Source organism: Hoplias malabaricus, chromosome 18 (genome assembly GCF_029633855.1).
Source record: "Hoplias malabaricus isolate fHopMal1 chromosome 18, fHopMal1.hap1, whole genome shotgun sequence".
NCBI classification, from domain to species: Eukaryota; Metazoa; Chordata; class Actinopteri; order Characiformes; family Erythrinidae; genus Hoplias; species Hoplias malabaricus.
The window spans coordinates 31,817,454-31,889,542 of NC_089817.1; the positions used below are offsets into that span (position 1 = coordinate 31,817,454).

At 40.0% G+C, this 72,089-nt stretch overlaps 7 protein-coding genes across 7 annotated transcripts in view; all 7 read left to right on the forward strand.

Moving 5' to 3' along the window:
- The window catches only part of LOC136674455 (trace amine-associated receptor 13c-like), a 1,029-nt gene extending 991 nt beyond the window's left edge, over nt 1–38 (forward strand). The window contains exon 1 of the mRNA XM_066650460.1: nt 1–38. This exon is cut by the window's left edge and continues 991 nt beyond it. Within this exon, the coding sequence (XP_066506557.1) occupies nt 1–38 (38 nt within the window).
- Nucleotides 39–7,723: 7,685 nt separating this feature from the next.
- On the forward strand, nt 7,724–8,734 carry LOC136674302 (trace amine-associated receptor 13c-like). Its single transcript, XM_066650223.1, has one exon. It carries the CDS (start codon nt 7,724–7,726, stop codon nt 8,732–8,734), a length of 1,011 nt encoding a protein of 336 aa, XP_066506320.1.
- A 1,281-nt stretch (nt 8,735–10,015) lies between these two features.
- LOC136674456 (trace amine-associated receptor 13c-like) lies at nt 10,016–11,026 on the forward strand. The gene has a single exon (XM_066650462.1). The coding sequence runs from the start codon at nt 10,016–10,018 to the stop codon at nt 11,024–11,026; it is 1,011 nt and encodes a 336-aa protein (XP_066506559.1).
- Nucleotides 11,027–16,296: 5,270 nt separating this feature from the next.
- LOC136674292 (trace amine-associated receptor 13c-like) lies at nt 16,297–17,310 on the forward strand. The gene has a single exon (XM_066650213.1). It carries the CDS (start codon nt 16,297–16,299, stop codon nt 17,308–17,310), a length of 1,014 nt encoding a protein of 337 aa, XP_066506310.1.
- A 2,567-nt stretch (nt 17,311–19,877) lies between these two features.
- On the forward strand, nt 19,878–20,891 carry LOC136674457 (trace amine-associated receptor 13c-like). Its single transcript, XM_066650463.1, has one exon. It carries the CDS (start codon nt 19,878–19,880, stop codon nt 20,889–20,891), a length of 1,014 nt encoding a protein of 337 aa, XP_066506560.1.
- A 1,660-nt stretch (nt 20,892–22,551) lies between these two features.
- On the forward strand, nt 22,552–23,568 carry LOC136674458 (trace amine-associated receptor 13c-like). The gene has a single exon (XM_066650464.1). It carries the CDS (start codon nt 22,552–22,554, stop codon nt 23,566–23,568), a length of 1,017 nt encoding a protein of 338 aa, XP_066506561.1.
- A 1,833-nt stretch (nt 23,569–25,401) lies between these two features.
- LOC136674459 (trace amine-associated receptor 13c-like) lies at nt 25,402–28,298 on the forward strand. The gene is made up of 2 exons (XM_066650465.1): nt 25,402–25,560; nt 27,282–28,298. The coding sequence occupies exons 1-2, from the start codon at nt 25,402–25,404 to the stop codon at nt 28,296–28,298; spliced, it is 1,176 nt and encodes a 391-aa protein (XP_066506562.1).
- The last annotated feature ends 43,791 nt before the right edge of the window (nt 28,299–72,089 follow it).

The window sequence follows — 72,089 nt, forward strand, 5'->3', positions numbered from 1 at the left end:
CAAGATTCAATTTGGCCCTTTGTTTAACAGTCCAGTGAAGTTAAATTACATGTTTATGTGTTTGTATGATTTATACACGTGCAGTCTAACCCTTTGGGTATTAGGGTTTAATTCATGTCATTATTTATTTAATTAATTCAATTCACTATTTAAAAGGAACTGATGAACACACAAGTTTACTGTGAGTAAAATGTCTATATGTGTAAATTTAGGTTGCTCCTTTTGGATTTTGTATAATTCAATTATTTTGTTTTTTTAACGTTAGTCTCACTCCAGCACAGCTACACATTTCATGCTATGGTGAGTGTGTTCTGATCATAAAACATTCCTGGATAGTTGTTGATTTTGTGGTTTCTTTCATAACCCCCTGCTTTCTTATACTGGTATTGTATTCTTTGATTTTTAGTGTGCCCAGACATCAAGCTAAACCTGTAAAGAAGAAAGTGGACTAATGCATCAACAGTATGGACTGTGTTTAACTGGCTTTCACATATTAACTGTTTTGTGAACCCACTTGTGCACTCTGTTTTTTTATTCATTCTTCAGAGCACCAGTGAAGTATATTTTTACTTGCAGAATATTTGAATTGTCATCTTCAAGATTCAATTTATATTGTGAATATTCTTAACATAACAGAGCAATTCACAGTCATGCTTTTTGTGATACACAGCCCTGCATACAGGCAGTCACCATAATTTAAGGCATATTCATCAGTATGATACAAACATCAGCCAGTGTGTCATTTCATTCAATGGTATGTATGGTTAATTAACATTGCCTTCACCTCAGATATCTCAAAAATTTCATAATGGTAGCTCCCTTTCTTGCTTTATGGTATCAACTATGACTTTTAAAATGGGTGGAAACACTAATATGTTTAAATGAAATACACAGCATAGTGAAGGGTTATAATTATTTAAAAATATATATTTTCTGAAGTCAGGTTCAGATTGTAATCAGTTGCATGAAATAATTCCATAAATGCAGAACAGTACACTGACAGGGTAATTAAATAATAAATATACATTTTTTAAAAATGGACTTTATGGTATAAAAAATGAAAGGATTATAAATTATTTCACCACTAAAACACCAATAGTTTTTACAATCCAAATAATCATTTTTATTCTGTATAATTTCCATTTAATTCAAATCAATTAAACACTTGCTGGCTTAAGCCTGTAGCTATAACACTTAAACCTGTACAGTCAGAGGCAGTCTAATAGGTACTGTCATTGCTATTTTGTGGAATTAGACTGTAATAATTACTTCCTATTATGCATGTGTGTCCTGTGTATAAAATCTAGCACCTGTTCACTCCACTGCCACTACGTAGACATATATGAAACAGGGTGTGAAGAGAAGATGTGATAATTAGGAGAATTATTGACAGACATTAGGCTTTACATTAGATTGTAGGTGGCGTTATATTGCTGTATGTACCAGTCATGCTTAATCTGGAGTCCGCACTAAGCTACACATTTTGATCTGTTCCTGATATGAATGTTTTTCAGCAGGAAAAAAAAAAAAAACATGCACACAAATTCAAATAGGGCATTGGAACTCCAAGATTCCAAGATTCAGAAGCATGCTTTATAGTATTTTATTATGCATTCTGCTCTTAGAATAGATACAAAAATTATCTTTCTATAAATGTTTCATAGTTTTCAATTTATTTAATTTTGTTTCTTTCCTCTGAAGTGTATATACACTTTAATAATTAATATGAAATCGATCAAGAATTACATTGCATTTTTACTTATATATGAGCTTTTAGAATCAATGGAGATTGTGACAACTCTGAATGAATAATTTTACATTTAAAGTACAAATCAATACGATAGGAATTAGAAATTAAACATGTGGCAAAAATAATATATTCACAATAGTTGATTTGTTTCATATCAAAGTTTGACTATGTTCACTAATGCTATAGAAATATAACAAAATCATTTGCAGTCAGTAGACGTTGCTAATGTATAACCATAGTATTATGCTGTGTTAATATATTCATAGTTGTTTGTGAATACGATTTTGCTCCAGTTGGACTACTTTTCCGCTCACTGCATTTAATTGAAAGCACAAGAACCAGGATGAGAAAATGCGTTATTCTGCCTAAATGCACAAAGGAATTCTACTATTTGTTAGGTAATTAAAATAAAAAAACATCACCATAATTCTGGGATTACTAAAATTGGACTAAATTTATTCATTTTTTTTAATGACATTCTTTATGTCCTAAGCCATACTGATCTATTTTTATAGAATTGTTTATTAATGTGCATTATCAGTTATCATCAGCTTATCAGTTATCATCAGTTATTATCAGCAAGAAAAGTAGAAATGTAGTAGTAAGAAATATACTTTTTTTTTTCTATAAATTAGTAGGTGTGATTGAGTTTGAAGAACAGTGTTTTGTTAAGATTCTCCGTGATTGCATGAATTTGTTAAATTAGTCAACAACACACATTATTTAAAATTATCATTTATTAACTGGTAAAACTAGGTACTGGATGATAGCCTCAAATAATATAGACTGCCACGAGGAGAGATTTGAAAAAAGTTAAACCAGCACATTCATACACAGAATATCACACTTACTGGAAAAATGTTATTTGGTTTTACTCTAACTGAAGTTATGTAATAACTTAATTTGGGAGTAGGACCATGCCCGAACTCCTCCTCTCATGCCTATATAAACCCCACCAATTCAAGTCATTTCCACGTTGGACAAACTTGCTCCCACACCCACCCCATCTCCACCCTTTTATTTTATTAATTTAACCAATGGGGTCTGGCTTCATACGAATTCATAAGCCACCCAAAACTCCTCCTCAAAGACTTCGGAGTTCACCTCCCCACGGACGTGGTCTGTACTAGCAAATGTTGGGTAATATTTGTTGTTTGTTTATTAGTTTTTTGGTAAATAAACAATTACTTCTCTGATAAATAGCTTTTTAAATCTCATAATCTCTGGTGCCTAAAATTTATAGCTAAGGGTTATGGATTATTATTACCACCAGCTTAAACTATTCTTGGTAGCCACTGTATGTTATGGTGTAATATTTAGACATGGCAAAAAACACAGATTTTTCAGCTGAGCTTGTTGGAGCACAAAGACCAAATTATAAATACACTTCTGATAGCAAAGGCTATTGAACTAAGGCATGTCTAGATTCAAGAGTCAAACTGAAACCTGTAAACATTGATTCTGTTTATATCCACACCAAACAAGAGATTGACAAAATAATACATTTAGTGGAAATACTCATGTGAAAATACTAACCATATTTCAAGAAAATTTTGAGAACACTTGATTTAAAAATTTATTTTTTAATTGGTTAATTCAGCATTGATTGAGCATAATAAATACAAAGGGCAACAGGATGTTTTTCATTCTTTTATTCTATTTGTAATAATATACAAAATAAAAACAAAATTGAAGTCCACAACACACTCAAAAACGTCTTTCTAAAACACAAATAAAAGTCTCCACATCAATAGTAATTTCACATATTGTCAGGATCACGGAGAGGACTGACTGAGGGCGGACGCATTCGCTAAAGCACAGATACACTTTTAATAACAAATAATAACAAAACAAAGAGACTATAAACAAAAAGACAAGAAACGGGGATACAAACAGGCTTAAACGGGAAACGGGGAGCTAAACAGGACTAACGGGACAGACAGACGAGAGAATGAAACGACAGAGGAAATACAGCGACAACGTGGAAACCAATAACGGAGAGACTAGATAACACGACAGACTTGACATGGGACACGGAACAATGACCAACAAACAGGAAGTGCAGGAAGGGGACTTAAATACAAGACACTGACGAGACGCACCTGATACAGATAACAAGGGGGCAGGGTAACAAATGACAGACGAGGAGGCGGAACAAAGGCGGAGACTAGGACATAAACAAAACATAGCCATGTGCTAAAAGGAGCACATGACCGGGGAAAACAGACATGACGAGACGAGGGAGTGACAGATGCCCCCCCCCGAACGCGCAACTCCCGGGGCGCGTACACCTAAACCCCCCAGGAGCTGACACCGGAGAGGGCAAGGAAAACAAGACAGGACAACAAACCAACGGGTGACAAGACTCAGGACAATACGGGAACAGACACTGGAGCTAGGGACATGACAGGAGACTAAAAAAGGGGAAAAGGAGACAGGACTTGGGATTGGAAAGGGCTAGACTTGACGGGAGTGGACACATAAGACTGGACAGGAGACTGGACAGGGTTTTTGACATTGGACAGGACACTGAATGGGAACGGGGACTGGACAGGTGACAGGACAGAGGGTTGAAATGAGGACTGGACAGAAGACGGGACTTGAGACAAGACGGGGTGTTGGAACGGGGACTGGACATTTTTGGGGACAGAAGACTGGACATGGACAGGTGACAGAACAGGGGACTGGAGTGGAGACAAGACAGGTGACTGAACGCTAGACGGATACGGGGACTGGACATGAGGCAGGACAGGTGACAGGACTGGGTGCTGGGACTGGACAGGAGCACAGTCTGGTGACGAGACAGGGGACAAGACACTGGACAAGATAGAAACGTTAGACTGGACAGGGGTATGTGACTGGACAGAAGACAGGGCAGGTGACATGACATTAGACTGCAACTGGGGATCGGCCCCGTAGTCCTTGGGACCGTCCCTCGGACACGACCAGGAGCGGCCGTAGCCACAGTCACGGGGACAGGAGCGGCCGTAGCCACAGTCACGGGGACAGGAGCGGCGGGTGCCGCCATCACGGGGACAGGAGCGGCGGGTGCCGCCATCACGGGGACAGGAGGCCCTGCGACGTCGTCCACGGAGACAGGGAGCCCTGCGACGTCGTCCACGGAGACAGGGAGCCCTGCGACGTCGTCCACGGAGACAGGGAGCCCTGCGACGTCGTCCACGGAGACAGGGAGCCCTGCGACGTCGCCCACGGAGACAGGGAGCCCTGCGACGTCGCCCACGGAGACAGGGAGCCCTGCGACGTCGCCCACGGAGACAGGGAGCCCTGCGACGTCGCCCACGGAGACAGGGAGCCCTGCGACGTCGCCCACGGAGACAGGGAGCCCTGCGACGTCGCCCACGGAGACAGGGAGCCCTGCGACGACGTCCACGGAGACAGGGAGCCCTGCGACGACGTCCACGGAGGCAGGGGAACCTGCGACGACGTCCACGGAGGCAGGGGAACCTGCGACGACGTCCACGGAGACAGGGAGCCCTGCGACGTCGCCCACGGAGACAGGGAGCCCTGCGACGTCGCCCACGGAGACAGGGAGCCCTGCGACGTCGCCCACGGAGACAGGGAGCCCTGCGACGTCGCCCACGGAGACAGGGAGCCCTGCGACGACGCCCACGGAGACAGGGAGCCCTGCGACGACGCCCACGGAGGCAGGGGAACCTGCGACGACGTCCACGGAGGCAGGGGAACCTGCGACGACGTCCACGGAGGCAGGGGAACCTGCGACGACGTCCACGGAGGCAGGGGAACCTGCGACGACGTCCACGGAGGCAGGGGGACCTGCGACGACGTCCACGGAGGCAGGGGGACCTGCGACGACGTCCACGGAGGCAGAGGAATCTGCGACGACGTCCGCGGAGGCAGAGGAATCTGCGACGACGTCCGCGGAGGCAGAGGAATCTGCGACGTCGTCCGCGGAGACAGGAGAAACTGCGACGACGTCCACAGAGGCAGAGGAATCTGCGACGTCGTCCACGGAGACAGGAGAAACTGCAACGACGTCCACGGAGGCAGAGGAATCTGCGACGTCGTCCACGGAGACATGAGAGGCGGGCGTCGCGCTCACGAAGACAGGAGAAGCGCGTGCCGCGCTCACGAAGACAGGCGTGGCAGGAGGCGCCGCGTTCACAAAGATAGGCGCGACTGGAGGCGCCACGCTCACGAGGACAGGCGCGGCCGTAGGCGCCGCGTTCACGAAGATAGGCGCGGCTGGAGACGCCGCATTTACGAGGACAGGCGCGGCTGGAGACGCCGCGTTTACGAGGACAGGCGCGGCTGGAGACGCCGCGTTTACGAGGACAGGCGCGGCTGGAGACGCCGCGTTTACGAGGACAGGCGCGGCTGGAGACGCCGCGTTTACGAGGACAGGCGCGGCTGGAGACGCCGCGTTCATGAGGACAGGGGTTTGTGCTGCTCGCCGGGCTCGCGCTGGAGCTGTAAAGGGTTTAGGGGGTTTCACAGGCGCACCCATTAGATCCCTCAGAGGTGCGCCCCTGTTAGCCCCACCTCCGTCGTCCTGAGGTTGGAGGCTAACAGCCCCTACCCTTAACCCCCCCCCAAAAATTTCCCCGGACCTAAGGGGGTAATCCACCTTCGAGGGGGGGACTCCAGCACGCTTCTTCCGCCGACTCTTTCGACTCCCACCGGCGCAACTACTCAATTCACGAGTCGACTCCTCCGGTATAGGAATCGGAACAGCGCCAGGCAGGAGTTGGAGCCGGCGACTCCATTCCGAGGCCGCTTTCAAAGCCTCCCCCACAGGATCTTTGGGGCCTGTACGGAATGGAGTCCGGCGAACGGCACACCCCTTAAGGTAATAATCCGTGCTAGCTGCGTCCATATATCGGTTGGTCATTCTGTCAGGATCACGGAGAGGACTGACTGAGGGCGGACGCATTTTCTAAAGCACAGATACACTTTTAATAACAAATAATAACAAAACAAAGAGACTATAAACAAAAAGACAAGAAACGGGGATACAAACAGGCTTAAACGGGAAACGGGGAGCTAAACAGGACTAACGGGACAGACAGACGAGAGAATGAAACGACAGAGGAAATACAGCGACAACGTGGAAACCAATAACGGAGAGACTAGATAACACGACAGACTTGACATGGGACACGGAACAATGACCAACAAACAGGAAGTGCAGGAAGGGGACTTAAATACAAGACACTGATGAGACGCACCTGATACAGATAACAAGGGGGCAGGGTAACAAATGACAGACGAGGAGGCGGAACAAAGGCGGAGACTAGGACATAAACAAAACATAGCCATGTGCTAAAAGGAGCACATGACCGGGGAAAACAGACATGACGAGACGAGGGCGTGACACATATATACAGATCACACATGACATCACTGAGAGCACACTGACAGTACACCTGATTCCATGAAACTTCTCATTATGTTATGAACAGTAGAAAATGTATCTTTTTAAATCTTGAGCTAAGAAAAAGAAAAAACAGTCTTTGAACAGACTGACAACATTCTCTGTAGTTTGACACAAAACTGTGAACCACAACCCATACTTAATTTCAACGAGTGAATGTTCATTATATACCTATAGATTACCTACCTTGTTATCATGTGAAACCACTGAGTGTTGTATAGCACAATACATGTCAGATAGGGGTTCTATTCCTGAATTTATTTTTTTTTTGCCTCCATTAAAAATGAGTGTGAATAGTACATTGTTCATTTGCTCAAGGTTACAGTCCACTGCTCTTCATTTTACACAGAAACATATCCACAGGCCAGACCTATTTTTAGCAGATTGAAGTTATGAGGTAATAGTCAGTAACACATGTTTACCTTATAGCCATTCACATGTTAGTGGGAGGATTCTTACTTTGTTATAAAGAAACATGGCAAAAGGGCAAATCTCTTAGTTCAGGAAAACTGAATTGTCAGAAAGATCTGTCTTAACTAAAGGTTCTGAATCAGTCCTGGATGGATAATTCAGACTTAAGACAAAAAATCTCAGTTCAATACTGCTTCCCTAACAACAATGGATCTTGCAGAAAAGAGGTCAGAGTAGGCCCTGGAAATTTATTTCTGTTTATTGTTCTCTCATGTATATCTGTGGGCACTGTGGTTCTGAACCTGCTGGTGATCATCTCCATCTCTCACTTCAAGCAGCTCCACACTCCAACCAACCTGCTCATCCTCTCTCTGTCTGTGGCAGATTTCCTTGTGGGACTGTTTGTTATGCCTGTGAAAATAATGCAGATATTTGACTCCTGTTGGTATCTTGGAGAATTGGCATGCTGCATTTCTGAAATAATCATTGGCATCTTGGTATTGGCATCTCTCTGCAACATGGTTTTCATTGCAGTAGATCGATGTATTGCTATCACACACCCTCTGTTGTATTCTACTAGAGTAACTCCTTTTAAAATGTCTGTCAGTATAATCCTGGGCTGGTCTTTTTGTCTACTATATCTTACCATTTTTATGTACAGTAATGACCATCTCACTCCATCTCAGATTTACAGCAGATGTTACGGAGAGTGTGTAGTGTTTGTAAAATATCCCTGGGTGATAACAAGTGTGGTTATCTTTTTCCTCACTCCATGTGCTGGTATACTGGTCTTGTATATAATAATTTTTATGGTTGCGAGACGCCAAGCTAAAGCTATCAGAGCTGTGATAAATCAAGCCTCAAAGAAAATGCCAAGCTCGTCTGAAACCAAAGCAGCAAAAACACTGGGAATTGTCATCTTTTTCTTCCTTGCTTTCTGGATACCTTTTTATGTGAGTTCTCTTACAGTAACCAACTTGACAACATTGTCTGTCGTTTGGACTGTGTTTGGCTGGCTAATGTGCATGAACTCCACTGTGAACCCAGTTATTTATGCCATTTTCTATCCATGGTTCAGAGCATCAGCCAAGTATATTTTAACTTGTCGAATATTCAAATCCGCATCATCTGTGTTGAATTTGCATAGAGAACATACTTAAACTATTGTTGGATTCAGTCAAAGTTAAGATCATTTTACATATATTGCTCTTATTCTGGACAGTGTCATGTGCATATATCTATAAACTCTGTTTATTTATTTATTTATTTTTTGGTAAGTTGTAAATTAATACGTGAGACTGTAAATATGTTTTTGAACCCTGGTTTTGTGTATGAAAAGTGAAGTCACTGGAGGCAGGAGAGGGAGCTGCAGACTGGTAAGTTCTTAACCTCTTGTGGTTTTTCAGGTTTTATTTTTCATCTCTTCTGTCACTTTCTGTTGTGCCATAGTCTAGCTCTGCAACGTGCTTTCTCTCTTTCTCACTCTCTTGTCTCTGTCAGCCTACCGAGGGAAAGAGTCATATTACAAGGCTAATCAGGAACCATACACAGATGAACAATAACATTTATCATCCTTCGAAATTCACCAAGACAGGTTCTTTGCCTCACATGTAGCATGCAACCAAGCCTCAGTGCAACAAATGCATTATTATTATTATTATTATTATTATTATTATTAAATGAATTTATGTTAAAATGAATTTATCTGAATTTAGTTAACTTGATTTAAATCATTTGTGTAAAATGTGGTTGTAGGCTTATCACAGCTAAGCATGGAGGACGAAGGAGGCGGACATAAACGCAAGGAATTTTATTTAACAAAATAAACACGGGTAATACATACAGACTGAATAAAGACAAAACTAAACTAGAGTTAAACCAGGATGGACAGGGAAGAGCCATGAACCAGGGGAGCCGCATGTAAACAGAAAGATTGAGAAACACACATCTATACCCACACCACCAGTCAAAGGAGCATGCAAACCACAGGGGTATATAAAGACAGGACCAACAAGGAACACCTGCAGACAATAATGGGACAGAGGCAGGACTAAGGCGGGACTAGGGCGGAGACAGGAACAAAACAATAACAGAGAGCTATGTGCTAAGTAAGCACATGGTGGAAACAAGGCATGACAAGGCCACATGGCCGTTTCAATTAATTTTACTTATCTTGCAATAATCAATGCATATACCTATCAATGTGTATTTCTCTACCAAATGCCTAAAAAAATCACTGCTGACACAATCTGAACAAACCCTATTTTTATCTGGTCCCAAATATGTATGATGTAATGTTTAAAATCTCATGATAGAAACTAGCCATTCATATCATAGTGGGAGGAATTATGTTTAGGTATAAAGAGGCATGGAAAGAATTCAGATCTCCCAGTTCAGCTTTACTGAACTGTCCATCAGGGTCAGACAGGCTTCTACATCATATGGAGACCATCCACTACAAACAAAACATCTCTGCTCAGTATTGCTTTTCTGGTAATAATGCATCTTGCAAAAAGGAGGTTCAAGGAGGCCCTGGTTATATATTTCTATTCATTATACTCTCCTGTATATCTGTGTGCACTGTGTTTTTGAACCTGCTGGTGATCATCTCCATCTCTCACTTCAAGCAGCTCCACACTCCAACCAACCTGCTCATCCTCTCTCTGGCTGTGGCTGATTTTCTTGTTGGACTCTTTGTAATGCCAATGAAAATTATGCAACTTATTGACTCTTGCTGGTATCTTGGAAAACTGGCATGCTCCTTTACTGAAATAATCATAGGCATCTTGGTATTAACATCTCTCTGTAACATGGTTTTCATTGCTGTTGATCGGTGTATTGCTATCAGTGTCCCCATGCTTTATCCTAGTATAGTCACTCCTTTTAAAATGTCTGTAAGCATAATCCTGGGCTGGTCTTTTTGTGTACTCTATGTTCTGATTTTTATGTACTTCAATGACCACCTCATGCCGGCTCAGATGTATACCACATGTTATGGGGAGTGTGTAGTGTTTGTCAAATATCCCTGGGTGATAGCTAACATGGTGTTTTTCTTCCTCACCCCTTGTGCAGGTATACTCTTCCTGTACTCAGTTATTTTTATTGTGGCAAGACGTCAAGCTAAATCTATCAGAGCTGCGGCACATCAGGCCTCACAGAAAGTGTCAAACTCATCTGAAGCCAAAGCTGCAAAAACACTGGGAATTGTCATCTTTTTCTTTCTTGCTTTCTGGATACCGTTTTATATAAGTTCGCTAACAGTAACAAACTTGACAACACTTTCAATTGTGTGGACTGTGTTCACCTGGTTAATGTTCATTAATTCCTTTGTGAACCCAATGATTTATGCCATATTCTATCCATGGTTCAGAGCATCAGCCAAGTTCATTTTAACTTGCAGAATACTGGAATCCTCATCTTCAGTGGTCAATTTGTATAGAGAACATTCTTAAGTTAGAATTCTGCCAAAGCTGAGATCACTTCACATATTTTATTACATTCTGGAGGGTGGACAGAATTTCATGAGCTCTTTGTAGATTATTATTATGTTTACAATAATATACAACATTGTCAAATGCATATAATGTCACAAGGCCCACTGCAAACCTAAACTGGATAAGCAGTTACAAACAATGAATGAACGAATGACTATTTTAACAAAGTTCAACAAGCCCTGCCACAATGTTGTGCCTTTTTTCACACTGTCTACATTTTTCCAGCCAGTTTCTAGCTGAAATCACATGGGAACATGACATAAACCCTTATAAGGATTAGAAAATTGAATTAAAAACTGTTGCTTTCAGACATTAATTAAGTGAAATTAAACTTTGGTCTAATTTATTGCTGTTCTGAGGGTCAGACCAAGGTCAGGCATCTATTTGTTTCAGTCCTGATGGTGTTTACCAACAAATGAGCTGATTGTGGTGTTTAATTTGAGTCTGGGTCAGAAAAAAGTGTTTAGAAATACCTATATAAGCCTCCTTGATCTTTGCATCATTTAGAAAAACCTTAACTTATATTCATAGGAATAGGCCAAACCAGTCCCAAATGATATTCTCAATTTCAAGACTGCTGTAAATAGTAGTTCCTCTGACCATTTTATATTTTCTCTCATGCACATCTCCATTATGTTTCTTAGCATCAGTTAATTTGATGTAAGGATATTGTCCTGGTCATTGCACATGTGTGTCATGCAACACAGTATATGTACATAATTTACAAAATAAAAAATTAAGGTAATAAAATAAAATCAAAAGGTCAAAAAACAAAATGAAAATAATCAGAAGAGCAGATATTAAAAATCCAGTTGAGATTAACTAAAGGACATGAGTAAATTTATAATGCACATGTGTCACACCTCTCTAAAGGGGGAGTGTGATACTACTGGCAAGGCTGTGAGTGTTTTTAATAAGAAAGCAAATCATAACAGAAGATCCAGTGCAATGCTTTTACATAGTGCACAGCTGTAAAATATGGCAATATCCAACAAAATGTAAACAGAATTAAAACAATTGTAAAACTGTATATGCATATAATTACAAAAAAAAAAAGAAAATATCAAGGGAAATAAGGCTGTTGTTCCGACACACATAACTAACCATCCACACTTCCTTGAAAATTAATCTTTAAATAGACTCTGACCTATATAAAAGCATAAAATTATTTCCTTAGAGGAAGAAGTTATGTTTTGGCCTGTATATAAGCAGCATACATTTCATAATCATATTTCCTATACAGTTGTGGAAGATGCATTTGCAACAGCATGACTTTATAGGCAATGTATGTTGTATTATATAGTACGAGTCAAATGTTTGGACATGTCCACTCGGGGAGAGTTTCCTTTGTTTTGGGCCATTTTCCACATGTTGTGAATGTACAGTACCAGTCAAAAGTCTGGACACATCTTCTCATCCAATGTTTTTTCTTAGTTTTTTTTTTTTCTATGTTGTAAATGAATATGGAAGACATTAAAATTATGAAGGAACACATATGGAATTATGTAGTAAACAAAAATGTGTTGAACAAACCAGAATATGTTTTATACTTTAGATCTTCAAAGTAGCAACCTTTTGCTTTGATGACAGATTTGCACACTCTTGGTGTTCTCTCAATCAGCTTCATGAGGTCGCCACCTGGAATGGTTTTCAGTGAACAGCTGTGGCCTCGTCAAGAGTTAATTTGTAGAACTGCTAGCCTTCTTAAAGACATATTATATCTCTTCTTAAACAATTTAAAATAGGTCTATGGGCTATACAAAACATGTTCATGAAGTTATTTGCACAAAATTACGTTCACATAAGAGATTTCACCAGCTTTTTTCTTGACAGTTCCAGTCCCTTTCAGAATGAGTTGCTTAAGGGCTCTGTCAATTTTATGCAAATAAGCTGTTGCTGGCCATGCCCAACCCACTTTTAAAACCAATAGACCAAAACTGCAGATCTTCAACTAATCTAGTGTGTGGGTCTTTGCTTGGGGCTGGCAGTGTGTGGGGGTGCGAGGGTGGTTCTTTGCAAATGACCTTATTGTATCATCACAATATGGGAGCCAACCAAATGGCTCATAGAAGCATATGATTCCTGACACCAAATCTTTCACCTGACTCACAGAAAATGGATGGATTATTTTACATGCTTAAAGTGTTAACAGGAGCAGTAGAGACTCAAGTGGAAATACAAAAGCACACAAAAAGTGAGTTTTGCATATGTTCCTTTAATGTGTTTGAGAAATAACTGAGGCTGACCTATTCTTTTGGCAGACACATCACTGTGTGTTATGAGGCCAGGGACTGTGGTGTCATCTGCACACTTCATAGTCTTCTGACATTTTCAAATATAATTCTCATAGTCAGCCATCAGACTACCCTTAGATGTCCCTTGAATTTATTTATTGTATATGACCCCCAAACTTGATTTTGAAATTTGCAAGAATTTCACAAATAAAAGAATGATCTTATAAGGAACTTAAACATGGAAGCTGTAGTGTATTGGGCAATGTTTTGAACTTTGTGGCTACCCGTAGTGCGGTTTAGAGACACTGAAAGATGATGGGTAATGTAATGTAGTCTGGGGTCTTGACGGAACTGGTTGAAGTAGAGCTGATGTACGATTTGTTTCCTACCGCAGTAAACAGATTATTCGTTATTCCGTCTCTGTGTGAGTTCATTTTTGTTGTGGATATAACATAAAACTGGCGACGAGAATCGACAAACTCGTGCTGCACTCTGCTGCTGTCGTCACTGAGTGAAACTTGTCATCTGGACCTGTGAGTGACTGCCGCTAACTGCTTAGGTACGAAGCAGAGACTCACCTGCGTGTTACGGGGGAGGAAGGTTCCATACGAACTTGCGCGGGTAAGAAAGAAAATAACAAAAACGGAACAGAAAAAATGGCTGTGCTAACTGGAGCTTTTGGACCATTTGAGGAGTTAGTGGACACTTGGGAAGCTTACACTGAGTGATTTGACTTCTTTGTAGCAGCAAACAGCATTAAAGATGAAGTAAAAGTTGTAACTTTACTCACCATGATGGCAGCAAAGGTATTTAGCCTGCTGAGGAGCTTGGTCCAGTATGTTGCAGTACTGAAGAGGCTCACTGAACACTGTGATTTTAAAGATAAACGTCCCTGGACGTTCAAAATAGGTCTAAAAGTAGTCTGTCCGTCAAGGACATATTTTAAACGTCAATCTTAAGATTAATTAATCTTAAATTGGTTAAGTGGTGACCAATCAATAACGTCAGTGGACATCCAAAATACGTCTAATAGTCGTCTTTTCAATGTCTGTGTTTGGATGTCTTTTCAACTTTCATTTTCAACCTTAAGAGAACGTTGATTAGACGGCAGTCATTGCGTTATTTCAACGTTGAATCAACGTCTAATTGTTTACTGGGAAGTGACCGGTTAGTGTGTGGGTTGAGAAGTGATGCAATACAGAAGCGGTTGCTCACGGAAGATGGCCTAACTCTAAAGACAGCTATTAAAATAGCATTTTCAATGGGATTGGTGGCAAAAGAGGCACAGAAGCTAAGTGCTTCAGCCAGAGTGCATAATGTGACAGCTGAACATGATAGGCCAACGACAAAGCAGTGTTATCGGTGTGGTAAAACAGGCCATCTACCTACTGGGTGCTGGGCAAAAGAGCTCATTTGCCATAAATGTGACAAAAATGGCCATGTTGAAAGGGCCTGCATGAGTTCTAAGCAGAAGAGTAGAAGTTGTCAAAATAAAACTGAGAGTGGAAATCATGCAAATTTTCATTACAAAAAGAAGAATGTGCACTGTGTAAGAGTGGGTTTCCTCCCACAGTCCAAAAACACATGGTGGTAGGTGGATTGGCAACTCGAAAGTGTCCGTAGGTGTGAGTGAATGTGTGTGTGTGTCTGTGTTGCCCCTTGAAGGACCGGCGCCCCCTCCAGGGTGTATTCCCGCCTTGCGCCCAATGATTCCAGGTAGGCTCTGGACCCACCGTGACCCTGAATCGGATAAGCGGTTACAGATAATCAATGAATGAATGAATAAGTAATGTTCGTACCTTTGTCATTTAAGGGGGAAGGAGATATGTAGTGTATTGGTCAATGTTTTGAACTTTGTGGCTACCCGTAGTGCGGTTTAGAGACACTGAAAGATGATGGGTAATGTAATGTAGTATGGGGTCTTGACGGAACTGGTTGAAGTAGAGCCGATGTGCGTTTTGTTTCCTACCGCAGTAAACAGATTATTCGTTCTTCCGTCTCTGTGTGAGTTCACTTTTGTTGTGGATATAACAGAAGCTGTGTACAGCATATTTGCAGAAAACCTCTTAGTATGTGCTTATATATGATGATATATAGTGCTCTGGATATGTCCATGTTGTAGGTCTGTTTCTTAAAGGACTTCTCTTTTGTGTTAATTTGGTTTCTGTCAGACTTGTTTACAGTGCTTCCCACTCTTGATTTAGTGTTGTAACAGCAAAAATACTCACAGGATAATGATCTCTTTATAAAGCATGTTTAGTTGATTATAGTATTTTGTTTGTAATGTGCTTAAAAATTAAAACTGTGTAACCTTAAAATCTAGTAAGACTGTCTGAAAGTTATTTGATAGATCCTAAAAGCCCATATCACAGATCTACATAAGGAGCTTAAACTTTTGACCAGTGCATGGCACATCATGCATTCAAATATTTGAGGTTCCTTACAAAGACCTAATGTCCTAATTTGTTTTTTTTTGTTCATTTGCTCATGATCCAGTGGCATAGGCTACACATCTTGTAAAACTCACACTGAAGATGGTTCCATGATTTGGTCTTTAAAAAAATTGTTTAAATCTGTTCTTGTATAATTGCATTACATTTTACATTTTCTTTGTTGGGTGGTCAAAAAGCCAGCTAGTTGTTGCACCACATATAACTGAGTTGTGAATAGTAGAGCTTTCTAGTAAGCCAGTAAATAAATATTTATTTATAAAACACTAAATAAAATTACAAGGTATTTTACTATATATATATATATATATATATATATATATATATATATATATATATATATATATATATATATATATATATATATATACATACAGACACACACACACACACACAACGTGTAATGTTTGGAAAAAAAAAATCTAGCCATTCACATCTTAATGGGAGGTTACATGTTTAGGGTATAAATAGACATGACAAGCCAGATCTCCCCGTTAAGCTTTACTTGATGAACGATCAGGATAAAAACAAGTTTCTACTTAAGATGGATAACATAGAATATAGGCAAAATATCACAACTCAGTACTGCTTTCCTGGCAACAATGCATCTTGCAGAAAGGAGGTCAGAGGAGGCCATGTGTATATAGTGTTGTTTATTGTGCTGTCATGTATATCTGTGTGTACTGTGATTTTGAATCTGCTAGTTATCATCTCCATCTCCCACTTCAAGCAGCTCCACACTCCAACCAACCTGCTCATCCTCTCTCTGGCTGTGGCAGATTTTCTCGTGGGACTGTTTGTTATGCCAATGAAAATATTACAGCTTTTAGACTCTTGCTGGTACCTTGGAAAGCTGGCGTGTGCTCTTACTAAATTGATCAATGGTATTTTGCTGTTAGCATCTCTCTTTAACCTGGTTTTCATTGCAGTTGACCGATACATTGCTATCAGTGACCCAATGTTGTATTCTACTAGAGTCACGCCTTTAAAAATGTCTTTGAGCATAATCATGGGATGGTCGTTTTGTCTGGTGTATGTTCTTGTGTTTATGTACTTCAATAACCACCTCTATCCAGCTCAGATGTACACCACATGTTATGGAGAGTGTGTAGTGTTTGTGAAATTTTCCTGGACCATAGCTAATATGGTTGTTTTCTTTCTAACACCTTGTTCTAGTATACTTATATTGTATTCTCTCATTTTTAATGTGGCAAGATGGCAAGCTAAAGCTGTGAGATCTGTGAAGAACTCTCATGTCCATGGAGCTAAAATTTCAAACTCATCTGAAACCAAAGCGGCTAAAACACTGGGGATTATCATTTTCTTCTATCTTGCTTTTTGGATACCATTTTATATAAGTTCTCTAACAGTTACAGGCCTGACAACACTGTCAATTTTATGGACTGTTTTCACCTGGTTAATGGCTATTAACTCTTTTGTGAATCCAATGATTTATGCCATATTTTATCCATGGTTCAGAGCATCAGCCAAGTATATTTTAACTTGTAGAATATGTGAATCCTCATCTTCAGAACTGAGCTTGTATAGAGAACATTAACTTAATGTTGGATTTAATGAAAGGGGAGACTTCACAGATATTGCTCACATTCTATTACTGTGTCTTTAAAATCCATTATCCATTATCTGTAACCGCTTATCCAGTTCAGGGTCACGGTGGGTCCAGAGCCTACCTGGAATCATTGGGCACAAGGCGGGAATACACCCTGGAGGGGGCACCAGTCCTTCACAGGGCACTATAAAACATAATCTATTTAAAAATCTATTTTATAACTCAGTTATAAAAGTAGAAAATATTTTACTCATTTATTTATTTTTGTATTACATTTCATCACCCTCAATACCATCATGCAGCATTAGCCCTTTTATTTCCTAAATCCTACAATATCCCAGTGAATATATGTCAAAGATTATGTGAACATCCTTTCAGTCTGTTTTAGATATTCAAATAAAATGTACTCATTTTACATGGAGTATTATTTATTTATCGAAGTTTGTTTGTCTCAAAGGCTGTAAAAATTCTCTCCACTCCTCTTTCTCAGTTACCTATGGTAAGAATGACAGAAAGTGTTATAAAAATGTGGCTTTTATTAATTTAATTTATTAATTGTATTTAATCTCACAGTGATATGGCAAAATGATAAAAATCCAAGTAAAGTAATTTTAAGGAAATAAAATTCTTGGAAATAAAATATTGTTATGGAACATGGCATTATGAACTTCATGGAATACCAGAATATTTTAAACCAAATCCCCTCTGCCTCTGCTAAGAAAAATAAAATAGATAAATAAAATAGAATATTCAGGAAGGACAATGATCTGAAATACCTTCCAAATCAACACAAATTCCACTCAATACCTGGTTCTGTACTCCATAATGCATATGGAGTAAGATAAATAGGAGACTGCATAAGGCAGGGGTGTCAAACCAAATCCACGGAGGGCCGTGTGGGTGCAGGTGTTCTTTTCAACCACACAAAAGCCCCACACTACTGAAAGTCAAGATCTATTGATTAGATCTAATGATTAAAAACAGGTGGAATGAGGAGTGGCTTCTGCTTGGTTGGAAAGAAAACCTGCACCCACACGGCCCTCCGTGGATCTGGTTTGACACCCCAGGCATAAGGGATGAGCTAGTACCTGATACAAACTGGAGAGATTCTACAAAGTGGGATGCTCTTAAATTCCCTGTTCTGTATTCTCCAACTATAAGTTGTCATAGGAGAACATTAAGTGATATTTTATTGGCAAAAAAGGAAGTCATACAAAGTATAAATCCAGATGTTCCATTAACTGTAGCACATGAGGTTTGGTGATACATATTTATTTTTGGTGAAGGATTATTTTCTTCAGAATACATTTACAAATTACAATTAAATGTTTTCAGTGTGAGATTAGGCTAATTCATCAATAACCCATTTTACTCATCATTTCAAGCAGGTATCAATAACTGTGGTCTCCATTCATTGAAGCTCCAGAAATTGATTATAGTTGTGAATGAAATGACAAACTCTATTCAACTTCTACAGACCTAGACAAGATAGAACATGCATATTAAAGAAAATGTTTTGCCAATAGGTACATGGGAAACACAATCGCTCATGTTTATCAGACCCTGCTATACTTTAGAAAACAGCCAAAAAACAACCTTGAAGACAAGGTTCTGTAGGCAATACAAGAGCTCAGTTTACTATGTATCCCAGGTGTGTAGTCTGATGCTGGAAGCCATGGGAGAAGCAGCCAAAAGCAGTGTTCACATAAGCAGACCGCACATCAGCCCAACAAAGACATGCTGTGCTATACTGCGGCCAATGTAGTGCATAGAGTCAGATTATGAAAGGCAGCTAGATAAGAGAACATTTCTGGCCAGGTGCTCAGAGAATGCACAGTCCTGCTGGCAGATGTTATCACAGACATCTTCAACATTTCACTGAGCAGCATCATTGTCCCAGTGTGCTTCAAGGCCACTCTGCCAAAAGAGTTTACATCTGCAGGCCACACTGCAACTGGATCCAGGACATCTTAACTGGGAAGCCTGTCTGGACCTGGGGCAGCATCTCCAGTACCACCACACTGATTACTCCAGAGCAGTGGATCCTAAGAAGGATAAAGACAAAAAGACAGACTAGGACAAACAAAACAGTGCACAAGTGTGACAATTACATTTTCTTTGTACTGTGAACTGGTTATTAGTTAGAACTCCTATGCGTATGAGACCTGTAATTATTGTCACTCCTTGACAGTATTGTCTGCATTCATTGTATTGTCTGTACTGTACATGGTATTTCCAGTACTCGTGTTCTGTTGTCCTGGAGACACATTGTTTAGTGTCATTGTTTGTATCTGGAATGACAATAGAACTTCTGGAGCATTAACTAGAGCTGCTGAAATTTTCTGCAAAAGGGCAATGTTTTAGACAAATGCTCTGAGCAAATATTATTATTCAGTGGACCAGAATACCAAAGCATGATGTAATGATTAAGATTAGCCATTCATATCTTAGTGGGAGGATTTATGTTTAGGTATAAAGGGACATGACAAGAAGCCAGTCCTGCCAGTTCAGTTTTACTGAACAACCCATCATTATCAAGCAGGCCGCTACATAAGATGGAGACCATTGACTACAAGCAAAACATCTCTACTCAGTACTGCTTTCCTGGTAACAATCAATCTTGCAAAAAGGAAGTCAGAGGAAGCCCTGCTTACATATTTCTGTTCATTGTTCTCTCATGTATATCTGTGTGCACCGTCTTTCTGAACCTACTGGTGATCATCTCCATCTCTCACTTCAAGCAGCTCCACACTCCAACCAACCTGCTCATCCTCTCTCTGGCTGTGGCTGATTTTCTTGTGGGACTGTTTGTTATGCCTATGAAAATAATGCAGGTTTATGACTCTTGCTGGTACCTTGGGAAACTGGCATGTTCTCTTACAGAAATAATCATTGGCATTTTGGTGTTGGCATCTCTCTGTAACCTGGTTTTTATTGCAGTAGATCGGTACATTGCTATCAGTGACCCTCTGTTGTATTCTACTAGAGTCACACCTTTAAAAATGTCTGTGAGCATAATCATGGGATGGTCATTTTGTCTGGTGTATGTTCTTGTTTTTATGTACTGCAATGATCATCTTTATCCTGATCAGATGTACAACACATGTTATGGGGAGTGTATAGTGTTTGTGAAATTTTCCTGGACCATAGCTAACATGATTGTATTTTTTCTCACACCATGTTCTAGTATACTTATATTGTATTCACTAATTTTTAATATGGCAAGACACCAAGCTAAAGCTGTGAGGGCAGCAATGAACTCACATGGCCAGGGAACAAAGGTTTCAAACTCATCTGAAACCAAAGCAGCTAAAACACTGGGAGTTGTCATTTTCTTCTATCTTTCTTTCTGGATACCATTTTATATAAGTTCTCTAACAGTTACAAGCTTAACAACATTGTCAGTATTGTGGACAGTGTTTACCTGGTTAATGTTCATTAACTCCTTTGTGAACCCCCTGATTTATGCCATATTCTATCCATGGTTCAGGGTGTCAGCCAAGTATATTGTAACTTGTAGAATATTTGAATCCTCGTCTTCAAATATGAATCTGTATCGATCACATTAACTTTAAGGTAATATGATGTTTTATGTTTCACATTGGCCATTGGTTGGGCCTGGTTCATGCCTGTATCAGATACATTTTGGAAACACATTTACATATGTATATGGCGCTAAGTCACCACATAGTGCATTGTATAGATCTGACTGGCCCTTGGTTTAAGCCATCCTCTTCCTGTCATTGATTCTGGAGGACATCCAAGTGCTGGGCCAATATTTAACCTGAAACAAAAACCTGCTGGCACAGCTGGGCTGCCCATATGTACCCTGTATTTTGCTGGACCTGGGGCAAGAATAATGCTTTAGAACATCATGTGCACAAAGCATTCAAATGATTCAATATTCATTAAAAGTAAGACTAGAATAAAATAATAGATTCATACTGTAATATTCATTCATTCATTCATTCATTCATTATCTGTAACTGCTTATCCAGTTAAGGGTCGCGGTGGGTCCAGAGCCTACCTGGAATCATTGGGCACAAGGCAGGAATACTAATAATAATAATTGCCTTATTAAATTTCAAAGCTGGAATTATAGTTAATAGGAAAAATGGTGTTGATTGATATTTTAGTATGCTAAAACATAAGCCAGTCAATTTAACCATGGATATCTAATTTTATAGCTGCCCACATTATAATACCAACCTTTCAGTGAGTGAATCCAGTTACTTTAAGGTGTTATCATTCAACATTCATGTTTGCAAACACATCTAAGCTAATCCCCACTGAAAAACATCACATGAAGCAAAATAAAATAATTAATTTATTATGTTTAACCACCTATCCGCCTATGTTTAGGGTCATGGTGGGTCTGGGGCCCACCTGGAATCACTGGGCGCAAGGCAGGAACACACCCTGAATGTGTTACCAGTCAATCACAGGGGAGCACACACTCAAACGTATGGACAATTTCACATGATCAATGAAATAAATAAATAAATAATGAAATAAAATAAAATCTAATTATATTGAAGAATGTTTTAAAGCATCTTTACATGACCCCATGGTCACCATGTTCATGGACAAGCATGGAATGTAGAGAAGTAAAGTTGCCCAAAATTGGCCATAGGCAGTGAAATTGTGTTCCATTGGAATAATGTAGCTTCACTGAATACATTTGGGATGAGTTAGAATGGGGTTTGCAATCCAGAACTAATGCCATCAAATCTGCATAGAAATGCGACAGCTTCTAGCCTTACCAGAAAAGAACAATCTGTTACTGAAACAAAATGAAGGGCAGTATCTCTCTATTGATATTCTTGGATGTAAAAGCAAGGTCCACACATGTTCTGGCTCAATAGAGTATGATACAAAAATATACTGGAATACAAAAACATACTGGAAGTCACTTAGGTCAACATGACCCAGAAATCGACTCACAATTTCAAATTATCTCTTGATTGGTTTGACAGTCTTGTCAAATTAACATTAATGATTGGCTTTCTCTAGTATTTTGCTCACTGTTTAAAAACAGTCCCTATGACATAAGCTGCAGACTTTTTTTTTTAATAACTCTCAAATTAGTCTCAGCTGATCCAACATGGTTTATCATGATGATGTCAGAGTTACACTATCCACTAGTGGGAGGATTCATGCTCATATATAAAAAAGAGAAGGTAAACTCTCAGGCTCATTTCAGCTACTTAAGCCCTGTTTCTGTTTCAAATGGACGGCCACAACTACAGGCAAAACAACACGATTCAGTATTGCTTTCCTGACAATAATGCATCCTGTGAAAAAGAGACCAAAGAAAGCCTAGAATATATACTTCTATGCTTCATTCTGTCATGTGTGTCTGTCTGCACTGTGTTTCTGAACCTGCTGGTGATCATCTCCATTTCTCACTTCAAGCAGCTCCACACTCCAACCAACCTGCTCATTCTCTCTCTGGCTGTGGCTGACTTTCTTCTGGGCCTGATTATGCCTGTGGATATAATGCAACTGATGGACTCCTGTTGGTACCTTGGAATAATAGCATGCTACATGTCTCCAATAATCAGCTTTGTTGCAATGTATGGATCTCTCTGGTGTCTCACTTTAATAGCAGTTGATAGGTACATTGCTATCACAGACCCTCTGCATTATTCCAGGCGAATCACAGTTCAAAAAACATTGCTGTCTGTAATTCTTGGCTGGTGTTTTTATCTGTGTTATACCATCCTATATTTATACTTTAATGATTATTTCTTTCAACCTCAGCTCTCCACCCAGTGTTATGGAGAGTGTTTTCTTGCTATAAAATATTATTGGGTCATCATTGACCTTGTGGTTGCATTTATAGCTCCTTGCTCTGTGATAATAATCTTATATTCAAGCATTTTTAAAGTGGCAAGACATCAAGCCAAATCTATCAGAGTTGTGAATAATAGGATCTCAAACAAAAATGGAACTAAAATGTTAGGCTCTTCTGAAATCAAAGCAGCCAAGAAATTAGGCACAGTGGTTTTTGTTTACCTCGCTTGCTGGATACCATATTATTTAAGCTCCGTGTCAGTTGATAACTTGACATCATCTTCAGTGGTGTGGAATATTTTGGGCTGGTTGTTAGATTTTAATTCTTCTGTGAACCCACTGATATATTCTATTTTCTATTCATGGTTCAAAGCATCTTTAAAGTATATTGTAACTTGTAGAATATTTGAATCCTCATCTTCAAGGTTTAATTTGCTTATTGAACATTAACCTGATACTGATTTCATCTGAAAGAGCAGAGTACAATTTATATTGAGCACTGCATCTTCATTTCCTAAAATATGTGTTTGCATTCAACTCTGACCTCAGTTATGTGAAATACGTGATGTTTGACAGAGGTAAAGACATTTTTTTTCCCGTTTAAGTAAAAATGATAATGTAAAACTATACTTATGTGCATGACGAGATCAATGTTTAAAATTTATAATTGGCCATGTTTCACCTCCTCGCCAGGGAACAAGCTGTGGGGGAATCACTGCTCCCAAACATGATGCCAAGCCCAGAAAAATAAGGACTGTGGCTGCATGCTTAATGAGAAACAGCTGGCAAATATATAAATTGTGGAAAATGGCTGAGAAGAGCAAGGGGAATGAGAAACTGTTAGGCCAGGGTTACACTATCACATTTTTGCCACATTTTAAGCTTGATTTCCAGTTAGGCTGAGTTAGTGCTAGTTGGCTCTAGTCACCATCGTCAGTTGAAGGAATAGTCAAGTAGTGTGTGAGGGTTTCCAACTCCAACATTTTTTTTATTTATGATAGTGGTTGCATCATATCAAACATGTAATAATTTTCAACCTGGTTTAACAACTCTGAACAAGTCCCATCAGCAGCCAGTGAAAAGAGCAAAGAAAATAAACACATGCAATAGATACAGAAAACCAGCAACAGGTGCACACGTACATTGGCACTCTAGATAGATAGATAGATAGATAGATAGATAGATCCCCAGAGGAAATTCAAGGTCTCAGTAGCTTACAGACTTACAGACATCACATACAACAATCACTAACAGCAATGGACTAATAAAGTTAAAAAAAAAAAAAAAAAAACCTAAAACAAATATCAAAATCAAATACCCAAGAAGTTGACAGTGTGCTTAAGAATTATCAATCAATCATCAGAATAATCAAACATATTATCCTAATGTATTCTAATTATCTGTTTCATATTAAGTAATGCAGGATCTGCATTATGGAGTCTGTTACTGCTGCACGCCCAATACTTCTGAACCATTAAAGGTAGGTGTTCATCTCCAGGTCCCTCTGCAATATGCTTGTTTTACTTTTTTCCTTTCATTATTGGATAGCAGTGAAAATAATAACCTCAGAGAACTGTTCTATGCCCCTGTCTATCTGTGTCTCCTAGGGAACATGAGTTTGGTTTGGGACTTAGGTGTCATGTAGTGTATTATCACCAGTCATGCAATGTGTTCCTGATATTTTTCCAATCTGAATTAAAAATCTGAAAAGAATATCATGTAGTATGAGCTGCCTGTTTATAGCGTGCTCTGACTGTGAACATGGAGGAAAAATGTTACGTTTTTCTGAAATCAAAGCAGAAGGAAAAAAAAAACTAGGCACTGTGAATTTTGTCTACCTTGCTTGCTGGATGCCTTATTATTTAAGCTATGTGTCAGTTGATAATTTGAAATAATCTTTAATGTTGTGGACTGTGTTTGGCTGGTTATTAGATATTAGATGTATGCTATCTTATATTCATGCATCTGTAAAGCATATTGTAACATGTAGAATATTTGAATCATCATCCTCAAGATTTAAGTTATTTCCTGAACATTAACCTTATGATATATTTCAACTGACAGAGCAGAGGACATTTCATTTTGAATACTGCTTTAATTTCATTTTATTAAATTACCTCTCTGCATTATTTGATTTCATTATTTGATTTGATTTTGATAAATTTGGTGAAATTTGGCATACGCATCAAGAAATACACACTAAGCTATACATATATGTCCCATGAGATCAGTGTTAATAATATTGTTGCTTGAGCACCCAGAGCCTGGATGGAAAGAGCAAAAATGTGCTTCCCTACTGGTCATGTACCATCTCCCAGCAAGGTAGTGGGCTGTGGAGGAACCCAGGGCTTTGACCCAGAACACAGATTTGAGCCAAGCCCTGAGCATTATGGACTGAGGCCACTTGACTTTCCTCTCTTGGTTCCAGCTGAGTACCTACTGGTGAAATTTCAGTGAGAAACACGTGGCAAATAACCAGCTACCATTAAACTTCCTCATCAGAAGTTAAATAAAATATTTATTGTACAATTTGCTGTATGACTTTATGGTACCACTATTCACAATTCAAATTTGCATACACACTGTGTAGTAGATGAATAAAGAACATTTCAAGTATTTATTATGTAATGTAGAATTATAATTAAAAATTAATATATTCTCTTGCTCATTTGCCAATTTATTGTAACTGTGGCAAAGTATTAAAAATGACAATAGTCATTGACAAATGAGAAAAAAAAAACAGTCATCAATGCATTTGTTTGATTTTCTCACTAAGAAAAAAGCACTTCTAAAGCACATGCATCAATTTGTTCTCTTTTTGGGAATGATATTATACTCGAATGTACGTGAGTTTTGGTTTAGGTGATTTAATGATGGTTGATTCTATGTTAGCAACCCTAAACAATGTATTAATACTTTTATTTTAAGTTTATGTGGGGGAATATCACAAAAGCTGTATAGAAAAGCTCCACTGTCTACTGCTGATCCTTCCCAGTACAGCCATATGTGAACACAACCCAGACACACTGCCATCTCCTCTGGGCCAATGCTCTGAAATTGACTGATGTGAAATAAAAAGCTCTTCTTTGATCAGATGAATCGAAATTTTAAAATTTTTGGAAATCAGTGTCCTGTAGAATTGAGAGGAAAGGCACCATCCTGCTTGTTATAAGCACATCATTGAAAAACCTGAATCTCTGATGGTATTGGGTTGCATTAGTGCCAATGGCATGGACAGCTTATACATTTGGAAAGCACTATGAATGCTGAACTGTATATAGAGATTTAAGAAGAAAATTTGCTCCTATCCAGACAATGTCTCTTTCTGAGACGGGCTTGCCTATTTCAGCAAGGCAGTCCCATACCAAATATTGAAAACATCACAACAGCATTGCTTAGCTGCAAAATAATTTGCTGCCTTCACTTCAAATGTTTCACCAATAGAAAACATTTGGCCCACGATGAAACCCAAAATCTGACCCAGTACTTTTAAGCTGCTAGAATCCTACATCAGACAGGAATGGGAAAGCATTCTTCTGCCAAAGCTGCAGTAATTGGTCTCTTCACTTCCCAGACGTTTACAGACTACTGTGAAAAGGAGAGGGAATGCTACACAATAGTAGCCATGGCCATGGTAAAATGTCTTTCAAAATATGATATTCTAGGTTTTATAGGTTCTACTGTGAATAAAAAAAAAGATGTATGATATTTGCCAACAATTGCATTCTGCTTTACTTACATTTATTCACATATTACACAACAACTCAGTATCCAGTTCTATGAATGTGGCCCTCAAGACATTGATTATTAAAGCATGATACAAGGCATTAGAAGCCAGTTAGATCACAATGATCCTGAAAAACTCATGCATAAAAAATAGTATATAAACTCACGTCTAGTTGGACATGGCAGCCTGTCAGGTTTACATTAAAGCCTGACCTTGCCTAGTGTTTTGCTTACAGTGTAAAATCAGAAACCATGGCTCGGTCTGTAGATCTTTTTCAAAATCACCTGTACCAGTCTCAGCTGACCTAACACTGTACATGATGATTATGTTAGGGTTGCACTATCCACTAGTGGGAGGATTCAGGCTCATGTATAAAACAACAGAGAATTTAACCTTCTGAATCATTTCAGATTCTTCAGTTCTATCTCTATTTCAGATGGATGACCAAGAATACAGGGAAAACATCACAGTTCAATACTGCTTTCCTGAGAATAATGCATCATGTATAAAAGAGAGCAAAGATGACACTGGATATTTTTTTCTGTGCTTCTTTCTCTCATGTGTATCTGTGTGCACTGTGTTTCTGAACCTGCTGGTGATCATCTCCATCTCTCACTTCAAGCAGCTCCATACTCCAACCAACCTGATCATCCTCTCTCTGGCTGTGGCTGATTTTCTTGTGGGAATGTTTTATATGCCTGCGGACATAATGCAACTGATGGACTCCTGTTGGTACCTTGGAACAATAGCATGCTTCATGTCTCCAATAATCAGTTTTGTTGCAATGTATGGATCTCTTTATAGCCTGATTCTCATAGCAGTTGATAGGTACATAGCTATCACTGACCCGCTGCAGTATTCAACTCGAATCACAGTTCGAAAAACCTTGCTGTCTATAATCCTTGGCTGGTGTTTTTATCTATGTTATACCATCCTGTATTTATACTTTAATGATTATTTCCTTCAACCTCAGCTTTCCCACTGTTATGGAGAGTGTATTTTGGTTGTAAAATATTATTGGGCCATCATTGACCTTGTAGTTGCATTTCTAGCTCCATGCTGTGTTATATTAGTCTTATATTCAATTATTTTTAAAGTGGCAAGACATCAAGCCAAAGCCATCAGTGCTATGAAGAATGGTGCCTCAAACAAAAATGGAGTTACAATGTTGAGGTCTTCAGAAATCAAAGCAGCAAAAAAATTAGGCGTTGTCATATTTGTTTACCTTGCTTGCTGGATACCATATTATATAAGCTCTGTGTCAGTTAATAACTTGACATCATCTTCAATGGTATGGAATGTGTTTGGTTGGTTGTTAGATTTTAACTCCTCTATGAACCCATTGATTTATGCCATTTTCTATTCATGGTTCAAAGCATCTGTAAAGTATATAGTAACATGTAGAATATTTGAAACATCATCATCAAGGCTGAATTTGTTTTCTGAACATTAACCTCAGACTAATTTCATTTGGCAGAAATCGTGTCATGTTGAATACTGATCTAAATTAGTTTTGATTTAAATACCTGTGTGCATTTATAAACAATTAATGGTGATCTTTGACAAATGCATCAAAACTTTACTAACCCATTCTCATATGTCTCATGAGATCAGTGTTAAAAGTGTATACTGTTACCCAAGCTCCCAGAGCCTGGATGGAGAATGCTTGTTAATACCTTAGCACTGGCCATGCACCACCTCCTTACAAGATTGTTGTGCTGTGGAGGAGCCTAGTGCTCCAACCCAGGGCACAGCTATATGCTCAAGACACAGAGCAATATGGACAGAGGCCACTTGAAAGTCTTCACTTGGTACCAGCCCTGAGTTCCTACTGGAGCAAGCCCCATGAAAAGTATAAATGTTTGAAGGGGAGCTGAGGACAGTGAGGGGGATGAAAGACTCTTTGATTTGGTGTTTAAAATGGTAAAGATATGTGTTAATAAAATGCCAGAATGCCAAAGTCCTCCTGTTTCTGATACCTGCTTTATGTGATTGTAAACAGATTACTATATATATAAATATCTCTCATGTGATTAGCATTTAGTCCATTATGCAAAATCGTGTTATGTACAGATAATCATTTTTTGTCTTATTTTCTCAAAATAGCCACAAATTAAACATGTACGTTATTAAAAAAAAAAAGAAAAATCCGATATCAAGAGGCATGTGCCTTTAGCTTAGTGTGAAAATGTCAACCAACCCATACAGAATTGCTCCAATGGTTAGTGCAGAGGAGTAGGACATTTACTGTAGCAAAGATTGGGTCATCGTTAATATATCCTTAATTTCAGATCAATTGCTGGAGGACCTGCCTGGTAAGATGAAGGCTGCTTAGTGAGACCTACTTTTATCTGTGGCAATGGTCCCCAAGTATCATATAGTGCCAGAGCCAAAGCAAAGAAAAAAAAAAAAAAACATTAGTAATCTGAATGACCATCATCTGGTTTCTCTCACTCCAGTTTTGAAAGATTGATCTTTCACCACAAAGCCATCATCTTTGGCTCACTGGGCTACCATTAATTTTCCTATAGAGCAACACGTTTCACAGAAAACACCATTTTCTTGGCACTTCACTGACCTGACTTGCCTGTAAAAACACACAGCAAATTCACAAGTGTTAAATCAACACTATTAGTGTTAAATTAACATTGTTAGTGTAATAATTTAACAATTTGAGTGTTAAGTTAACACTAATAGTGTTGATTTAACATGGGTGAATTTGCTGTGCAGGGAACATACATGAGTATACAATTTATTGACTACAGCTCTGCTTTCTATAGTGTTAACCCACCAAGATCACTGCTAAACTTTACCGGCTGGGCCACAGCTCATTATGATACCACTGCATCCTGAACCATCTATCAAAGCGTGATGGGGTGGTGATGCTGAAAACAAGCACAACACAAGAATGTGAACTAGATCACATTCTCTATTCCCTTATCACACACACAGCTGTGTTCCTAAATTTTCCACCAACACCATTATCATTTTTGCAGATGACACAATATTGATTGGCCTGATCTTCACCATAGATGAATCAGACTGCAAGATTATTAGCGCAGAAGCTGGTGAGAGTGGACAGAGTGAAGAGTGTCCATCTTCAGATTCCTGAGTATAAACATCTCAGTGGATTTTACATGGTCCACTAACCATGCATTGGGGAAAAAAAGTAGAGCAAATGTTGCTTTTCCTGAGGACACAGCTGAATCAGAGAGAGCATCTTAACATAATACATCTCAGTGTAGTATATTAGCTGCACACCAGCTAATAGGAAAGCTCTTTGGTGGGTTATCTGCAGCAAACAGAAGATGTTGGGATATATATTAACTCCCTGGCCTGGAAGACATTTCATGCTGCCTCAGGAAAGGTATCAGCATCTCTAAGAACTTCACACACACTTGCCATCATCTTTTTCAATTGCTTCCATCATGCAGACAGTACAAGACCACAAAAAAAAAAAAAAAAAAAAAAATATATATATATATATATATATATATATATATATATATATATATATATATATATATATATATATATATATAGGCACAGCAGGTAGTGTCGCAGTCACACAGCTCCAGGAGGTTGTGGGTTCGATTCCCACTCCGGGTGACTGTCTGTGAGGAGTTGGTGTGTTCTCTGCGTGGGTCCGTAGGTGTGAGTGTGTGAGTGAATGTGTGTGTGTGTGTGTCTGTGTTGCCCTGTGAAGGACTGGCGCCCCCTCCAGGGTGTATTCCCGCCTTGCGCCCAATGATTCCAGGTAGGCTCTGGACCCACCGCGACCCTGAATTGGATAAGCAGTTACAGATAATGAATGAATGAATATATATATATATATATATATATATATATATATATATATATATATATATATATAGATAGATAGATAGATATACACGCACTACTGCACTACACTATCGCACAGCTATAAGTTTATATAGGAGTACAAACTGCTTATCCAATTCAGGTTTGTGGTTGGTTCAGACCCTACCCAGAATCGCTTGGCGCAAGACTGGAGCACACGATAAGAGGGTGCCATTCCTCCCCAGGGTGACACACACTCACACATTTACACCTATGGACACTTTTGAGTAGCCAATCCATCTAACGACATTTGATTTTGGTGGGAGAACACACCAAACTCCTCATGAACAGTCACCCAGAGCAGGGCTCAAACCAGAAATCCCAGGACCCTGAAGCTGTGTGACAGCAATACTACCTGCAGCACCACAGTGCCAAACTTTTAAGGCAATGTTCATGATTTTAATTTAAAAGAAAATCTATTTCTATACACTTCTTATTTCCTGCTCTCCAGTCTGTTTGCATGCTCAAAACTGGTCTAATGTGTTTATGAAGCCCCAGTGTCTAAATGGGTAAAAAACAAAAACTGTCTCAGCTAGGCTTTCGCTTCCTCTGCTCATGGCAGTGAAAAGGCATCTGAAGTTTTTAGACAATGGAGAAAACTCCAAACATTGAAAATCTTGAACCAGGATATTGCTCTATTCCTGCTGTGTAGGTAGGTAATCTTTTCTTGTATTCGATTACTTAAATTGGGTTGTCTCAACATTTGGGAGATGGATAACTGCAGAATGTCTACAAAATTAAACAACTTTAGTTACAAATGAGTTTATGTGGTAATTCAAACAGTGAATAAAAACTTACAGGCAAAATAAACTTCAGTCACATTCAAAAAACTTTAATCCCCCCATCAAACATACCATTCTACAATAAAGACATTGAGCTTCTGAAAGTAAACAAACCAGAGAGAATCCTGTTTCCTCACAGTCATAGACATCCCCTTTAATGCTTAAATACTATCTGGAATATTGTGTATATTATCTTAATATATGTATTACTATCAGATATCTTCAGAAATTTTGCACAATACATTTTTCAATCCATCAATATTTTAACTAAATTATTGCAGTCTACTGTTTAGTTCTATTTTGGAAATTAAGCCTGTTGCACGATTTTATTATGGCCTGACACTATTTTACTGTTATAAATTCAATTACATGATATGGTCTCTGTCCTTATAGAGCATGATACAAGGCATTTTAGGCAGTTAGGTCACCATCATCCTGAACAAACCATATTTTTCAAACTCACCTCTGTTCTACTATGGCAGCCTTTCAAGTTTATATTAAAGGCTGGCCTTTTCTGTTTTGCTCAGTGTAAAAACATTAAAACACTTCTACCACTCTGAAGTAGTTGACCCAACATATATGCCATGATGATGTTATGGTTGCACTATCCACTAGTGGGAGGATTCATGCTCATGTATAAAAACAGCAGAGAAGTTAACCTTCTGAATCATTTCAGATTATTCAGCCTGTTTCAGATGGACGACCAACACTACAGACAAAACATCACGATTAAATACTGCTTCCCTGATAATAATGCATCTTGTATTAAAGAGGTCAAAGAAGACCCTGCATATATTTTTCTGTGCTTATTTCTCTCCTGTATATCTGTGTGCACTGTGTTTCTGAACCTACTGGTGATCATCTCCATCTCTCACTTCAAGCAGCTGCACACTCCAACCAACCTGCTCATCCTCTTTCTGGCTGTGGCTGATCTTCTTGTGGGATTGTTTTATATGCCTGTGGATATAATGCAGCTGATGGACTCCTGTTGGTATCTTGGAACAATAGCATGCTACATTTCTCCAATAATCAATTATCTTGCAATGGATGGATCTACCTGGTGCGTGATACTCATAGCAGTGGATAGGTATATTGCTGTCACTGACCCTCTGCATTATTCCAGTCGAATCACAGTTCGTAAAACCTTGCTGTCCATAATTCTTGGCTTGTGTTTTTATCTGTGTTATATCATCATTTATTTATACTTTAATGACTACTTCTTTCAATATCAGATCTCCACCCACTGTTATGGACAGTGTTTTCTGGTTGTAACATATTCTTGGGTAGTCATTGACCTTGTGGTTGCATTCATAGCACCTTGCTGTGTTATTTTTTTCTTGTATTCTGTTATTTTTAAAGTGGCCAGGCATCAAGCCAAAGCTATTAGAGCTGTGAAAAACAGTGCACAAAACAATCTGGGAGCTAAAAGTTCTTCTGAAATCAAAGCAGCCAAAAAAGTAGGCACTATTGTTTTTGTTTACCTCGCTTGCTACATACCATTTTATTTAAGTTCTATGTCAGTTGATACCTTGACATCTTCTTCTGTAGTGTGGAATGTGGGCCTGTTATTAGAAATTAACTCCACTTTGAACCCACTGATATATGCCATTTTCTATTCATGGTTCAGAACATTAGCAAAATATATTTTAACTTGTAGAATATTTGAATCTTCATCTTCAAAGCTTAATATGTTTCCTGAAAATTAATCTTAGACTGATTCGTCTGACAGAGCAGATGCCACCTAATTGTGAATACTGTTATATTATCATTTTATTTCTCAGTTACTACATTAATCACTAAGATGAGTTATAAGCAAATCCAGGTGATCTGTGTGAGTTGAATTATAGTTTAGAAACTTTACAATTTTGAAATTGTGAAACAATATTTTACAAAGTTTTGCCACATGTGAGCAATGTTAATAAGTTATACTGCGACACAAGCCCTCAGAGGCTGGATGGATGGAGCTTGCTATTACCTCATCCTGATCCATGCACCAGCTGCTCTTCAAATTAGCAGATTGTGGCTGAATTGAAAGCTTGGACCAGGATGCAGATGAATGAGACACACATGGCAAAATTATAAATGGCTGGGTGACAGCTAAGGAGAGTAAGTGGGATGAGTGACTGGTATTGTTTGGCATTTAAAATGTTTAGAATGAGTGTTAATAAGGTGCCAGAAGGCCAAAGGTCCCATACACCTGGTTTCTTTCTTATGGGCATTGCTGACAGATTGTCATGAATATTGTTGCATATTCGGAAGTGGAGCAACAAGACTGATAAATCACTGCTTTTGAGCAACCTTTATAGTTTTAAAGTGGAAACTGGAAAATAAAGGAAGGGAATAAGCTGCAGTTTGAGCTTGATATGTGGTGGACCCAGTTCCCTGTATCTCAATACTGGGATGAGTTCCATTGATCAACACAAATTCCTCAACATATCAATCCTATAATTTAATTATTTAATTATTAACAACTAATGTAAATAATTATGAAATAAGAGATTTGTGTCTTGAATGTATTACATTAAATGAAATACTCTCAAGAAACTTGATGACGTTAGCATAAAGCAACTATGTCCATTACCAAGCATGGAATGAAGATGTATAAAGTCTTGCAAAATTGGACCTTGGAGTAGTAAATTCATCTCTGTGTTTAGCTTCATCCAATACATTTTGTATGAGCTGAAATGGAGTTTGCAATCCGGAATGAATTATCTAACATCAGTACCTGACCACAGTAATGGTGACATTGGTGAATGCCATCACAAACAAAAAAATAAAAAAAGTTCTGTGTCCATTGACATCTTCGCCTATGGTGTGGACTCTATTTTGCTGGCTAATATACATCAATTCCTCATTGAATCCACTGATTTATGCCATATTCTTTTCATGGTTTAGAGTATCTTGCAAAATATATTGTAACATGTAAAATATTTGAATCCTCATCTTCAAGGTTTAATTTATTCTCTAAACATTTTTAGCATCAGACTGATTTATTCTGAGAGAGCAGAGGCCACTTGATATTGAATACTATCCTAATTTCATTTTATTTATCTGAATGGCTGAATTAATCTGTAAGTTCATTTATAAACAATATCTGGTGATCTTTGGCAGATGCATAATAACTTTAAAAACTATTGAGTAAAGAGAATATTTATGAAATATATTTTGACCTGAGCCTCTGAAATGTAAGTGGAAGGGAGTCCTATATCACTCTCTGCTGGCCATGCACTTATTCCTGCCCAGCAATGTAATAAATCATTGGAGATTACAGAATGTTGATCTGAGGATGGTCCCCTGGCAATGATGCCTAAACGTATAAATGGCTGGGGAAGTGCTGTGAAGAGTAAGATAAATTGGAGGCTATAATTGACTGGTGTTATGTCTCATGTGATCAGCATATGGTCAATTATATTAAATCCTGTTTTGTGTAACTTATCATGCTCTTATTATTTGCTCAAAATAAACAGTAAATAAGCAGTTAAAATTCCACAACATTTCAAATAAATAAGCCTGGTACTGAGACCTGTCTATACAGTGGCTGTCCCTAAGCAACACACATTTACAATGTATCATCAAGAATTAAACCATTTTTTACACTCTACTTTATGAACATTGTAATGGTTAAATCTAGCTATGTGAGGAGCCAGTATTCCTCTTTATCTCCAGAGGAGAGAATGGAATGAATTGAAATGTAACTAAATAATATGAAATTGATTACTCTGAATAAGATTTACATGACTCTAAGATCATTATGTCCAGAATACGGAAATGCTTGCAATCAGTAATAGACCTCAGTGGTGGTTATGTTGGTGAATGCCACCAAATCTGTACAAAAATGCTCCAAATTCTGAAGTAAAGCCTACCCTGAAGTGTACAACCTGTTACAGCTGAAAATGGGGGTTGGGGGTGGTGGGAGGCGTCTTACTGATACATCCAGTCATGCCTGTGATTGGATGTCAGAAAAAGACAAGAAGACAAATGCTAATTGCTTGACAAACCCTGGAGGTCCCCTCTCTCACTGACTGATATTCATTCATTCATCTTTTTTCCGCTTTTCCATTTCAGGGTCGCGGCATCAACAGAGTGAACAAAGAAGCCCAGACGTTTCTGTCCCTCGCAACATCCACCAACAGATGATCGTGCATCCTGATCAGATGCCCGAACCACCTCAACTGACTCCTCTCAACGTGAAGGAGCAGCGACTCTACTCTGAGCTCCTCCCTAGTCACTGGGCTCCTCACCCGATCATGGAGAGTACGCCCAGCAACCAGTTGGAGAAAGCTCATTTCGGCCACTCGTATCCCCCATCTTGTTTTTTCGGTCATTACCCAGAGCTCATGACCATAGGTGAGAGTGGGGATGTAGACTGACCAGTAAATTGAGAGCTTTGCTTTATGGCTCAGCTCTCTATTCACCACAACAGTGCATTACTGCAGACGCTGCACCTATCCTACGGTCAATCTCACTATCCCTCTTCCCATCACTCGTGAACAAGAACCCGAGATACTTGAACTCTTTCACTTGGGGCAGGTTCTCACCCCTTACCTGAAGGGAGCATGCTATCTGTTTCCGGGAGATAACCATGGCCTCAGACTTGTAGGTGCTGATCCGCATACCGACCGCTTCACACTCGGCTGCAAACTGCTCAAGTGAACACTGGAGGCCTCCGTGCGAAGAAGCCAGAAGGACACCATCGTCCACAAAAAGCAGAGATGCCACCTCCTGAGCTCCTCGACGGAAGCCCTCCTGTCCCAGGCTACACCGCGCCACCCTGTCCATGAATATCAGGAACAGGAGTGGAGATAAGGCACAGCCCTGATGGAGTCCAATGCCCACACTGAACAAGCTTGACCTACTAACAAGGATGTGAACACAACTCAAACTCTGAGAGTACAAGGACCGTATGGGTCACCGGAGCGACCCTGGCACCCCGGAGCACCTCCCACAGAATCTCTCGGGGAACACGGTCATAAGCCTTCTCCAAATCCACAAAGCATGTGTAGAGTGGAGTAGCAAATTCCCATGCCCCCTCAATCATCTGTGAAAAAGTAAATAGTTGGTCCATAGTTCCACGGCCAGGACGAAATCCGCATTGTTCCTCCAAAATCCTAGGTTCGACTATCGGACGGATTCTCCTTTCCAGCACCTTGGCATAGACTTTCCCCGGGAGGCTGAGAAGTGTAATGCCACGATAATTGGCACACTTTCTCCGGTCCCCTTTTTTGAAAATAGGAACCACCACCCCGGCTTGCCAATCCAAAGGCACCATTCCCAAGGTCCATGCAACACTGCATAGGCACGTCATCCAAGACAGCCCCACAGCATCGAGTGCCCTCAGCAACTCTGGGCGAATCTCATCCACTCCTGGAGCCCTGACACTGCGAAACCTCCCCACCACCTCAGTGACTTCAACCAAGGAAATGGAATCTGACCCCCCAGACACTTCTGGCCTTACCTCCTGCACAGGAGGTATGTCTCTTGGGTTAAGGAGCTCCTTCCAACGCCCAACAGTATGCTCAGTCGAGTTCAGAATTTCACCATCCTTGCTCAGCACAGCTTGGACAGTGTCCCCCCAACCCCTCCTGAGCTTTCACAGTGTTTTCCAGAACCTCTTTGAGGCTGCCTGGAAGTCATTCTCCATGGCCTCTCCAAATTCCTCCCATGCTCTGGATTTTGCTTCGCCAACTGCCACAGCTGCAGCCTTTTTCACCTGCCGGTACCCATACGCAGAATCGGAAGTTCCCAGAGCTAGCCAATCCCGAAAAGCCTCCTTCTTCCACTTGACAGCTTCCCTCACCCTCGGTGTCCACCAACGGGTTCTTGGGTTGCCTCCATAACAGGCACCGACAAGCTTTTGACCACAGCTACGTGCAGTCGCTTCCATGATGGAGGTCCGGAACAGTGTCCATTCAGACTCCATTCCCATTCAAGTTCTCTCGGAGGTCAGAGTTGAAATACATCCGGACAGAGTCATCTGCCAGCTTTTCCCAGCACACCCTCACTATACGTTTGGGTTTACCAGGTCTGTCCGGCAGCTTTCCCCGCCATCGGATCCAACTCACTACCAGATGGTGATCGGTTGACAGCTCAGCCCCTCTCTTTACCCGAGTGTCCAAAACATATGTCCTCAGGTCAGAAGACACGACCACAAAGTCGATCATTGACCTTTGGCCCAGAGTGCTCTTATACCAAGTACACTTATGAGCATTCTTATGTTTGAACATGGTGTTCGTTATGGACAAACCATGACTAGCACAGAAGTCTAGCAACATCGCACCACTAGGGTTTAGATCAGGCAGGCCGTTCCTTCCAATCACTCCTCTCCAGGTTTCCCAGTCATTGCCAACGTGAGCAGTGAAGTCCCCCAGCAAAACAATAGAGTCACTGCAAGGAATCCCCTCTAGAACTCCACTCACTGCCTCCAAGAAGGCCGAATACTCTGAGCTGCTGTTCGGTGCATACACACACACAACAGTCAAAGTTTTCCTCTCTGCAAGCCAGAGCCGCATTGAGGCGGCCCTCTCGTTTACTGGGACAAACTACAGCTGTACAGGCATCAGCCGGGGACTTGTGAGGTGTACTCATAGGGATGCTTTTGGATCATTTTCTCTGGATCTTCACTCCAGACCTGTTCGCCATGGGAGACCCTACTGGGAGCTAACAGCTCCCGACGACATAGCCCTGGAAGTCATAAGACCACACAAGCCCTTCCGCCACGACAAGGCCCTGATCCAGGAAGTGACTGACTGATATGAAATGTTTTTTTTTTCAAATCCTCTTTTTTGATTTCTCATTGCAGGCCTCACCATGACATGCTGGCCATGCCTGTTTTGGTTGCCTCACCTCCTTCCTCCACATTTCTATAAAGTGCAAAATTTTATTTTAAATTATAAATTGTTTATGAAATCAGCATTTCCTGGGTGGTTCAGGACATCATTTTATTGGCCACTGTGCTTGCAAACAGAGTAATTTGTTCTTTGCATTTAACCCAATTCATGCATTGAAACACACATTTATACACACACTAGTGAACACACCCTAAGGGGTGGTAACCACACTTGCCCGGAGTGGTGGGCAGCCATAGCCATGGCAGTTGGAGTTTAGGTGCCTTGCTCAAGGGCACTTTAGTCATGACCTGCCGGCTCTAGGGATCGAACCAGCAACCTTCCAGTTACAAGCCCAGTTCCCTAGCAACCAGGACATGGCTGCCCCTGTAGTACTGGTTTTGCATATTGTCTGTTGCATATATAGATTTCCCCAGAATTCTCAGAAATTTAAGATTGTATATTTTTTTAGGCTTTTTTTAATCAGTTTTAAATTCAGAAACTATATTCTTCAATTGCTGCATTATATCCCTGTGCAAATGTATGAACCCCTCTTCATATTTACTTCTGAAAATTGTCTGAAATGTTTTTTGTTGTTGTTTTTTTTGGCATTTCACCAACTTTTACTAATGAGGTTAGATTTTTGGTACATTAAATAAATTTGCCAGTTTTATTATTTATGGCCATAATTTTATGTTTATGTATTAGTTTTTTATGGCCACTACTATATCAATTTAAATATATGGTTAAAATGATTTGCATATCATGGCATTACTATTTTATTTATTCATTGTTTTTACATATGTTCCAGTTTCTCAAATCTTCAGGATTTTCATGTCAAGTGGCATTTCTTGTTGTATTTCCATACATTTACTAAAGCATCTATTAATGAGTCTTCAAAAGTTCATGTGGAGCAATGAACAAGATAAGATCTAACCTTTATTGTATTCTGAGTGGCTTTACTGCATATGACCCAAGGCATTGAAAGCCGGTTATATCACCTGACCCAACACTGTACGTCATGATGATGTTAGGGTTACACTATCCAGTAGTGGGTGGGTTTATGCTCATGTATAAAACAACAAAGAAGTTAACCTTCTGAATCATTTCAGATTCTTCAGCCCTGTCTCTATTTCAGATGGACAACCAACACTACAGGAACAACATCACAGTTCAATACTGCTTTCCTGACAATAATGCATCGTGTATAAAAGAGACCAATGAAGGACCTGGATATTTTCTACTGTGCTTCATTCTCTCATGTATATCTGTGTGCACTGTGTTTCTGAACCTGCTGGTGATCATCTCCATCTCTCATTTCAAGCAGCTCCACACTCCAACCAACATGCTCATCCTCTCTCTAGCGGTGGCTGATCTTCTTGTGGGACTAGTTAATATGCCTGTGGATCTAAGCACATTGATGGACTCCTGTTGGTATCTTGGAACATTAGCATGCTACATTTTTCAAATACTCTGTTTTCTGTCAAAGTATGCCTCTCTGTACAGTGTGATACTCATAGCAGTTGATAGGTATATTGCTATCACTAACCCTCTGCAGTATTCCAGTCAAATCACACTTCATAAAACCTTGCTGGCCATAATTCTTGGATGGTCTTTTTGTCTGTGTTATATCATCATGTTTTTCTACTTTAATGACAATTATTTACAATCTCCGCTCTCCACCAACTGTTATGGAGAGTGTGTTTTGTTTTTAAATGATTTGGGGATTATCATCGACCTTGTCGTTGCATTTCTAGCCCCTTGTTGTTTTATATTAATCTTGTATTCGGTTATTTTTAAAGTGGCAATACATCAAGCCAAAGCTATCAGAGCTGTGAAAAATGGTGCCTCCAAAACCCATGGCGCTAGAAAGTCAAGGGCATCTGAAATCAAAGCAGCAAAGAAATTAGGCACAGTGGTTTATGTTTACCTTGCTTGCTGGACACCAAATTTTATTTGTCTGTGCTCTGTGTCAGGGACATCTTTGACTGTGTGGGCTGTTTTAATCTGGCTATTAGATATTAACTCCTTTATGAACCCACTGATGTATGCCATTTTTTATTCATGGTTCAGAACATCTGCAAAGTATATTGTAACATGTAGAATATTTAAATCATCATCTTCAAGACTGAATTTGTTTCCTGAACATTAACCTCAGACTGATTTCAATGGACAGAGCCGAGGCCACTTTATATTTTACTGCACTAATATATTTTTTTTGTATACATTTGTGCAAAAATCTCAAAATCCAATGATAAAGATAACCTGGTGGTCTTTATCAGATATCACTCAACTTCAAACAATAAAGAAATAAATTGTAAAAGTGATATTTTAATAAGCTCTACTTTTAAAAGCTATGCCAAATTTGTGTGATCATTTATAATATTTACATTATGGCCTGGTTTAACAAAGACTAGATGGAGGGGTACTTAAACCTCAGTCTATACAGTGCTTTATTCAGCAGGGGTGAAACAATGGAAGAAGCTAGATTTTCCACCCTGGAGGCACAGCACAGCACCAAGACCTGAGCATTATAGAGTAAGGCCATCTCGCTCATCATGCAAGCTTTTATACATTTGTCAAATAAATAAATATCTTAGGAATAGCTGAGGAGGGAGAAGAATAGGACACTGAGGGGTTGGTTGTCTGAGATGGTGATGGTGAGTTTAATAATGTGCCAGAAACGGAGTAAAATGTATTCTAATATGTCTCATGTGATCAGTATTTGGTTCATTTTTATGTTTTGTTTTTGTTGTAGCTAATCAGATTTGTCTTATTTCCTCAAAATGTACACTGAATGAACATTTGTAAAGCTACAATATTACAAATACCTGAGCCAGGTATCAAGAAACCTGTGTCTATACACAGGGTCTGTCCCTAAGCAGCACATATGTAAAATTTGCCATGAAGATTTTAACCAGTATTTTCTTGTACAAGGTGCCACATTTCAACATTCCAGTTTGACCCACATATTGTTAAACATTCTGAGGAAAGCATGACATGAAATAAAATTAAAGGACATTTTGAAATGTAATTAAAATAAATTATAAAATGTAATGACATTAAATTTAATAAATTGCTCTCAAGTAGGTTTTACTGAAACCTGAGTGAACATAAGGTCACCCTATACAGTGTCATAAAAGGCTGAGAAGGAACAATGCCTCCTGACTTTGTGCTGCAGAGCAGTGAAGCTGTGTTCCCTGGAGTAATGTAGTTTCAGCTGATACTTTTAAGATGAGTTGGAATAACGTTTGCTTTCCAGAACTAATAATCCAACATCATTGGAGGGGCAGTGTCATATTGATACGTCCAGTCATGCCGGTGATTGAGGGTCAGAAAGGACAAGAAGAGATGGAAAAGAGGGCGACACGGTGGCGCAGCATGAAGTGTCGCAGTCACACAGCTCCAGGGACCTGGTTGTGGGTTCAATTCCCGCTCCGGGTGATTGTCTGTTAGGAGTTGGTGTGTTTTCCCTGTGTCCGCGTGGGTTTCCGGTTTCTTCCCACAGTCCAAAAACACACATTGGTAGGTGGATTGGCGACTCAAAAGTGTCCGTATGTGTGCGTGTTGCCCTGTGAAGGACTGCCGTCCCCTCCAGGGTGTATTCCTGCCTTGCGCCCAATGATTCCAGGTAGGCCCAATGAGTCCACTGTGACCCTGAACTGGATAAGCGGAATGAGATGGAAGAGTGGTTAATTTCAGAGAGAGCATCGTAACAATACATCTCGGTGTAGTATATTTGCTGCACAGCAGCTAATCGGGAAGCTCGTCAGTGGGTCATCTGAAGCACCTGGCCTGGAAGACATTTCATGCTGCCTCAGGAATGGTATCAGCATCTGTAAGAACTTCACACACACTTGCCATCATCTTTTTCAACTTCTTCCATCAAGCAGACAGTACAAGACCACCCCAAAAATAAAAATAAAAAAAAGTTTCTTTGCCTGAGCTATGATTGCTCTGAAGTGTTTCAGAGACTGGTATTGTTTGGTATTTAAAATGTTTATAATGAGTGTTAATAAAGTGGCAGAAGGCCAAAGGTCCCATACACCTGGCTTCTTTGTTATGGGCATTGCAGGCAGATTGCCATAAATATTGTTGCATATTTGGAAATGGAGCAACAAGACTTATCAATCGCTGCTTTTGAGCAACCTTTATATAAGTGCCCTTAGAAGGGCTTGGAAAAGAAATGAAGGGAACAAGCTGCAGTTTGAGCTTGATATGTGGTGGAGCCAGTGGGGACCTCACCCAGTTCACTATCAATCAATCAAATCAAATTTTATTTATGTAGTGCTTTTCACAACAAAAAGTTGTCACAAAGCAGCTTTACAGAGATCTGGGTCCAAGCCTCCTATGAGCAAGCCAGGGGCAACAGTGGCAAGGAAAATCTCCCTCAGCACACGAGAAAGAAACCTTGCAAGGAACCAAGACTCATACGGGGAACCCATCCTCCTCGGGTCGACACCGGAGACATAACAGAGAACAGAACAGAAGTAAAAGTGAAATGATGACAGATGAATGGGTTATAATAGCAACACCCAGGGAAGTGTCCCTTTCTGGTAAGATCCCCTTACCAATGAGTTCAATTTCCAAAACACGCTTTATGTGATATTTTGGAGCAGAACGAGAAACATTAATAGAAAAAAAATCAGCCACCAAAAGCAGGTCGTCTTTTCGACACAAATCAAAACTTTCTAAGGAAGGCTCGAGTGCAAACGCAACTAAGTCAAATTTAGCCATTCCAACCACTACCGTCCGCCCACCCACAAAAGAGAAAACCACCAGCCAGAACAAGAAAAGAAAAGGGACGAGCCCCCAAATGTTACGACCTGGTCTAGGTCAGACCGCAACACAAAACAAATGAAATAACGGAGTGTGATGAGTGCAAAAAAAACTACAACTTAGGACAGTTTTTGTGAAATGTATTGATGTGATTGATACAGTTAGTGACCAGAAAAATGACTTCAGGAGTGACCCAGGCCAAAACAACAAACAAACCCCACACTAACTACTTTTAGGTACACTAACTAACCTGTGAAAGACGACAAAAACAAAGACAATGTGCTAACCTTACTCCCTTGCTGTGTATAAACAGAGACAAACCCCAGTTCCCAAAACAAAACGGCAGCCACTCCCTACAACTGGTACTAGTTACAGATGTGTACAACGACAGACAGGCAACACTCACAAAAACATTCAACAATTAACAATTCAAAACACGAACTGAGTAAAACAGCGCAAAAGGTAAACAATTTAGTGAGGAACCATTCCTCCCGGGTGTGACGTAACTCTCTCATTTATAGCTGATGGTTGAAGCCAAACCATGGACACAGATTCTGGCATCCGGCATGCAGTCAGTCAGGAACCCAGGACGGGATCCTAGAACATATGGACAGGACAGAACAGAGATACAAGAGAAACATCCATGCCCATAACAATGCGAATGTAGTATATTAGTGATGTATGAGTCTGAGGAAGGAGGAGGTGATCAGTGATTCTGTGAGAGTTAAAAGTAGGTGCAGAGCTAATTTGAGATAAAACAGCATGGACAAGCATGATAGTGTAGATGAGACAAGGCCAGGATCTTGTACAGGATACACAGGGGCTGGATCAGGGCAACACCTGGAGAGCAGCAGGACATCTCAAAGCATGAGAGAGACAGGAGAAAGAAAACCAGACAAAGGAAACAAATTAAGATACAGAGGTTAGTAGGTTCATGGTAAAGAACAGGCAAAATTGTCCTGCGAAAAAAAGCTTCCACGGGTCAGGCAAGAGAACCAAGCGACAGACAGTGTGTTGGCTGTTACCAGAAAGCTAACTAAAAAAGCTGTAGCTATGGCAGTATGACAGGGTTAATACAGAACAGTGATAATATGAAAACCAGCTCGAACACCAGTAGAGAAGGAGTAACCTGAAAGTGAGTGATTAGCCAAAAGCTTGTTTGAAAAGGTAGGTTTTTAATCTAGATTTAAAGATTGAGAGTGTGTCTGAGCCCCGAACAGTAACCGGAGGCTATTCCAGAGTTGAGGAGCTTTGTGAGAAAAGGCTCTTCCTCCTGCAGTGTTTTGCTTAATGCGAGGAACAAAGAGTAGATGGGCATCCTGTGAACGAAGTGTACGTGACGGGCGATAAAGTATGAGAAGTTCAGTAAGCTACTGTGGGCCTGAACCATTTAGAGATTTATAAGCTATAGTTAATGCAAAACTTTACAGGTAGCCAGTGTAGGGACGAGAGAACTGGGGTGATATGGTTGAACTTTCTAGCTCTAGTGAGAACCCTGGCTGCTGCATTTTAATCTAACTGAAGCTTGTGTAATTCTTTGCACAAGCTCCCTGCCAGGAGCGCATTGCAGTAGTCTAGACGTGAAGTTATAAAAGCATGCACTAGTTTCTCTTCATCTTTTAAGGATAAGATATGCTAAATTTTGGCAATATTGCGTAGGTGGAAGAAGGAGGTTTTGACTGTATTAGATGTGGGTATCAAATGTGAGAGTCGAATCAAAGGCTACCCCTAAGAATTTAATGATGGTATTGTGTCTTACTATTGAATTATCAAAATTAATAGCAGCATTTCTGAGTGAATGTATCTGAGGATCTGTACCTAGTAACAAGACCTCAGTTTTATCGAAATTTAACATAAAAAATTTTGCATCATCCAGTCTTTAATTTGAGTTAGACATTCTGTTATTTTACGTAGACAAGCAACATCATTAGATTTGGCTGATATATACAGTTGTGTGTCATCAGCGTAACAGTGGAATTGAATACCCTGCTTATGGATTAGCCTACCCAGTGGCAGCATGTAGAGTGTGAACAATACAGGGCCAAGCACTGATCCTTGTGGAACACCATATTTAACTAAAGTATGATTAGAGGATTTATTATTCAGATAAACAAATTGATAACGGTCAGATAAATAGGATCTGAACCAAGAGAGGGCAGATCCTTTTATTCCTACCAGACTTTCCAGCCTATCAAGAAGCATCACATGATCTATGGTATCAAACGCTGCACTGAGGTCAAGCAGCACCAGAATAGAGATATCGCCCTTATCATGTGAAAGGAGTAAGTCATTAGTTACTCTTGTTAGAGCTGTTTCTGTGCTGTGATTTGGTCTAAATCCAGACTGAAATAATGTCATGAATGTCATTGTTTTGTAGGTAAGAGCACAACTGCTGTGACACAACTTTTTCTAGAATCTTAGCAATAAAAGGGAGGTTTGATATTGGCCTGTGTTCATTGGGTTTAGCCCATGTTTCGCACAGAATGCAGAGTTTGTTATCAGCAATAATATCACAGACAGTGAGTGCTTTAGATGCTAGAGATCGTATATTTAAAAGCCCTAATTTAATGCTGGAAGTGCTGAAATATTGCGTTTGCAGCAGTGCCTTGGTGTTAATTCTAATTAGGCTGTTAAAACTGATTTTTGGGTGTGGGAAACAGACACAGTCTCAATGCTGAAAAATTTATTAGTGTTAATCAGAGTGGGTGATATGGACATGCTACTCATCATACTAACAGCAGAGAGATGGTCAGGTGGAACATTAGAAACTATAATATTACTTAACTGCTCGCTATCCAGTCCACCTACCTGACTGATGTGACTGGGAATGACCAGTCAGTTCCGGCGCAGAACCACCTCAATGTTCTCAGAGAGAACTACGGATCCTAGGCGGCTCGGATGAAGCCCATCCTAACGATACAGGGCCGGACACTCACGAAAGCACTCCCAGTTGTCGACGTAATCCACGCCGACAGTGCCGCACTAATCCAGGAGCCAGGAGTGGAGCCCGAAGAGCCTGCTAAACAGCTCGCATCCTCGACGGTAGGGGGCCAGAAATGACGATCCTCGCGTCCGTCTTCTTCCTAGCGGTATCCAGAAGCAAACGGTAGTGCTCCTACAGGACCTCACTGCGGCGGGCGGAGATGTCGTTCGTTCCCACGTGGAGAACGACAGTGCCGAAGTCCTCGCGCTGCCGAAGCGCTGAGGGAAGCCGCCTGGCAACGTCCAGGACATGTGCGCCTGGGAGACAAGACACATTTGCATTACTCTTTATGCCCGGGCACTTTTAAATGTCTAACTATTGAATCTCCAATAATAAGAACACCGTCCTGTTTAGTCTTCTGTGCTGGAGCAGGTGCAGGTGAAGGCCAGGAGCTGAGCACCTCAAACCGGTTGGTAGAAGTGAAGACTGGCTGCGGTGGAGGGGGGGAAGGCCTCGGCTTCCCACGCCCACGCTGGCTCCCATCCCGGTGCAGGCGTGTAGATAAGTACCCCCGCGACCCGATGCGGCAGAGGAGCTGGAGAGGCGACGGCCACGTAGGAGGCGTTGCGGGCTGCCTCGAGTCTCGTCTTCTCCCGCTGGAGCTCCGTCTGCTCAACACACCTACACTCTTCTTTTGTCTTATGTAATCAATATTTGGTCAATTATTTCAAGTATCATGTGTAGCTAATCAAAAAAAAAAGTCCAAACAGCTAATTTGAAAAATTAGAAAATAAGAGACTTGTGTCTATAATGTATTCAATTTAATTAAATACTCTCAAGAAACTTGACAATAGCAGGAAGCAACTATGTCCAATAGCAAGCATGGAATGAAGATGTATAAAGTCTTGCAAAATTGGACCTTGGAGTAGTAAATTCATCTCTGTGTTTAGCTTCATCCAATACATTTTGTATGAGCTGAAATGGAGTCTGCAATCCAGAATGAATTATCTAACATCAGTTCCTGACCACAGTAATGGTGACATTGGTGAATGCCATCACAAACAAAAATATGTTCCAAATATGTTGGATACCATTTTATTTAAGTTCTGTGTCCGTTGATAAATTGACATCTTCGCCCATGGTGTGGACTGTATTTTGCTGGCTAATATACATCAATTCCTCATTGAATCCACTGGTTTATGCCATATTTTATTCATGGTTTAGAGCATCTGCAAAATATATTGTAACATGTAAATTATTTGATTCCTCATCTTCAAGGTTTAATTTATGCCTTGAACATTTTTAGCATCAGACTGATTTATTCTGAGAGAGCAGAGGCCACTTGATATTGAATAAAATCCTAATTATATCTTTTGGCTGAATTAATCTGTAAGTTCAGTTTTAAACAATACCTGGTGATCTTTGGCAGATGCATAATAACCTTAAAAACTATTTAGTAAAGAGAATTTAAATGAATATATATTTTGACCTGAACCACAGAAATATAAGTGGAAGTCAGTCCCATATCACTCTCTGCTGGCCATGCACTTATTCCTGCCCAGAAATGTAATAATACATTAGAGATTACAGAATGTTGATCTGAGGATGGTCACCTGGCAACGATGACTAAACGTATAAATGTCTGGGGTAGTGCTGTGAAGAGTAAGATAAATTGGAGGCTATAATTGACTGGTGTTAAAGATATGTCTCATGTGATCAGCATATAGTCTATTATATTAAATCCTGTCTTGTGTAACTCATCATGCTTGTATTATTTGCTCAAAATAAACAGTAAATAAGCAGTTGAAATTCCACAAATTTTACAAATAAATAATCATGGTATTGAGACCTGTGTCTATACAGTGTCTGTCCCTAAGCAACACACATTTACAATGTATCATCAAGAAGTAAACCATTTTTTACCCTCTACTTTATGAACATTGTAATGGTTAAATCTAGCTATGTGAGGAGCCAGTATTCCTCTTTATCTCAAGAGGAGAGCATGGAATGAATAGAAATGAAACTAAAAATGAAATTAATTACTCTGAAGAAGCTTTACATGACTCTAAGATCATTATGTCCAGAATACGGAAATGCCTGCAATCAGTAATAGACCTCAGTGGTGGTTGTGTTTGTGAATGCCACCAAATCTGTACAAAAATGCTCCAAATTCTGAAGTAAAGCCTACCCTGAAGTGTACAATCTGTTACTGCAGAAACTGTGGGTTGGGGGTGGTGGGAGGTGTCTTACTGATACATCCAGTCATGCCTGTGATTTGATGTTAGAAAAAGACAAGAAGACAAAAGGTTAATTGCTTGACAAACCCCGGAGGTCCCCTCTCTCACTGACTGATATGAAATGTTATTTTAAATCCTCTTCTTTGATGTCTCATTGCAGGCCTCACCATGACATGCTGGCCATGCCTGTTTTGGTTGCCTCACCTCCCTCCTCCACATTTCTATAAGGTCCACAACTATGTTTATGAAATCAGCATTTCCTGGGTGGTTCAGGACATCACTTTATTGGCCACTGTGCTTGCAAACAGAGTAATTTGTTCTTTGCATTTAACTCCATTCATGCAGTGAAACACACATTTACACACACACACACACACACCCACACACTCACACACACTAGTGAACATACCCTAAGGAGTGGTGACCACATTTGCCCGGAGTGGTGGGCAGTTGGAGTTTAGGTGCCTTGCTCAAGGGCCCTTTAGTCATGACCTGCCGGCTATAGGGATCGAACCAGCAACCTTCCAGTTACAAGCCCAGTTCCCTAACAACCAGGCCATGGCTGCCCCTGTAGTACTGGTTTTGCATATTGTCTGTTGCATATATAGTTTTCCCCAGAATTCTCAGAAATTTAAGATTGTATACTTTTTTAGATTTTATAATCAATTTTCAGTTCAGAAATTATATTCTTCAAATGCTGCATTATGTGCCTGACCCCATCATATCACCTGCATTATATCACCTGACCCCATGGTAGGCTGCGATACACATGGTAAATGTTGGCCTACCCTAATGATTTGGTCAGTAAATAAAGTATATATACATATATATATATATATATATATATATATATATATATATGACCTTAACATTCAACTATTTCTTAACATATCTACCACTCTGAGCTTGTCCTCGTCTCAGGTCTCAGGTGACCCAACACTGTACGTCATGATGATGTTAGGGTTACACTATCCAGTAGTGGGTTGGTTTATGCTCATGTATAAAACAAAAAAGAAGTTAACCTTCTGAATCATTTCAGATTCTTCAGCCCTGTCTCTATTTCAGATGGACGACCAACACTACAGGAACAACATCACAATTCAATACTGCTTTCCTGACAATAATGCATCGTGTATAAAAGAGACCAATGAAGGACCTGGATATTTTCTCCTGTGCTTCATTCTCTCATGTATATCTGTGTGCACTGTGTTTCTGAACCTGCTGGTGATCATCTCCATCTGTCACTTCAAGCAGCTCCACACTCCAACCAACCTGCTCATCGTCTCTCTAGCAGTGGCTGATGTCCTTGTGGGACTAGTTAATATGCCTGTGGATCTAAGCACGTTGATGGACTCCTGTTGGTATCTTGGAACATTAGCATGCCACATTGCTCTAATACTCGGTTTGGTCTCAAAGTATGCCTCTCTGTACTGTGTGATACTAATAGCAGTTGATAGGTATATTGCTATCACTAACCCTCTGCAGTATTCCGGTCAAATCACACTTCATAAAACCTTGCTGGCCATAATCCTTGGCTGGTCTTTTTGTCTATGTTATGTCATTATGTTTTTCTACTTTAATGACAATTTTGTACAATCTCAGCTCTCCACCAACTGTTATGGAGAGTGTGGTTTGTTTGTAAAATATTCGTGGATTATTATTGACTTTGTCGTTGCATTTCTAGCCCCTTGTTGTTTTATATTAATCTTGTATTTGGTTATTTTTAAAGTGGCAATACATCAAGCCAAAGCTATCAGAGCTGTGAAAAATGGTGCCTCCAAAAACCATGGCGGTAGAAAGTCAAGGGCATCTGAAATCAAAGCAGCAAAGAAATTAGGCACAGTGGTTTTTGTTTACCTTGCTTGCTGGATACCATATTATATATGTCTGTGCTCTGTGTCAGGGACATCTTTGACTTTGTGGGCTGTTTTAACCTGGCTATTAGATATTAACTCCTTTATGAACCCACTGATATATGCCATTTTCTATTCATGGTTCAGAACATCTGCAAAGAATATTGTAACATGTAGAATATTTAAATCATCATCTTCAAGACTGAATTTGTTTCCTGAACATTAACCTCAGACTGATTTCAATGGACAGAGCAGAGACCACTTCATATTTTACTGCACTAATATATTTTTTTTGTATACAGTTGTGCAAAAATCTCAAAATCCAATCATAAAGACAACCTGGTGGTCTTTATCAGATAACACTCAACTTCAAACAATAAAAAAAATAAATTGTAAAAGTGATATTTTAATAAGCTATACTTTAAAAATCTATGCCAAATTTGTGTGATCATTTATAATATTTACATTATGGCCTGGTTTAACAAAGACTAGATGGAGGGGTACTTAAACCTCAGTCTATACACTGCTTTATTCAGCAGGGTCGAAACAATGGAAGAAGCTAGATTTTCCACCCTGGAGGCACAGCACAGCACAAAGACCTGAGCATTATAGAGTAAGGCCATGTCGCTCATCAAGCAAGCTCTGATACATTTGTCAAATATATAAATATCTTAGGTACAGCTGAGGAGGGAGAAGAAAAGGACACAGGGGCTGGTTGAGATGGTGATGGTGAGTTTAATAATGTGCCAGAAACGGAGTAAAATGTATTCTAATATGTCTCATGTGATCAGTATTTGGTTCGTTTTTATGTTTTGTTTTTGTTGTAGCTAATCAGATTTGTCTTATTTGCTCAAAATATACACTGACTGAACATTTGTAAAGCTACAATATTACAAATACCTGAGCCAGGTATCAAGAAACCTGTGTCTATACACAGGGTCTGTCCCTAAGCAGCACATATGTAAAATTTGCCATGACAATTTTAACCAGTATTTTCTTGTACAAGGTGCCACATTTCAACATTCCAGTTTGACACACATATTGTTAAACATTCTGAGGAAAGCATGACATGAAATAAAATTAAAGGACATTTTTAAATTGTAATTAAAATAAATTATAAAATGTAATGACATTAAGTTTAATAAATTGCTCTCAAGTAGGTTTTATATGAACATAAGGCCACCCTATACAGCGCCATAAAAGGCTTCATTCATTCATTCATTATCTGTAACCCTTATCCAATTCAGGGTCACGGGGGTCCAGAGCCTACCTGGAATCATTGGGTGCAAGGTGGGAATACACCCTGGAGGGGGCGCCAGTTCTTCACAGGGCAACACAGACACACACACATATTCATAATACATCTTGGTGTAGTATATTTGCTGCACAGCAGCTAATCGGGAAGCTCATCAGTGGGTCATCTGCAGCACCTGGTCTGGAACACATTTCATGCTGCCTCAGGAAAGGTATCAGCATCTATAAGAACTTCACACACACTTGCCATCATCATTTTCATCTCCTTCCATATTTAAAATATTTATAATGAATGTTAATAAAGTGGCAGAAGGCCAAAGGTTCCATACACCTGGTTTATTTTGTGATGGAAAAATGCAGATTAACACTAATGAGTAATGGTTAATAATAACTAATGACATAATATATTCAGGGAGTAATGGTTTTGATTAATCTTGGTTAATTCTTACTAAATTATGTAGGCCTTAGTGCTTGAAGGTGAAGGGACTAATTGCATTGTGTGGGGGGGAGGGAACACCGATTGAACCGCGGTAAGGTGTTGATGATTTTATGTTTCCAGAGCTGACGAGCTCCTAGGGCAGGACATTCTATTGAGTAAGGTGCCTTTAGAAAGAGTCTGCTAGAAAGGAACATACAGGTGACGTCAGGTTTGTTTCTATGGGAGAAACAAGAGCAGTTTCTGTGAGAGAAACAGAAAAAAAAGCCCTGATCACTTCATAAGAGACTGTCCTAACAGACACAGAGACCAGAGAGAAGCCTTGCAAAGCAATGGAGTCTTCCGACTGAGAGGAGGCCTTGGGGGTGGAGGAGCTGGACGGAGATGGAGTGCTTGGACGAACACCAGAATAGATAAGTGAACAATTTTTGTTAATAACACAAACGGATTCTTATGTTGTCATGCTTAGAATAAAGATGACAGTAGCAAGGATAGAATTTAGCTTTTAGTAGATTCATGAGCAACCACTTTTGAGCTGCATGTTTTTCAATTAGACCTCAGCATAAGGGGTGTTTGGCCAAAGTTACAGATGTAGTAACAGAGTCTTTGGGATGTTCCATGCAGACAGAGAGAAAAAAATGCATTTTTGTTTTCTAAGTTTCACCCAATTAATCTCCTGGGTAGGGATTTAGGGATTTAATGTGTAAATTGAGTATTTAATATCTAAGTCTATGTGGGCATCGAGGTCTGTGTGGAGGATACAGTGGTGTATGTCATGGTGAAGCAGGCATGTGGCTTGCTGTTATACATATCAGTGGAAGCTGGGAAAGCTTGGCTTTATCAGCAGATTTACTGTCCACTGTTAAATCTAAATTTCTGCAATCCACTGACCTCCTTACAGACTGGGTCGATGTCATGTTAGTAGCGGACCTTCATCGCACTGTGCACATGCATGAAGGGCCTGATGAAGATTTTTTGATAAAGGAATTTGATGGGTTTTAAGTGAAAAGCTAAAGCTTGTGTATCTCTAGTGGGAAAGTTGTCACTCCGTGGCTCAGATCATACTCTCACCTTCACAAAAGCAATTGTTTAAACTGTTTGTTCAAAAGAGAAGTATATTTTTGCATTCTGAGCCTCATATATCACTGTCTAAACAACTTGAGGATGGGTGGAGAGATCTGGGTCCATGGCAGTGCAAGTGCACCTCCTTGAATGATTGGCGGGATCATGGAGGAGGTGTGGAAAAAAAAAAAAGGGTGAAAAATTCTGAAGTGTTCTGCATCTAATACACAGCTGTGGTTTCTTTTTTTCTCAATTGACATGAACACACACAAAAACCAGAGTTGGGGATGATATGCGCCCAACCTGTAGTAGTTAATCTTAAAAGGGACTATCAACCGAAAAAGCCGCTCAAGCGCGTCACTATTGAGGGCATCACATCAGTGTTAAATTCGCTCATCGCTGCTGGTGTGATTGTTCTCCGCCCTAAATCAGCAGTTCATGCCCTAATTTATGTGAAGAATAATAAATGTTAGTGCTTCAGGGAAATCTGGAGAGCGGAGATTTGTGTAAGACCTGCAGGCAGTACATTCTGAGATTAATCCTGAGATTCATCCACCCTCTCCAGAAGTTCCAAATCAGCACATAGTCTTATCCCAGGTACCTGTTAAACCTGTTAACAGCACTTTTTTTTGTGATTAATTTAATGAATGCGTTCTTCAGCATTCCGGTGCACCCAGAAATCCAGTACTGGTTGGCATTTTTATTTAAGTGTAAATTGTGGACATGGACTCGATTGCCTCAGGGTTATACAGAATCACTGATCATTTTTAATGCAGACCTTAAGGCTGATTTCAGGATTTATTTATCCAGGAGGCAGTGCACATTTGTTGGTGTGTTTGTCTGATGCTGAAGCATGTCATGAAGATAACGTTGCATTGTTGTGTTCTCATGGGGTTATTTATAATTAATATTATTATGCACAGGTTCATATTTCTCAAGCAAAACTGGCGATCCTAGCTTCCAGAGATATCATGGTGTTTAAAAAAAATGTTGATGTTGGTGGTTCAACATGAGGTGTTAGTGATTTTTGTCAGAACAGGAAACATGTCATTTGTCAGCTACACGCTGGTTACCTGTTGCCTTGTTGCTTTAACTGCTGAATGTTACTATTCAGTGTTGCACAATTCCAAAGCCTGCTCCTTAAACAGGATGATGGAGAGCCTCATGATTTTTGACAGCCATCTCTCAAGTCTGCTCCTGGAGACCTGTTTTAAAGGATATTCCAGTTCCTAACACTGATTTTAATTTGTTTGTTGATGGGTTAGCGTCCCATGACACTTGTGGAAAGAACCAAGTTGGCTGTTGTGTCTCTGCATGAGTGTTTATGTTCTGGCAGGTTGCCAGGGTCATTCTCCAAATATACATATTCCTGTGTGTTTGATTTTGAATGATATGGTCCCACTGGAATTTTTCTGACATCCACAGGGAAACACATTGCACATCACACCTTTTGCAGATGAAGCAGCAAAGAAAAAAAAAAAGAAATGATCCAATGTTTTCTCTTTTTCAGGAATCCTGTGTTCCGGAGCCCCACCCTCTCACACACAGAATTAACCTCGCAGGTCTCAGAGGCAGAGCGTTCTGCTTGGCGCAAAGCAGGCTGTGTTTTCAAGGATGAAATGTGGCAAGTTTTAGATGGTAGACCTTGCCTACCCTCTGCTTATTTTCCCTATTTTGCAAAATTGTCTCATTGGAGAGATCATGTATCCAAAGGGGCTATGGTATCTGCAGTACAGCAACTCTGGTACACAAGAGGGTTCACTATTTTTCACTAAAGGTTTTGTGAAAAATGTCTCATATGCACCCAGCACAATGCAGCTCGAGGCATTAAAATAACACCAGGGGCACATCCTCCACCCAATGAGCCATTTGAACATTTGCAGATGGATTTCATTGAACTCAACCAGTGCGAGGGGAAAAGGTATTGTCTGGTGGTAGTGGATATGTTTTCTAAATTGGTTAAGTACTTCCCTACCAGCAAACAAGACGCTCAGGCAGTGGCCAAAGTTTTCATTCAGCACATTATTCCTCGACGCATTGGGAGAGACAATGGACCAGCTTTTATCAGCACAGCACTCACTCAGTTAGAAGGGAAATTGGGCATTGATGTGAAATGACACTGTGCATATCATCCACAGAGTGCAGGAGCAGTCGAGAGAGAGAATGCAACAATCAAAAGCAAGCTTCAGAAATGTTGTGTAGAAACAGGGCTCAGTTGGGTGCAGGCATTACCACTGGTTTTGCTGTATATACGTATGCGAGCCAGAACCAAAACTGGTTTAACATCTTTTGAAATTTTGTTTGGATCCACCAGGGCACGTGGACGACGTGGGAGTCTTGGAAGACCACATGATGTCCTATTGTAAGAAATTACTAACAATCGTGAGTTCTGTTCACTCACAGGCCTTGCCTAAACTGTTGGAGGGGAAGTTACACTCCTTGAAACAGGAGACTGGGTGGTGAACAGCGGTGGTTGGGGCCCTTCCAAGTCCTGCTGAACTGTTAATCTTTATCTTTTGGGTGATGTTGTTGGCACCAGCATTGACTGGGTCATTTCAAGGTTCAGGCAATCCCAGCGACATCATACGGTGAGGTACAAATCTTTGGCATCAAAAAGCCAAATATGCTGTTACTACAGCCACAAATTCATCATGTCATGTGCAATATGGGTGCTCAGGACGTTCCCATTATCATGCCGTTTCCTTACAATGCTTCCACTTGTGCCAAATACATGAGAGAAATGCATCCAGATCCATTAAAAGTAGAATGCTCACTGCAGGGGAATAAAAGTAAAATGTGTATGGATGAAGACATCCTAGATCAGTCAATAAAGGGGGCTTTATGTGTCCTAGAGATTGTGCTCTAGCGGCTGGCTCAAAAACATTCAATTATTCAGTTATACATCATGAATGTCACATGTTTGGTGATCACTGCTGCACTTTCATTTCCTAATCACGCAGCAGCAAACGGCTCATTCACTGAGGTGATGAAGGAGTTAACAACATTTACTGAGAAGTTGTATGGATTTTCAGGTGTAAACATTGACTGAATGGCATGGCTTGATTCCTATTTTGGCAAATGGGGAGTATTGGGGCTGAAGCTGGCTGTCGCGGTAATCATTCCTCTATTAGTAATAGCACTAATCGGATGTTGTATTATTCCCTGTATCAGAAGTCTGATCATCAAAATTATTGAGCGTTCTGTTATATTCAGTATGGTGAGTGCAGATGTGTACATGGAGCTTGACCCTGCAGCCTCTGGTCGCAAAAGAAATCCGCTGGATGAGATGCCTCTTGAAATGCCCCCGCCAATCTATGCCTCATTGGATGGGGAGTAAATCTTTACATTAAACTCACTTTTCATTTATTAATGCTGATTTAAAGTTGATTTTATGATTTTAAATAATCATTTGATTTAATCATTTGACATGTAATCATTCAATATGTTTTTTTAAGTGCATGAGTTATGATGCCTAGACTGAAAGCTTAGCTAGTCTATGGTTGATGTTATCTTTCGCATTTTCTTTTAGCAATATTAAGATTAAAAATTAACATGCATTGTTTTTTTTTTTTAAATCATAAAAAGGGAGGAATGTGATGGTGGGAGGAAGGCGCTGAGCAGATTAGAAGGAAGGCAGTCAACAACTGAAGGACATCTCTCACCATTTTTTCCTGGCAACTATAAATTTTATATATAAATAAAATTATATAAATATAAAATATATATATAAATATCCTCCCCATGTCCGTGTGAGTTTCCGGTTTCTTCCCACAGTCCAAAAACACACATTGGTGACTCAAAAGTGTCCGTAGGTGTGTGTGTTGCCCTGTGAAGGACTGCCGTCCCCTCCGGGGTGTATTCCTGCCTTGCGCCCAATGATTACAGAGATCCGCGTCCAAGCCTCCTATGAGCAAGCCAGGGGCAACAGTGGCAAGGAAAATCTCCTTCAGCACACGATGAAGGAACCTTGGAAGGAACCAAGACTCATACGGGGAACCCATCCTCCTCGGGTTGACACCGGAGACATAACAGAGAACAGAACAGAAGTAAAAGTGAAATGATGACAGATGAATGGGTTATAATAATGTGAATGTAGTATATTAGTGATGTATGAGTCTGAGGAAGGAGGAGGTGATCAGTGATTCTGTGAGAGTTAAAAGTAGGATGTATAGTTAATTTGAGATAAAACAGCATGGCCAAGCATGATAGTGTAGATGAGACAAGGCCAGGATCTTGTACAGGATACACAGGGGCTGGGTCAGGGCAACATCTGGAGAGCAGCAGGACATCTCAAAGCATGAGAGAGACAGGAGAAAGAAAACCAGACAAAGAGAACAAAAAAAGATACAGAGGTTAGTAGGTTCATGGTAAAGAACGGGCAAAATTGTCCTGCGAAAAAAGCTTCCACGGGTCAGGCAAGAGAACCCAGTGACAGACAGCGTGTTGGCTGTTACCAGAAAGCTAACTAAAAAAGCTGTAGCTATGGTAGTATGACAGGGTTAATACAGAACAGTGATAATATGAAAACCAGCTCGAACACCAGTAGAGAAGGAGTAACCTGAGAGTGAGTGATTAGCCCAAAGCTTGTTTGAAAAGGTAGGTTTTTAATCTAGATTTAAAGATTGAGAGTGTGTCTGAGCCCGGAACAATAAACGGAGGCTATTCCAGAGTTGAGAACCTCTGTGAGAAAAGGCTCTTCCTCCTGCAGTGTTTTTCTTAATGCGAGGAACAAAGAGTAGATGGGCATCCTGTGAACGAAGTGTACGTGACGGGCGATAAGGTATGAGAAGTTCAGTAAGATACTGTGGGCCTTAAACCATTTAGAGATTTATAAGCTAAGAGAAGTATTTTATAATTAATGCGAAATTTTACAGGTAGCCTGTGTAGGGACGAGAGAACTGGGGTGATATGGTTGAACTTTATAGCTCTAGTGAGCACCCTGGCTGCTGCATTTTGAACTAACTGAAGCTTGTGTAATTCTTTGCACAAGCTCCCTGCCAGGAGCGCATTGCAGTAGTCTAGACGTGAAGTTATAAAAGCAAGCACTAGTTTCTCTGCATCTTTTAAGGATAAGATATGCCGAAGTTTGGCAATATTGCGTAGGTGGAAGAAGGCGGTTTTGACGGTATTAGATGTGGGTATCAAATGTGAGAGTCGAATCAAAGGCTACCCCTAAGTTTTTAATGATGCTATTGTGTCTTACTGTTGAATTATCAAGATTAATAGCAGCATTTGAGTGAATGTATCTGAGTATCTGTACCCAGTAACAAGACCTCAGCTTTATCAGAATTTAACATGAGAAAATTTTGCATCATCCAGTCTTTAATTTCAGTTAGACATTCTGTTATTTTACGTAGACAAGCAACAACATTAGGTTTGGCTTATATATACGGTGACATGTGTATTACGCTGTGTGTCATCAGCGTAACAGTGGAATTGAATACCCTGCTTACGGATTAGTCTACCCAGTGGTAGCATGAAGAGTGTGAACAATACAGGGCCAAGCACTGATCCTTGTGGAACACCATATTTAACTAAAGTATGATTAGAGGATTTATTATTCAGATAAACAAATTGATAACGGTCAGATAAATAGGATCTGAACCAAGAGAGGGCAGATCCTTTTATTCCTACCAGACTTTCCAGCCTATCAAGAAGCATCACATGATCTATGGTATCAAACTCTGCACTGAGGTCAAGCAGCACCAGAATAGAGATATCGCCCTTATCATGTGAAAGGAGTAAGTCATTAGTTACTCTTGTTAGAGCTGTTTCTGTGCTGTGATTTGGTCTAAATCCAGACTGAAAAAATGTCATGAATGTCATTGTTTTGTAGGTAAGAGCACAACTGCTGTGACACGACTTTTTCTAGAATCTTAGCAATAAAAGGGAGGTTTGATATTGGCCTGTGTTCATTGGGTTTAGCCCATGTTTCGCAGAGAATGCATAGATTTTGTTATCAGTAATAATATCACAGACAGTGAGTGCTTAAGATGCTAGAGATCGTATATTTAAAAGCCCTAATTTAATGCTGGAAGTGCTGAAATATTGCGTTTGCAGCAGTGCCTTGGTGTTAATTCTAATTAGGCTGTTAAAACTGATTTTTGGGTGTGGGAAACAGACACAGTCTCAATGCTGAAAAATGTATTAGTGTTAATCAGAGTTGGTGATATGGACATGCTACTCATCATACTAACAGCAGAGAGATGGTCAGGTGGAACATTAGAAACTATAATATTACTTACCTGCTCTCTATCCAGTCCACCTACCTGACTGATGTGACTGGGAATGACCAGTCAGTTCCAGCGCAGAACCACCTCAATGTTCTCAGAGAGAACTACGGATCCTAGACGGCTCGGATGAAGCCCATCCCAACGATACAGGGCCGGACACTCACGAAACCACTCCCAGTTGTCAACGTAATCCACGCCGACAGTGCCGCACCAATCAAGGAGCCAGGAGTGGAGCCCGAAGAGCCTGCTAAACAGCTCGCATCCTCGACGGTAGGCGGTTAGGGGGCCAGAAACGATGATTCTCGCGTCCGTCTTCTTCCGAGCGGTATCCAGAAGCGAACGGTAGTGCTCCTACAGGACCTCACTGCAGCGGGCGGAGATGTCGTTCGTTCCCACGTGGAGAAGTCCTCGCGCTGCCGAAGCGCTGAGGGAAGCTGCCTGGCAACGTCCAGGACACGTGCGCCTGGGAGACAAGACACATTTGCATTACTCTTTATCCCCGGCACTTTTAAATGTCTAACTATTGAATCTCCAATAATAAGAACACCGTCCTGTTTAGTCTTCTGTGCTGGAGCAGGTGCAGGTGAAGGCCAGGAGCTGAGCACCTCAAACCGGTTGGTAGAAGTGAAGACTGGCTGCAGTGGAGGGGGGGAAGGCCTCGGCTTCCCACGCCCACGCTGGCTCCCATCCCGGTGCAGGCGTGTAGATAAGTACCCCCGCGACCCGATGCGGCAGAGGAGCCGGAGAGGCGACGGCCACGTAGGAGGCGTTGCGGGCTGCCTCGAGTCTCGTCTTCTCCCGCTGGAGCTCCGTCTGCTTCTCCAGGAGACGCTGAATACGGCGACCCAGCTGCACGAGCTCTGCGCTGAGCTCAGAAAGGACTCGTTCCTCGGCAGGCGCCATGAAGAGAAAAAATACAAAAAAAACAATGAGAAATAATATGTACAAAAACATGAAGTTAAGAAACACAGTGGATTAGGAACGATGAAGACAGCACACTAGGATGAGCAATGCCTAAAAATATGTAATAGAGATGGTAAATAAGCGTCTAAATGACTAAATAAACAGCGACAAACAGCAAACAATTTCAAATCGAGCACGCGAGCAGTCAGCCGGAGTCACTACTGGGATGAGTTCCATTGGCCAACACAAGTTCCTCCACATATCAAGCCACAATGCATAAACAAAAGGCCTCACCCATGAAAAGCACATGTCCAACAGCAAACCCCATAAATAACCCCAATACAAGGCAACCACCAAACACGCTGGGAGCTCCCCCATGAGCTGCTACGTTCCTTTCATACTCAACACACCTACACTCTTTTTTTGTCTTATGTAATCAATATTTGGTCAATTATTTCAAGTATTATGTGTAGCTAATCAAAAAAAAAAAGTCCAAACAGCTAATTTAAAAAATTAGAAAATAAGAGACTTGTGTCTATAATGTATTCAATTAAATGAAATACTCTCAAGAAGCTTGACAACATTAGCAGGAAGCAACTATGTCCAATAGCAAGCATGGAATGAAGATGTATAAAGTCTTGCAAAATTGGACCTTGGAGTAGTAAATTCATCTCTGTGTTTAGCTTCATCCAATACATTCTGGATGAGCTGAAATGGAGTCTGCAATCCAGAATGAATTATATAACATCAGTTCCTGACCACAGTAATGGTGACATTGGTGAATGCCATCACAAACAAAAATATGTTCCAAATATGCTGGATACCATATTATTTAAGTTCTGTGTCGATTGATAACTTGACATCTTCGCCCATGGTGTGGACTCTATTTTGCTGGCTAATATACATCAATTCCTCATTGAATCCACTGGTTTATGCCATATTCTATTCATGGTTTAGAGTATCTGCAAAATATATTGTAACATGTAAATTATTTGATTCCTCATCTTCAAGGTTTAATTTATTCCTTGAACATTTTTAGCATCAGACTGATTTATTCTGAAAGAGCAGAGGCCACTTGATATTGAATAAAGTCCTAATTATATTTTTTGGCTGAATTAATCTGTAAGTTCAGTTTTAAACAATACCTGGTGATCTTTGGCAGATGCATAATAACCTTAAAAACTATTTAGTAAAGAGAATTTAAATGAATATATATTTTGACCTGAGCCACAGAAATATAAGTGGAAGTCAGTCCCATATCACTCTCTGCTGGCCATGCACTTATTCCTGCCCAGAAATGTAATAAATCATTGGAGACAGAATGTTGATCTGAGGATGGTCACTTGGCAACGATGCCTAAACGTATAAATGTCTGGGGTAGTGCTGTGAAAAGTAAGATAAATTGGAGGCTATAATTGACTGGTGTTAAAGATATGTCTCATGTGATCAGCATATGGTCTACTATATTAAATTCTGTTTTGTGTAACTTATCATGCTTGTATTATTTACTCAAAATAAACAGTAAATAAGCAGTTGAAATTCCACAACATTACAAAAAAAAAAAAAAGTAAATGGTATTGAGACCTGTGTCTATACAGTGTCTGTCCCTAAGCAACACACATTTACAATGTATCATCAAGAATTAAACCATTTTTTACCCTCTACTTTATGAACATTGTAATGGTTAAATCTAGCTATGTGAGGAGCCAGTATTCCTCTTTATCTCCAGAGGAGAGCATGGAATGAATAGAAATGAAACTAAAAATTAAATTAATTACTCTGAATAAGCTTTACATGACTCTAAGATCATTATGTCCAGAATACGGAAATGCCTGCAATCAGTAATAGACCTCAGTGGTGGTTGTGTTTGTGAACGCCACCAAATCTGTACAAAAATGCTCCAAATTCTGAAGTAAAGCCTACCCTGAAGTGTACAATCTGTTACTGCAGAAACTGTGGGTTGGGGGTGGTGGGAGGTGTCTTACTGATACATCCAGTCATGCCTGTGATTTGATGTCAGAAAAAGACAAGAAGACAAAAGGTTAATTGCTTGACAAACCCTGGAGGTCCCCTCTCTCACTGACTGATATGAAATGTTTTTTTTTTAATCCTCTTCTTGATGTCTCATTGCAGGCCTCACCATGACATGCTGGCCATGCCTGTTTTGGTTGCCTCACCTCCCTCCTCCACATTTCTATAAGGTCCACAACTGTGTTTATGAAATCAGCATTTCCTGGGTGGTTCAGGACATCACTTTATTGGCCACTGTGCTTGCAAACAGAGTAATTTGTTCTTTGCATTTAACTCCATTCATGAAGTGAAACACACATTTACACACACACACACACACACACACACACACACACTAGTGAACACACCCTAAGGGGTGGTGACCACATTTGCCCGGAGTGGTGGGCAGTTGGAGTTTAGGTGCCTTGCTCAAGGGCACTTTAGTCATGACCTGCCGGCTCTAGGGATCGAACCAGCAACCTTCCAGTTACAAGCCCAGTTCCCTAACAAAAAGGCCATGGGTGCCCTTGTAGTACTGGTTTTGCATATTGTCTGTTGCATATATAGTTTTCCCCAGAATTCTCAGAAATTTAAGATTGTATACTTTTATAATCAATTTTCAGTTCAGAAATTATATTCTTCAATTGCTGCATTATATGCATGTGCAAAAGTATGAACCCCTCTTCATATTTACTTCTGAAAATTGTCTGAAATATTTTTTGTTGTTGTTTTTTTTTTTTTGTAATTTCACCAACCTTTACTAATGAAGTTAGATTTTTGGTACATTAAACAAATTTTCCAGTTTTATTATTTATGGCCATAATTTTATGTTTAATTATTAGTTTTTTTATGGCCACTACTATATCCATTTAAATATATGGTTAAAATTATTTGCATCTCATGGCATTGCTATTTTATTAATTCATTTTTTTACATATGTCCCAGTTTCTCAAATCTTCAGGATTTTCATGTCAAGTGGCATTTCTTGTTGTATTTCCATACATTTACTAAAGCATCTATTAATGAGTCTTCAAAAGTTCATGTGGATCGACGAACAAGATAAGATCTAACCTTTATTGTATTCTGAGTGCACTGCAGAACTTCTGGCCTTACTGAATATGACCCAAGGCATTGAAAGCCGGTCATATCACCTTACCCCATGGTAGGCTGCGATACACATGGTAAATGTTGGCCTACCCTAATGATTTGCTCAGTAAATAAAGTATATATATATATATATATGGCCTTAACATTCAACTATTTCTTAACTTTTCTACCACTCTGAGCTTGTCCTTGTCTCAGGTGACCCAACACTGTACGTCATGATGATGTTGGGGTTACACTATCCAGTAGTGGGTGGGTTTATGCTCATGTATAAAACAACAAATAAGTTAACCTTCTGAATCATTTCATATTCTTCAGCCCTGTCTCTATTTCAGATGGACAACCAACACTACAGGAACAACATCACATCTCAATACTGCTTTCCTGACAATAATGCATCGTGTATAAAAGAGACCAATGAAGGACCTGGATATTTTCTCCTGTGCTTCATTCTCTCGTGTATAACTGTGTGCACTGTGTCTCTGAACCTGCTGGTGATCATCTCCATCTCTCACTTCAAGCAGCTCCACACTCCAACCAACCTGCTCATCGTCTCTCTAGCGGTGGCTGATCTTCTTGTGGGACTAGTTAATATGCCTGTGGATCTAAGCACATTGATGGACTCCTGTTGGTATCTTGGAACATTAGCATGCTACATTTCTCAAATACTCGGTTTTGTGTCAAAGTTTGGCTCTCTATACAGTGTGATACTCATAGCAGTTGATAGGTACATTGCTATCACTAACCCTCTGCAGTATTCCAGTCAAATCACACTTCATAAAACCTTGCTGGCCATAATTCTTGGCTGGTCTTTTTGTCTGTGTTATGTCATCATGTATTTATACTTTAATGACAATTTTGTACAATCTCAGCTCTCCACCAACTGTTATGGAGAGTGTGGTTTGTTTGTAAAATATTCGTGGTAACTTTGTCGTTGCATTTCTAGCCCCTTGTTGTTTTATATTAATCTTGTATTCGGTTATTTTTAAAGTGGCAATACATCAAGCCAAAGCTATCAGAGCTGTGAAAAATGGTGCCTCCAAAAACCATGGCGGTAGAAAGTCAAGGGCATCTGAAATCAAAGCAGCAAAGAAATTAGGCACAGTGGTTTTTGTCTTCCTTGCTTGCTGGATACCATATTATATTTGTCTGTGCTCTGTGTCAGGGACATCTTTGACTTTGTGGGCTGTTTTAACCTGGCTATTAGATATTAACTCCTTTATGAACCCACTGATGTATGCCATTTTCTATTCATGGTTCAGAACATCTGCAAAGAATATTGTAACATGTAGAATATTTAAATCATCATCTTCAAGACTGAATTTGTTTCCAGAACATTAACCTCAGACTGATTTCAATGGACAGAGCAGAGACCACTTCATATTTTACTGCACTAATATATTTTTTTCTATACATTTGTGCAAAAATCTCAAAATCCAATTATAAAGACAACCTGGTGGTCTTTATCAGATATCACTCAACTTCAAACAATAAAAAAATAAATTGTAAAAGTGACATTTTAATAAGCTCTACTTTTAAAAGCTATGCTAAATTTGTGTGATCATTTATAATATTTACATTATGGCCTGGTTTAACAAAGACTAGATGGAGGGGTACTTAAACCTCAATCCATACAGTGATTTATTCAGCAGGGTTGAAACAATGGAAGAAGCTAGATTTTCCACCCTGGAGGCACAGCACAGCACCAAGACCTGAGCATTATAGAGTAAGGCCATGTCGCTCATCATGCAAGCTCTGATACATTTGTCAAATATATAAATATCTTAGGAATAGCTGAGGAGGGAGAAGAATAGGACACTGAGGGGTTGGTTGTCTGAGATGGTGATGGTGAGTTTAATAATGTGCCAGAAACGGAGTAAAATGTATTCTAATATGTCTCATGTGATCAGTGTTTGGTTCATTTTTATGTTTTGTTTTTGTTGTAGCTAATCAGATTTGTCTTATTTGCTCAAAATGTACACTGACTGAACATTTGTAAAGCTACAATATTACAAATACCTGAGCCAGGTATCAAGAAACCTGTGTCTATAAACAGGGTCGGTCCCTAAGCAGCACATATGTAAAATTTGCCATGACAATTTTAACCAGTATTTTCTTGTACAAGGTGCCACATTTCAACATTCCAGTTTGACACACATATTGTTAAACATCCTGAGGAAAGCATGACATGAAATAAAATTAAAGGACATTTTGAAATGTAATTAAAATAAATTATAAAATGTAATGACATTAAGTTTAATAAATTGCTCTCAAGTAGGTTTTACATGAACATAAGTTCACCCTATACAGCGCCATAAAAGGCTTCATTCATTCATTCATTATCTGTAACCCTTATCTAATTCAGGGTCACGGGGGTCCAGAGCCTACCTGGAATCATTGGGTGCAAGGCGGGAATACACCCTGGAGGGGGCGCCAGTTCTTCACAGGGCAACACAGACACACACACATATTCATAATACATCTTGGTGTAGTATATTTGCTGCACAGCAGCTAATCGGGAAGCTCATCAGTGGGTCATCTGCAGCACCTGGTCTGGAAGACATTTCATGCTGCCTCAGGAAAGGTATCAGCATCTGTAAGAACTTCACAAACACTTGCCATCATCTTTTTATCTCCTTCCATCAAGCAGACAGTACAAGACCACCCCCAAACTAAAAAAATAAAAATAAAAATATAGTTTCTTTGCCTGAGCTATGACTGCTCTGAAGTGTTTCAGAGACTTGTATTGTTTGGTATTTAAAATGTTAATAATGAGTGTTAATAAAGTGGCAGAAGGCCAAAGGTTCCATACACCTGGTTTCTTTTGTGATGGAAAAATGCAGATTAACACTAATGAGTAATGGTTAATAATAACTAATGACATAATATATTCAGGGAGTAATGGTTTTGATTAATCTTGGTTAATCTTGGTAAATTATGTAGGCCTTAGTGCTTGAAGGTGAAGGGACTAATTGCATTGTGTGGGGGGGAGGGAACACCGATTGAACCGCGGTAAGGTGTTGATGATTTTATGTTTCCAGAGCTGACGAGCTCCTAGGGCAGGACATTCTATTGAGTAAGGTGCCTTTAGAAAGAGTCTGCTAGAAAGGAACATACAGGTGACGTCAGGTTTGTTTCTATGGGAGAAACAAGAGCAGTTTCTGTGAGAGAAACAGAAAAAAAAGCCCTGATCACTTCATAAGAGACTGTCCTAACAGACACGGAGACCAGAGAGAAGCCTTGCAAAGCAATGGAGTCTTCCGACTGAGAGGAGGCCTTGGGGGTGGAGGAGCTGGACGGAGATGGAGTGCTTGGACGAACACCAGAATAGATAAGTGAACAATTTTTGTTAATAACACAAATGGATTCTTATGTTGTCATGCTTAGAATAAAGATGACAGTAGCAAGGATAGAATTTAGCTTTTAGTAGATTCATGAGCAACCACTTTTGAGCTGCATGTTTTTCAATTAGACCTCAGCATAAGGGGTGTTTGGCCAAAGTTACAGATGTAGTAACAGAGTCTTTGGGATGTTCCATGCAGACAGAGAGAAAAAAAATGCATTTTTGTTTTCTAAGTTTCACCCAATTAATCTCCTGGGTAGGGATTTAGGGATTTAATGTGTAAATTGAGTATTTAATATATACAGAGTCTATGTGGGCATCGAGGTCTGTGTGGAGGATACAGTGGTGTATGTCATGGTGAAGCAGGCATGTGGCTTGCTGTTATACATATCAGTGGAACCTGGGAAAGCTTGGCTTTATCAGCAGATTTCCTGTCCACTGTTAAATCTAAATTTCTGCACTCCACTGACCTCTTTACAGACTGGGTCGATGTCATGTCAATAGAGGACCTTCATCGCACTGTGCACATGCATGAAGGCCCTGATGAAGATTTTTTGATAAAGGAATTTGATGGGTTTTAAGTGAAAAGCTAATGCTTGTGTATCTCTAGTGGGAAAGTTGTCACTCTGTGGCTCAGATCATACTCTCACCTTCACAAAAGCAATTGTTTAAACTGTTTGTTGAAAAGAGAAGTATATTTTTGCATTCTGAGCCTCATATATCACTGTCTAAACATCTTGAGGATGGGTGGAGAGATCTGGGTCCATGGCAGTGCAAGTGCACCACCTTGAATGATTGGCGGGATCATTGAGGAGGTGTGAAAAAAAAAAGGGTGAAAAATTCTGAAGTGTTCTGCATCTAATACACAGCTGTGGTTTCTTTTTTTCTCAACTGACATGAACACACACAAAAACCAGAGTTGGGGATGATATGCGCCCAACCTGTATTAGTTAATCTTAAAAGGGACTATCACATCAGTGTTAAATTCGCTCGTCACTGCTGGTGTGATTATTCTCCGCCCTAATTCAGCAATTCATGCCCTAATTTATGTGAAGAATAATAAATGTTAGTGCTTCAGGGAAATCTGGAGAGTGGAGATTTGTGTAAGACCTGCAGGCAGTACATTCTGAGATTAATCCTGAGATTCATCCACCCTCTCCAGAAGTTCCAAATCAGCACACAGTCTTATCCCAGGTACCTGTTAAACCTGTTAACAGCACTTTTTTTTTTTGTGATTAATTTAATGAATGCACTCTTCAGCATTCCGGTGCACGCAGAAATCCAGTACTGGTTTGGCATTTTTATTTAAGGGTAAATTGTGGACATGGACTCGATTGCCTCAGGGTTATACAGAATCACTGATCATTTTTAATGCAGCCCTTAAGGCTGATTTCAGGATTTCTTTATCCAGGAGGCAGTGCACATTTGTTGGTGTGTTTGTCTGATGCTGAAGCATATCATGAAGATAATGTTGCATTGTTGTGTTCTCATGGGGTTATTTATAATTAATATTAATATGCACAGGTTCATATTTCTCCAGCAAAACTGGCGATCCTAGCTTCCAGAGATATCATGGTGTTAAAAAAATGTTGATGTTGGTGGTTCAACATGAGGTGTTAATGGTATTTGTCAGAACAGGATACATGTCATTTGTCAGCTACACGCTGGTTACTTGTTGCCTTGTTGCTTTAACTGCTGAATATTACTATTCAGTGTTGCACAATTCTAAACCCTGCTCCTTAAACAGGATGATGGAGAGCCTCATGATTTTTGACAGTCATCTCTCAGGTCTGCTCCTGGAGACCTGTTTTAAAGGATATTCCAGTTCCTAAAACCGATTTTAATTTGTTTGTTGATGGGTTAGCGTCCCATGACACTTGTGGAAAGAACCTAGTTGGCTGTTGTGTCTCTGCATGAGTGTTTATGTTCTGGCAGGTTGCCAGGGTCATTCTCCAAATATACATATTCCTGTGTGTTTGATTTTGAATGATATGGTCCCACAGGAATTTTTCAGAGAACTGGGGTGATATGGTTGAATTTTCTAGCTCTAGTGAGCACGCTGGCTGCTGCATTTTGAACTAACTGAAGCTTGTGTAATTCTTTGCACAAGCTCGCTGCCAGGAGCGCATTGCAGTAGCCTAGACGTGAAGTTATAAAAGCAAGCACTAGTTTCTCTGCATCTTTTAAGGATAAGATATGCTGAATTTTGGCAATATTGCGTAGGTGGATGAAGGCGGTTTTGACGGTATTAGATGTGGGTATCAAATGTGAGAGTCGAATCAAAGGCTACCGCTAAGTTTTTAATGATGCTATTGTGTCTTACTGTTGAATTATCAAGATTAAAAGCAGCATTTGAGTGAATGTATCTGAGTATCTGTACCTAGTAACAAGACCTCAGTTTTATCAGAATTTAACATGAGAAAATTTTGCATCATCCAGTCTTTAATTTCAGTTAGACATTCTGTTATTTTACGTAGACAAGCAACATCATTAGGTTTGGCTTATATATACGCTGACATGTGTATTACGCTGTGTGTCATCAGCGTAACGGTGGAATTGAATACCCTGCTTACGGATTAGTCTACCCAGTGGTAGCATGCAGAGTGTGAACAATACAGGGCCAAGCACTGATCCTTGTGGAACACCATATTTAACTAAAGTATGATTAGAGGATTTATTATTAGATAAACAAATTGATAACGGTCAGATAAATAGGATCTGAACCAAGAAAGGGCAGATCCTTTTATTCCTACCAGACTTTCCAGCCTATCAAGAAGCATCACATGATCTATGGTATCAAACGCTGCACTGAGGTCAAGCAGCACCAGAATAGAAATATCGCCCTTATCATGTGAAAGGAGTAAGTCATTATTTACTCTTGTTAGAGCTGGTTCTGTGCTGTGATTTGGTCTAAATCCAGACTGAAAAAATTTCATGAATGTCATTGTTTTGTAGGTAAGAGCACAACTGCTGTGACATGACTTTTTCTAGAATCTTAGCAATAAAAGGGAGGTTTGATATTGGCCTGTGTTCATTGGGTTTAGCCCATGTTTCGCACAGAATGCAGAGTTTGTTATCAGTAATAATATCAGAGAGAGTGAGTGCTTTAGATGCTAGAGATCGTATATTTAAAAGCCCTAATTTAATGCTGGAAGTGCTGAAATATTGCGTTTGCAGCAGTGCCTTGGTGTTAATTCTAATTTGGCTGTTAAAACTGATTTTTGGGTGTGGGAAACAGTGCTGAAAAATGTATTAGTGTTAATCAGAGTGGGTGATATGGATATGCATCATACTAACAGCAGAGAGATGGTGAGGTGGAACATTAGAAACTATAATATTACTTACCTGCTCTCTATCCAGTCCACCTACCTGACTGATGTGACTGGGAATGACCAGTCAGTTCCGGCGCAGAACCACCTCAATGTTCTCAGAGAGAACTACGGATCCTAGACAGCTCGGATGAAGCCTATCCCAACGATACAGGGCCAGACGCTCACGAAAGCACTCCCAGTTGTCAACGTAATCCACGCCGACAGGTATCCAGAAGCAAACGGTAGTGCTCCTACAGGACCTCACTGCAGCGGGCGGAGATGTCGTTCGTTCCCACGTGAAGTCCTCGCGCTGCCGAAGCGCTGAGGGAAGCTGCCTGGCAATGTCCAGGACGCCTGGGAGACAAGACACATTTGCATTACTCTTTATGCCCGGGCACTTTTAAATGTCTAACTATTGAATCTCCAATAATAAGAACACCGTCCTGTTTAGTCTTCTGTGCTGGAGCAGGTGCAGGTGAAGGCCAGGAGCTGAGCACCTCAAACCGGTTGGTAGAAGTGAAGACTGGCTGCGGTGGAGGGGGGGAAGGCCTCGGCTTCCCACGCCCACGCTGGCTCCCATCCCGGTGCAGGCGTGTAGATAAGTACCCCCGCGACCCGATGCGGCAGAGGAGCTGGAGAGGCGACGGCCACGTAGGAGGCGTCACGGGCTGCCTCGAGTCTCGTCTTCTCCCGCTGGAGCTCCGTCTGCTTCTCCAGGAGACGCTGAATACGGCGACCCAGCTGCACGAGCTCTGCGCTGAGCTCAGAAAGGACTCGTTCCTCGGCAGGCGCCATGAAGAGAAAAAATACAAAAAAAACAATGAGAAATAATATGTACAAAAACATGAAGTTAAGAAACACAGTGGATTAGGAACGATGAAGACAGCACACTAGGATGAGCAATGCCTACAAATATGTAATAGAGATGGTAAATAAACGTCTAAATGACTAAATAAACAGCGACAAGCAGCAAACAATTTCAAATCGAGCACGCGAGCAGTCAGCCGGAGTCACTACTGGGATGAGTTCCATTGGCCAACACAAGTTCCTCCACATATCAAGCCACAATGCATAAACAAAAGGCCTCACCCATGAAAAGCACATGTCCATCAGCAAACCCCATAAATAACCCCAATACAAGGCAACCACCAAACACGCTGGGAGCTCCCCCATGAGCTGCTACGTTCCATTCATACTCAACACACCTACACTCTTTTTTTGTCTTATGTAATCAATATTTGGTCAATTATTTCAAGTATTATGTGTAGCTAATAAAAAAAAAAGTCCAAACAGCTAATTTAAAAAATTAGAAAATAAGAGACTTGTGTCTATAATGTATTCAATTAAATGAAATACTCTCAAGAAGCTTGACAACATTAGCAGGAAGCAACTATGTCCAATAGCAAGCATGGAATGAAGATGTATAAAGTCTTGCAAAATTGGACCTTGGAGTAGTAAATTCATCTCTGTGTTTAGCTTCATCCAATACATTCTGGATGAGCTGAAATGGAGTCTGCAATCCAGAATGAATTATCTAACATCAGTTCCTGACCACAGTAATGGTGACATTGGTGAATGCCATCACAAACAAAAATATGTTCCAAATATGTTGGATACCATTTTATTTAAGTTCTGTGTCCGTTGATAAATTGACATCTTCGCCCATGGTGTGGACTGTATATTGCTGGCTAATATACATCAATTCCTCATTGAATCCACTGATTTATGCCATATTCTATTCATGGTTTTGAGCATCTGCAAAACATATTGTAACATGTAAATTATTTGATTCCTCATCTTCAAGGTTTAATTTATTCCTTGAACATTTTTAGCATCAGACTGATTTATTCTGAGAGAGCAGAGGCCACTTGATATTGAATAAAATCCTAATTATATTTTTTGGCTTAATTAATCTGTAAGTTCAGTTATAAACAATACCTGCTGATCTTTGGCAGATGCATAATAACTTTAAAAACTATTTAGTAAAGAGAATTTTCATGAATATATATTTTGACCTGAGCCACAGAAATATATGTGGAAGTCAGTCCCATATCACTCTCTGCTGGCCATGCACTTATTCCTGCCCAGAAATGTAATAAATCATTGGAGATTACAGAATGTTGATCTAAGGATGGTCACCTGGCAACGATGACTAAACGTATAAATGGCTGGGGTAGTGCTGTGAAGAGTAAGATAAATTGGAGGCTATAATTGACTGGTGTTAAAGATATGTCTCATGTGATCAGCATATGGTCTATTATATTAAATTCTGTCTTGTGTAACTCATCATGCTTGTATTATTTGCTCAAAATAAACAGAAAATAAGCAG

Coding starts and splice junctions, on each gene's coding strand:
- LOC136674302 (XM_066650223.1), top strand. CDS start 7,724: ATGGATAATTCAGACTTAAGACAAAAAATCTCAGTTCAATACTGCTTC.
- LOC136674456 (XM_066650462.1), top strand. CDS start 10,016: ATGGAGACCATCCACTACAAACAAAACATCTCTGCTCAGTATTGCTTT.
- LOC136674292 (XM_066650213.1), top strand. CDS start 16,297: ATGGATAACATAGAATATAGGCAAAATATCACAACTCAGTACTGCTTT.
- LOC136674457 (XM_066650463.1), top strand. CDS start 19,878: ATGGAGACCATTGACTACAAGCAAAACATCTCTACTCAGTACTGCTTT.
- LOC136674458 (XM_066650464.1), top strand. CDS start 22,552: ATGGACGGCCACAACTACAGGCAAAACAACACGATTCAGTATTGCTTT.
- LOC136674459 (XM_066650465.1), top strand. CDS start 25,402: ATGTGCTTCCCTACTGGTCATGTACCATCTCCCAGCAAGGTAGTGGGC. Junction 25,561..27,281: donor TTCCAGCTGAGTACCTACTG/GTGAAATTTCAG, acceptor TCTCTATTTCAG/ATGGATGACCAAGAATACAG.